We start from the raw sequence: 72089 nt of genomic DNA, 5'->3' as shown, positions 1-72089 counted from the left end.
AGACATAATATTTTAATAGCAGAATTATAAACCAGTCATTTTATATTGATTGTTATTCATGAATATTTTATAAATTTAAGTTGAATATAATAATGTATAATAGAAAATAGTTTATTCACAAGATTTGAAAGTAGAGTATATACATGACTATCTTGTGATTAAAAAATAACATTCCAAAAGTGGACACATATCTATTCATATTTTATCAGTACATTAAACACCAAGGGCCTTAGATACATTTAACTGTTTACACTGAGATCTTTGTAACTGATGCTTCTTTACAGAAAATATAACAAAATTTGCTCATTAATAAAAACTCTGCTCTGAGAGAGAAGTACTCTTGATTCAAGATATGAAACCGTGAATAAACCTGTAACAGTAGAGGAACACTATGGATAGAAGAAATCTACCATGCTGTGGGCAGATAATTAAAGGCATTGTTTTTTCGAGACAGGGTTTCTCTGTTTCTCTTGCTTTGGGGGTTATCCTGGAACTTGCTCTTGTAGACCAGGCTGGCCTCGAACTCACAGAGATCTGCCTGCCTCTGACTCCCAAGTACTGGGATTAAAGGTGTGCACCACCAAAGCCTGGCTAGTAAAGGATTTTAAAAAGGCAAAGTGGGTACATTTGAGCCAGCCCTACTAAGGTATGCCAGTAAGCAAGCAGGCCACATGCAACAGAGTTAGTGCAAGACATTTATTGGGGGAAGAGGGACCTAGAGAGTGCTAGAGGAAGGCCATCTGTGAGCAGGGACATGAGAAAGGAAGATAGGCAGACTGACAGAGAGAACAGATGAGAAGAGAGGCAAGAGACAAGAAAGGCAAGAAAGGCAAGAGAGGGAACTGTGACTGGCAGGCACTTTGAAAAGGGTGTTTGTGGTGACACATGATGACATAACTGCCTGGGTGGCCAAGGCAGGCTACTCCCTGGTGAAAACTAAGATATCTCAGAGAATGTTTTTCCACACCTTACTACTTCATAGATTGGAAGCCAAGGGCCCTAGGTATAGATAGCATGGTGGATATGTTCTTAATTAATAGTAAAGAACCAAGACAAGGTTATATTTGCATCATGTAACTGTGTTTTCATCAGTACCTCTATTTCTTATCCACTGTGACAATGCCTCTATAAAAAATAATCTTATGCATGGTAACTATAAGGTGTAGCACTTTGTTCCTATTTTTAAAAATCTATAAATAGTGTGTGCTATGTAATTTGTGAGGCCCAACAGAACATGTACATGCAAATGTTCTTATTTTAGAAATTGGAAACTTGATTCTTTCTCATGTAATTTTTTTATTGTTTTTAATTGGGCCAGGGTGATGGCTCAACAGAGAAAGGCTGTTGGTGTTCAGTCCCCAGGACCTACATGGTGGAAGGAGAAAACCAATTCCTGGAATAGTCCTCTGACCTCAACACATGTCCCACACTCCAAGATACCCTGCACCCACCACACAAAGAAAATGTAGTGGTTTAAAATGTTAACATTTTGATACATTTATGTGATGAATTTTAGTGATTTTCATTCCCATTCCCTTTCTCTTACCTCTTCCTCCCCCCTTGAAATTGCTCTGTCCCTTTTGGTCCTGTCTAATATGCATCTCCTTTATGTGTGTGACCCATAGAGTTTCTTTCCAGTCATTTCCTGGAGCAAGGGCAACTTACAAATGTTAACTACATTGAAGAAAATGACACCACCTCCCCCAGCTGCCATCAACAGCATCAGGGAGAGGAGAGGTCTCTTGGATCCTCCCTATCAATGAGAAAATGGTGATGACTGTGGTCTTAGGCATGTCTTGTGTTGATATTCACAGCTGTTGTGATTTTGCGAGTGTACTGGTTATACATATCTACAAGACATCATGTGCTGCACATGTCATAATCCTGTCATAATCCACCCTGTCATAATCCAATTATCTGCAACTCAGTATTAGCATCCTCTAGACATAGGGACTAATGGCCCTTTTGTTTAATTTTTTTTTTTACTCTCTTCAAGTTCCACTTTAGAATATAGCACACAGGAAAAATTGGATCAAGTTGATTTAAATGAGAAGTCTGGTTAAGGATTTTGGCATGTTTCCCTTAACTGACATGTTACTTCCCTAGTGACTAAGGCTGGTAATCTCTAGGTAAGATAAAGAATATCAGAATATCTGTAAAGTTTCAGACATTATGCTCACCTGCCCCTGTCACCTAGCAGATTGCACTCAGGCAGTACCCTGGTCACCCCAGGGTTCCATGGCAACCTGGTGTTCATGCAGGTGCAAAGGACCCTTTAAAAGAAAGACCCCTGCCTGTTTACACTCTCTTTCCCTCTCTCTTTTTTCTTCATTTTTTGTTTAAATTAGAAACAAGATTGTTTTACATGTCAAACCCAGTTCCCTCTCCCTCCCCTCATCCCCTGCCCACCACTAAAACCCTACCTATCCTATACCATTTCTGCTCCCCAAGGAGAGTGAGGCCTTCCATGGGGGGTCTTCAGAGTCTGTCATATCCTTTGGGAGAGGGCCTAGGCCCTCCCCCTTGTGTCTAGGCTGAGGGAGTATCCTATGTGGAATGGGTTCCCAAAGTCCATTCCTATGCTAGGGGTAAGTACTGATCTACTACAAGAGGCCCCATAGATTCCTGAGGCATCCTCACTGACACCCATATTCATGAGGTCTGGATCAGTTCCATGATGGTTTCCCAGCAATCAGTCTGGGAACCAAGAGCTTACCCTTGTTCAGGTCAGGTCTTTCTATGGGTTTCACAAGCCTGGTCTCCACCCCTTTGCTCATCACTCCTCCTCTACAACTAGATTCCAGTTCAGTTCAGTGTCTAGCTGTGGGTGTCTGCTTCTACTTCCATCAGCTACTGGATGAAAGTTCTAGGATGGCATCTAAGTAAGTCATCAATCTCATTATCAGGGGATGGCATTTAAAGAAGCCTCTCCACTGTTGCTTAGATTGTTATTTGGTGTCATCCTTGTAGATCTCTGGAGATTTCCCTAGTGCCTAATTTCTCTTTAAATCTATAATGGCTCCCTCTCTTATGGTATCTCTTATTTTGCCCTCCTCTATTTTTTCCTCCTACTAGACCTTCCTGCTCCCTTATGTCCTCCTCACCCCTCCTCTTCTGCCCTTCTCATTCTCATAGTTCCCTTTCCCCTCTCCCCATGCTTCCAACTTGCTCAGGAGGTCTTGTCCCTTTCCCCTTCTCTGGTGGACCATGTATGTCTCTCTTAGAGTATTCCTTGTTTTCCTAGCTTCTCTGGCAGTATAGATTATAGGCTGGTAATCCTTTGCTCTATGTGTAAAATCCAAATATGAGTTAGTGCATACCATGTTTGTCTTTTTGGGACTGGGTTACCTCACTCAGAATGGTTTCTTCTAGTTCCATCCATTTGCCTGTGAATTTCAAGATTCCTCGTTTTTTGGTTTTTGTTTTTCAGTTGAGTAGTACTTCATTGTGTAAATGTACCACATTTTCTCTATCCATCCTTCAGTTGAGGGGCATCTAAGTTGCTTCCAGGTTCTGGATATTACAAATAATGCTGCTTTGAACATAATTGAGCAGATATCCTTGTTGTATGAATGCTTCTTTTGGGGTACAGAACTAAATATAGAATTCTCAATACAGGCTGAAAGACACATAAGAAAGTGCTCAACTTCCTTAGCCATCAGGGAAATGAAAATCAAAACAACTCTGAGATACCATGTTACTCCTATCAGAATGGCTAAAATCAAAAACACCAATGAGAACTTATGCTGGAGAGGATGTGGAGAAAGGGGAACACTCCTCCACTGCTGGTGCCAACTTGTACAGCCACTTTGGAAATCAGTATGGTGATTCCTCAGGAAAATGAGAATCAGTGTACCACAAGATCCAGCAATTCCACTCTTTCCCTTTCTCTTTCGGTGTTATTCCCCTGGGGTAGACAGGACTTTTCCTGTCTCCCTCTTCTCTTCTCTCCTCTCTCTGTCTGTGTCTCTTTACCTCTTTTTTCTTTCCTTCCCCCACATTCCCTCTCTAATAAAACTTCTAAGCTCTGTTTGCCTGGAATGTTTCTCTCCCCCCTCATCACCCTTGCCTGTCATGGAATTTGCTAAGGTTCCCCACTCCACATTACTCCTAACAGTATCAGCTCAGTAGACTGGTTTGAGCCACTTGTAGAGATTTTACTAATTTCCAATTGGTCAACTGACTGGGTCAATCTCAGCTATAAGGCATTTCATACCACTTTTGTATATAAAGAAACATAATGACTTTTTGCATTACACAAACAGGTTTTAAATTTCATTGAAAATAAACTCAACTGGGCATGATGGCACACATCTTTAATCCTAGAACCCAGGGGGTAGAGGCAGGAGGATCTCTGTGAGTTCAAAGACAACATTATATAAAAAGTGAGTTCCAAGACAGCTAGGACTGTCATACAGAGAAACTCTATATCAAAAGAAAATTGTAAAAGAAGGAAAGAAACTAGATTCTTCTCTCATATAATAAATACATCTGGACCACAGTTTCCCCTCCCACCACTCTTCCCTGTTCCACCCTTACCATCTCCCCCCAGATCTAATAGCATTAGGGTGACACCATGATTACAAAACAAATGTAATTTCCTTGTTCTATCCCACAAACTCCACAGGTCATCCTTGCTGCAGGAAGTTTAGTCACTGGGTCAAGGCTTTAAGGCTTTAAAACCAAGCCAAGTTTATTGTTTTTTTGGTTTCCTGTATATTCCATCATTTCATTTGTTTCAAAGGATCTCAGGAACTGAGATTTACATGAGTTCTTGTCTGACAAAATGTGGTAGTTTGAAAGAGAGTGATTCTCATTGGACCATGTATTTAAATGCTTAGTCTCTAGTTGTTAGAACAGTTGGGGAAGGATTAGATTGTGTGATGCCTGGAGTATGACTTGAGGTTTCCAAAAGTTTTCACCATTTCCAGTTAGCTTTTTCACCTGATGCTTATGTATCAATATGTAAACTTTAAGTTACTGTTTCAGCACCATGACTGCCTGCTTGCCTAATACTGACCAAGATGGTCATGATCATGAATTCTCATCTTCTAGAATGTAATCCCCAATAAACTCTTTCTTCTATAATTTTCCTGATCATGGTATCCTATCAAAGCAATAGTAATTAAGACAGAAGAAATACAAGCACATTAATAAGGTTTCTTTAATAAAGAAATGAATATTTTGAAAAGGCACCACAGTTCACATGAAAGTTTAGAAAGCAGAGCTTTTCCAATCAGACTTTATTGTGGAAAAACTTACAAGCTTAAACATTTCAAAGGTCAAGAGTGATACCAAGACTCATACTTGAAGGATGACAAAACTAACAAGTATATAAAAATTAAATAAAAGAAAACATTTATCCATGAACCAGATTGTTCTCAAGTAAAAATGTATATTTTCCTCAAAATATTTCATCTCTCTTGGAGGTTAACATTTGGCACTCAAGGCCTTTTTTTTGTTGGTTTTCCATCTGTTACATGCTGCTGGCTTCAATCGATCTACACCATTACTTCCAGAACATGTTCTTCCTGAATATTTTGTAGAGAGCACAGGAAACCATGAGTGAGCAAAGTCCTGAGTGAGTGTGTATTTTGACATGAACACAGCCTGGCAAGGACTCTGAGACCAATTGGCCCATGGTTAGTTGGCAAAATCCTTACTCATATGAGCCAATCTGAAGAGGGGTTGCAAAGCTTTCCTTGGGAGCTGAGTACATGTGTTTATGAATGATTGATCAGTATGTTCAAAAACCAGCGATAGCAGATCCTTCAGCCTGAATGTTAATAGCATGAGACTTCTCACCTTCAGAGACTACCTACCAATATGAGCTGGCCCTTCCCACAGTGCTGTACCTAGTGAATATGCCTAGGTTGTAGATTGTGGCTCCAATGATTAGAAAATCCCACATGATTCTAGCTTCATTGTATGGGTGGCTGTGTGTCTATCCTTTCTTCATTCCATTACTAGCCCCTAGCTAGGCTTTCGATATTCAAGTCACTATTTCATGCCTGCTTTAAATTGATACAAAAATTAATCATTCTTAAACTAATTGGAATAAAGAGGTTCATACTTGTTCCTTAAACTAACTTTTTAAACTCTTGTGTGTATACTCTTATGACAGTTTCCACAGGCCATCAGGCTATGGACTAATACTCATAAACTACTGCTGTTATTCCTAGAAACTCTTATGCTGGTATTTGTGAGCTGACCAACTGAAGTACTAGGTACTTTATTTGGAAGGCCAATGATACAACCTTCCCAATGTGATTTTCAATTTTCTTTTAATATTTTTTCTGTTATTCTACAGTGATATTCTTGATGCTACAAACCCCAAGTGACACAAAAATGGAATATATAATTTCATTACAGAAAATAAATCTTTGAAATCTTTCAATGGACCTTCTAAAAAGTCTCTGAACTTAGTAAGTTTAAATACCATGGTGGTTGATTATTGCTTTTGCCCTAACGGAGATGCATTGAGGGAAGATCTAATCCTCTTAGTGTGCGTGCAACATGGAATTCTAAGTATATTAAAATGAAATGATCTTAAACTCTATAGCAACTGAGAACCTTTGTGGATTTTCTACCCTTTCCTCTAAATAACAAGACTAAGAGTTGAAATTATAAAAGCCCTCAGCAAGAATATAAAAGGAAATTGAAAAGGAAGGCACAATTAGACACCTCTCTAAATAACTAGATCTCTGTAATTGTTTCCTTTTACATGAAAAATGTTACTGTGGTTTTATTTATTTTTCTTAAATAGAAGCCACAACTATACCTATGAAAAGTCATAACAGATCATGGAATTGCTACAGCACTATTTACATGAATCTTTGTAATGAATAAAAGACAAACACTTGCAGTGTTCATTTACCTTACTATATTGGTTGGTGTGCAACCATTCTGTATGAGTCACTAAGCATTCAGTAGAGAAAGGAAACATGATTGAAAACCATTTAAAGGCTGTATTGAAGACTTTATTAGACAATTGTAAACCTATTAAATTCAAAAATGACTACATAAAATACAAGATTTAAAAAAGTGTTAAGTATTCCAAATAAATTATGTATGGATGTTGACCGTTTCCAGAATAGCAGCATGTAGAATAACAGTACATTGTGCAGTAGAATATTTAATCCAGACAATTCTCTCACCAGGAGAGGAAGAAGTCAATCCTAACCAACTATTTTACAAAGCAAAGATATTCACTAGGTTGGTAGATTATCACATTATTTTTACATATGATGTTATAATTAACAATGGTGTTTTAATTTATAAGGACACTATTCATTGGAAATCAAAGAACATCTGCATATAAAATGAAATGTAACTTTTGCAGGAATCTTAATGATAAGGGAAAAATGCAGAAAGAGGAGGAAGGGGATTTGACATTTAGAAGGTCATTTGTAGTGTGATATTTATATTTGTTATTAATAATGTGGGCATTTAAAAATATAGAGGCTATAAGGTGTCATTGCTAGGAATGGGACTGAACAGAATGACAGAAAATGAAAAAAGTAACAGTGCCCAGTCTTGTGCTTCTTGAATTTAGAATGATAATATATAACCTGGAATTTGTGAGAACTGAAGACACAGAGGGATCATTTGAAACTTGGTCTGAAGATTAACATGACCTCAAGTACTGGCAGTTCTACAAGCTGTCAACAAAGAAACAGCATGGCTGGTTTTATGCTGAGAGAATTAATTGCTGATGGGAGAAGTGTAAAAAGCAGGTATATCTGCTGAAAAGTTGACCATGCTCTGGTGGAAGGCCACCCATCTAAGAATATTTGGATAGAACGAGTTGGCCTTGATGGGACACAAAATTGGGTGGGAAGGGAAGAGGGGATTGAATCTGGGGAGACTTAGAAGAGGGAGGAGGAACACGGCCAAAACATTTTGTAGGAAGTTTATATTTGAAAGGAAAAATGGAATAACACATTAGACAGAAAACAATGAAATTGGGAAGAAAAAGGAAAATTTCAGCTTAATCTCTTATGGGGCAATAAAATTCATACAAAAAGTACAGCAAGACAAAAACAACATAGTGCTAGATAAGAGAACTCTAAGTCAACACTGGATATGAAGACTAAGGGGGAAAAGTATAAATTCAATGTTTCACATTTTATAAAAAGGATAATGCAGGGGGGTCTGAGGGGAGGGCCCGGGAGAAGAGGAGGGAGGGGAAACTGTGGCCCAGATGTGAAAGAAATAAAAATAAATAAATATTTTTAAAAGTATATAAACACCTAAGGACATGTTTAGAAAAGAAATGATGGTCTTCTGTATTCTGAGGGAATCATTATATATTTGAAGAGAAATCTGGCACTAGGAAATGTCCAGAGATCTATAAGGATGACACCAACTAAAATCCAAGCAATAGTGGAGAGGCTACCTTAAATACCCTTCTCTGATAATGAGATTGATGACTACCTTATATGCCATCCTAGAGCCTTCATCCAGTGGCTGATGGAAACAGAAGCAGACACCCACAGCTAAACACTGAGCTGAATTCCTGGAATCCAGTTGCAGAGAGGGAGGAGTGATGAGCAAAGAGGTCAAGACCATGCAGGAAAAACCCACAGAAACAGCTGACCTGAACAAGTGGGAGCTCATGAACCCCAGACTGATGGATGGGAAACCAGCATAAGACTGTTCCAACTGTTCCTGAAGGTGAATGTCTATTTGGGGGTCTGGGCAATCTATTTAGCCTCTGGTAGTGGATCAGTATTTATCCCTAGTACACGAATGGACTTTGGGAACACACTCCACGTATAGGGATACTCTCTCAGCCTAGACACACGCAGGAGGGTCTAGGCTCTACTCCAAATGATATGACAAACTTTGAAGATCCTCATGGAAGGCCTCACCCTTCCTGGGGCACAGACAGGGGATGGGATAGGGAATAGAAGGGGGCAGGGAAGGAGGGGAAGGAGAGGGAACTGGGATCGACATGTAAAACAAGCTTGTTTCTAATTTAAATAATAATAAAGAAATGATGGAATTTTTTTGATGAATGTTCTCTCTTTACATTTGACATGCATACAGCAGCCTACATAGATAGATAGAAAATGGCCAACATTTTATTAATTTCATTTCCTTAAAATACATTGGAAGAGTGATGTGAGCAATTTCCTCCAGAATGAAATGTTTTCTCCTGTGAGGAAGAGAGATGCTCATGAGACCATGCTCATGAGTAAATTATTGCAGCTAGAGACTCTTTTTCATTGTTAGGTAGTGTTCTGTGAACGAACAAAGCCAATTTAATATAGGTTTATTGTAAGTGGAGACAGACTGGCTTGCATGACAAGGACGGGGTAGTTAAATCACAACTTTCTTCATGCTGAGGCAGAAACTTTGGGAGTGGCCCCATCTAGAAAACTGGATTCCTCAGAATTCCTGACCCAGCAATGACAGCTTTCAGCATCTTCAGAAAGTGCCTCGTGATCAGTCCCTGTTGGAAAGCCAAAGACACTGCTCTGTGATGTCAGCTCTATGCACACTTACTTTGCGAGGAATGAAGGTATCCCGATTCACACTGCTGTTTCTGGTGCACATTTATGCATGTTGGAAAGTGGTCCTGATTTTGAAAGCCATCCTTCTCCACTAATATTCCCTAGAAATGAGCTTATAGATGTGCCTACTTGTATTTTCTAGGTTGCCTTAAGTATTGTAAAGCTGGCAATCAAGATCAAACATCACATTTGTCAAAGAGAAATTTGCTACTATTTTTCTATCAAAGTCAAGGGGGGAAGAAGCAAATATTTACTGAATGTTTCAGTTCAGAATTTCCAAACATTCATATTATCCTCATAATACTTATTGAGTGTCCACCATGTAATAAAGCACATCTTCATTATTTCATATGCTATTACATAAATACATTAATAAGTAATAAAGGCTTATTCCCGGAACATTGAGGATTCATTTGAGAGACTACTCAAGAGTATTCCATCGATCTTCTTGGCCAACAGATTGAGACTTTCCTACTAATTTCCCTTCCTAGTCTTCAAGTCTTCTTCACAAAGATCATGTTGGGATGACTATATAGCAACTCTTAAGTATCTACAGCATTCTTTTCCCACATACTTCTTTGAAGAGCAGGAGTAGCATACACTGTTCACTATACTGGAGCTCCTCTTGTTTAGTACTTTCTTGTTTAGTACTCATACTGTACACAGCCAAAGTTCAAAGCCATTGCTCCTATTGGGATCATATAATTTTATTTCATTGTTCTTAAGATGCATACTCCAAACTACAAAAAGACATGCACAGCTCAGTGTGACCACTGATGTCTACTAACCCCAGCTCAAAGTGCCTCTATCATATCTACCCTGCCTTTCTTTTTTTCTGGAGACATTATTTGCTAAGCCCTCAAAAGCCTGGTGTTATTTTTGTCCTTAGTCTTCAAACTAGATTGCCCACAGTTCCAACTGACTTGAGGCAGATAGTTCTTATTTAGTCTATTCACTTTCATGGGTAAACCTACTCCGATTACTTTTTTTTCTTCACCAAAACTTAATTCCTTGTTCTGTGTTTCAGCTTTCCTACGAAACATTCTCATATTCATTGGCATGATTACTTCAGAGAATTTTTTGTCTCAGTTGAAATTTTGTCTTTATAGGTATCTGGCTGTTTTTTGTAAAGTTGACAAAAGCTAGAGTCATTGAAGAAGAGAAACTCTTAACTGAGAAAATGACCCCTTAAGACTGAACTGTAAGAAACCCGTTGCTGCAGAACACACACACACACACACACACACACACACACACACACATACACACACACACACACACACAACCTTGCACACATGGAAATAAGATAAAGACATGAAGCCAGGAACTGGAATGTAAAAGCAGAAGACCTATAAGGAAAACTGGAATCCAGATGCAGAGAAGGATGATTGAAGAGCAAAGGGGTCCAGACCAGGCTGGTGAAACCCATAGAAACAACTGAGCTAAACATCGGGGAACTCTTGCTCCCCAGACTGATACCTGGGATACCAGAATGGGACTGATCCAGAACCCAGGAACATGGATTTCATTGAGGAAACCTTGGAAATCTACAGGACCTCCTGTAGTAGTTCGGTACTTATCCCTAACATAGGTGTGTACTTTGGGAGCCCATTCCACATAGAGGAATACTCTCTGAGCCAAGACACATGGGGGTGGGTCTAGGCCCTATCCCAAAGGATATGATAGATTCTTATGACACCCTATGGAAGGCCTCACCATTCAGGAGGAGCAGAAAAGATATGTGATAGGGTTTTAGTTGGGGTGGGTGGTAGGGGAGGATAGGAGGGAGAAGGGAACTGGGAGCTGGGATTGTCATGTAAAACAATCTTGTTTCTAATTCAAATAAAAAAATCTGCTGTCTATGGTGCTTTGGTCTCTCTCTCTCTCTGTCTGTCTCTCTGTCTCTGTCTCTGTCTCTGTCTCTGTCTCTGTCTCTCCTCTCCTCTCCTCTCCTCTCCTCTCCTCTCCTCTCCTCTCCTCTCCTCTCCTCTTCTCTTCTCTTCTCTTCTCTTCTTTTTTGTTGCTTGTTTTGTCCTATTCTAGTTTCTGCTTCTTTTCTAATAAGAGAAAGAAAAAAGGATATGTATTTTGGTGGGTGGAGAGATTTTGGGAGGAGTTTGGCCAGGAAACCATAATCAAAACATACTGTATGAAAAAAGTCCATTTCAATTAACAAAAAATGAACTATAAATAAACTGTCAGGCATATTCTTGATCATTGTTGATAGGGGAAGATCCAGCCACTCTGGGTATGGTACCAACCCTAGCCAGATAGTCCTGAGTTGTATGATGAAGTAGGATGAGCAAGCCAGTAAAGGAACAAATCAGTGAGGAGATTTTCTCCATTGTCGCTGCTTCATTTTCTGGCTCCAGCTTCTTGCCTTGAGTTCCTGTTCTGTCCTTGATCCAGGGGATGGCCTACTGACCTACCAGCGAATTGTAAGCTGAAACAAATGTATTTCTTCCCAGTGGCTTTTGGTCATGGTATTTTATCATAGCAATAGAAACCTGAGACAGCTTCTGCTTCATTAGGGGTTATAGGTCTATTTAAGTTGCTTATCTGTTCTTGATTTAATTTTGGTAAGTGAAATCTGTCCAGAAAATTGTCCATTTCCTTTAAATTTTTGAACTTTGAGGAATACAGGCTTTCGAAGTATGACCTGATGATTCTCTGGATTTCCTCTGTGTCTGTTGTTACGTACCCATTTTCATTACTGATTTTATTAATTTGCATGTTCACTCCCTGCTGTTTGGTAAAAGTTTGGATAAAGGTTTGTCTATCTTGTTGATCTTCTCAAAAAACCAACTTTTTGTTTCATTGATTCTTTGTATTGTTCTCCTAGTTTCCACTTTATTGATTTCAGCCCTCAATTTGATTATTTCCTAGCATCTACTCCTCTGGGGTATATTGGCTTCATTGTGTTCTAGAGTTTTCAATTGTGCTGTTAATTCTCTAGTGTGATTATTCTCATTTTCTTCATGTGGGCAGTTAGCGTTATGAACTTTCCTCATAGTACTGTTATAAAAGTGTCCTGTAAGTTTGAGTATGTTGTGTTCACATTCTCATTGAATTCTAGGAAATCTTTAATTTCTTTTTTTATTTCTTCCTCGACCCAGGAATTGTGTAATTGGGCATTACTTAATTTCCATGAGTTTGTAGGGTTTCTGCAATTCATGTTGTTGTTGAATTCTAATTTTAAAGCATGATGGTCTGATAAGGTACAGGGGGTTATTTCAACTTTTTTTTGTACCTGCTGAGGTTTGCTGTGTTGCCAAGAATGTGGTTGATGTTAGAGAAGGTTCCATGTGGCCCTGAGAAGAATGTATATTGTTTTGTATTCGGATGGAATGTTCTACAGATGTCTATTAAGCCCAATTGGGCAATAACTTCTATTAGTTCCTTTGTTTCTTTGATAAGTTTCTGTCTGGTGTTACTGTCCAGTGGTGAGAGTGGGGTGTTGAAATCTCCCACTATAAGTGTGTGCGGTTTTATGTGTGATTTAAGTTTTAGTAATGTTTCTTTTATGAACATAGATGCCTTTGTATTTGGGGCATAAATGTTCAGAAGTGAGACTTCATGCTGATGGATTTCTCCTGTGATGAGTAGAAAGTGAACTCCTTCATCTCTTTTGATTGATTTTAGTTTAAAGTCCAATTTGTTGGATATTAGGATTGCTACCTCTACTTGTTTCCTGGGCCCATTTGATTAGAAAATTTTTTCCCAATCTTTAATTCTTAGGTACTGTCTGTCTTTGAAGCTGAGGTGTTATTCCATGTTTGCAGCAGAAGGATGGATTCTGTCTTCTTATCATTTATTCTAACCTGTGTCTTTTTATGGGCAAATTAAGACCATTAATATTGAGGGATATTAATGACCATTGATTGTTCATTCTTGCTTGTTTTACATTTGGTGGTGGTGGTGAAATTATTTGTGGGTTTCCATCCTTTTTTTCTTTTGGGTGTTGGTAAAGTGGGATTATCTATTGCCTATATTTTTCTGGTTGTAGGTAACCTCCTTGAGTTGTAGTTTTCCTTCCAGAACTTTCTGTCAGGTGGATTGGTGGATATGTATTGTTTGAATCTGGTTTTGTCATAGACTATCTTGTTTTCTCCTTCTATAGTGATTGAAAGCTTTGCTGGGTATAGTAGTCTGGGCTGGCATCTGTGGTCTCTTAATGTAGGTAGAATATCTATCCAGAACCTTCTGGCTTTCAGAGTTTCCCTGGAAAAGTCAGGTGTAATTCTGATAGGTTTGCCTTTATATGTTACTTGACATTTTTCCTTTGCTGCTCTTAATTAGCATGAAAGGAAAGAGAATTGATAGAAATTGCTCCAACAGCCATGGGGATACTGCTCAATGACAGAGCACTGCTAAGCCCAAGTGATGCTCCTTGGTTTAATACCCAGCAGGAAAACCAAATAAATAAAGGAAACACTCAGAAATAAAGTTACCAGGTAATAGGACATAAGAAAACTTAAAGATGGAGCTCATTATTAGGCCTTTGAGAAACACAGGTCGGTAAGTGAAAAAGGATTTCAGGTTAGTGAATATTATTAGGCAAATTTCCCAACAGGGAAAAATGAATTTTTCTTAAAATACTTCCAGTTTGTGTATGAAAAACCTAGGAAAATTGCATTGTTAGTAATTTTGTTCTTCTTTAAAATCAGTTTTAAATTAGAAATTGGTTTTAAATTGTTTGTTGGAGGTTAGTGTAAAATGTTTTATATATACTTTTAATATGCTTACTCTATAAATTTTTTATTTCACTTTTCCTTTTCATAGCCTATTGAGCATAATGTGTATATGAAGACCATGAGAAAAAACATGAGATGTTATCTTTTTTCTTCCTTGCCCAGAAACAAATATAATTGATATATTTACATTATTAAGGAAAAACAGGCACTCCAAAGTTCTTTTGTTAGTAAGTCATGTTCCCCGTGCATTGATGATGGGTGAGATCAATAGTTTATTGCAGGAAGAATTTCTTATCAATGTCATTTAAAACTGACAATTCATGGGATGTAAAACAATGAGATATTTCCTGTCTCCTTCTTTTATTAGAGAGCCTATTCTAAAATGAGCAATTTCAGTAAGAGATAGATTTTTGCTCATAAATTTTATATTACTTTTCCTTTCTGTTGAACAGCCTCCAATATTTGCCGAGTAAATGAAAACTTAAAAATGAAGCTTGTCTTAGAGTTTAAATAAATCACTCCCCTGTGATATATCTAATTATAAGATATTTATGTACACAGCTCGGAAAACGAGAATCCACTGATCAGTGACTGATTAAAGGCATACAAGGGCTCAAAGTTGCTGAAATGTAAAATAGCAAGAAAAAATTCCCTCTGAGGGAGCTTGGCTCAAAAATGATTATAATACAATTCAGTCAGAGTGGAAACAAATGGTATAGGAGACAGGCATGTCCTGTCATGTAGTAATGGCATTCACTGTACCACACCTACTTGAACGATTGAATAGCAGGCCATGTCAGGGAAATGTACGGAAGGCATGTCACTTTGCTGAGTGTGGCTGTTCTACATGTTTTGGTGTCTTCTTCAGCATTATCTGTTTCCAGGAAAATTAATAGTTATGGAGAAAAGAGTAAGTGCTGAGTTTATTTGGCTCTTTGAAAGGCCAAGCCGACAAGGTGAAAATGCTGGTGTAGGACATTCACATGTTTTCTACTTGCTGTTTTCAGACAAGTTTCCTAAAAAGCATATCAAAGATTTGAATGTCGGTTTGATAAGAGTCTCCTAAGCCTTTGATAAATGTTAGTGCCTGCTTAATATCAGCAAGGATACACAATTCCAAAGACCAATTCCAAAGCACCTTGACAGATAACTGAACTCATGCCATTCTAAATACTTAGGAGACATATATACAAGTAACATTATACAGACTGAGTAGTTTGTGTTTAGGAAACTATTTGCATATACATACACATATCTGAATAAAACTACAATTAGTGAAAATGATGTTGTGAATTTGAAAGACAGCAAAGATGGGTAAGTGGGAAAGTGTGGAGGGATGAGATGAAAGGCGAAGGAGAAGTGTGATGGCATTATAATATAAAATAATATATAATGTAAGGGGACTCTCAAACCTGTTTGGCAGGAAAAACTATCCAGAGGTTAGCTTTAAGGGAATTTCATTTTATTTGTATGTTATAGGATCCCAGCTACTAATAGTTAAAGGGGGAGTGAGTATAGAAAATAACAATACATGTTTCAAGTGGAATTACTGCAATGTGATACAGAGACCGTGTATTTGTGTATCCAGTATATACTCAAATACCAAGAAGCCCATACTTCTTGTTGAACTGTCAAATCTTAGTGTAATGTATTTCTCAAGTCAAGAAGTTGTAGTGCAAATTCATCCAGAAAGATCCAGACAGGCTGTCAGTACCATTCCAATGCTTCTAGAAGCAAACAGATATGCTACTTCAAATATTGTCATGAAAATTGGATAGCAAAACCTCTTACTTCATTCCCTATGACAAACAAATAAATATTTATGGTTCTGTACTGATGTGAAACGGCTAATAGAAGTTTTTAATTTAAGTGACCTTAAGAATGACGAAAATCTCACTTATGATTTGGGAGAAAATGAAGGTCAAATAGTTTGGATGACTTGGTCAAGTTCACCACATAGCTATTTAGAAGAATAGACAGACAAAACATGTCTTAACTTGCAATTTAATGATACTATTTATACTGATGTGCTAAATGTCATTCTCTAAGCAGAAAAATGATTTTCCCTTTCATAATGTATAAGACATGTTGACATAAACACATAGCTATTTACTTACTTAAATTGGATACAATCCTGAAAATATATGAACCATAAATTTAGGAAAATGGTCAAAGAAAAAAGTGGGCAAATACTTGGTGGAGTGGTTGCATTTCCTTTGCCTCATGATAATTAGATTAGATAGCAACAGTCTTTGTGAAATAGTCAGAACATAACTTTTTAAATTTTCATTGTTTGGAGGGGAGATTGGGGAATGTCATGGCACATGTGCAAAGATCAGAAGACAACTTTTGGGGGTCAGTCTTATTCTTTACCAGGTGGGGTCCAGGGATCAAATTCACATTGTCAGGCTTAGTGAAAGGTGCCTTCTGGACCTCATAATTCTAATTTTGGTTATCTGTGTATAAACTTTTTCATATTTGGTTTTAAATTGTGACTATTCAATAGTGAGCTATTGTTTTGTTCTTCCTTATCTAGACTTGAACAAGTAGATCATATATTAAGAATTGCATATGACTGTACTTACTGATAACATGCTACAAAAATATACTATTTATAGAGAAACAGAGCATAGATAAATTAGTTGTATAGCTTTTTCTCAAGAGTGTCTCCACTTGCCTTTGAAGGATGGAACTCTTGGGGTCAAAGTCACAAACAGAGGAACATGGGAGAAATTCCTAAGCAGCTGCTTGCTCTAAGCAAGCATGTGGAAAATAAGCAGATGACTTCAATTTACTGTGTCATTACTCACCCCATTCCTGACACTGTCATAACACACATGCGCACGTGTGCCCACACACACACACACACACACACACACACACACACACACACACACTCACACAGAGAGAGAGACAGAGAGAGAGAGAGAGAGAGAGAGAGAGAGAGAGAGAGAGAGAGAGAGAGAGCAGAGTTATATTCCCTCATGCCTGATATTTGAAATACAATATGTCAAAATAGATTTGGAGAAGAAGGTGAGAGCTGATAGATGGCATGCACTCATTCTAAGTAAAGATGTGTAAGTATGCACCTTGGTTTCCCAAAGGCAGCTGAACATCACCAGCTGCTGCTTCGTCATTTTTTTAAAGAAAAAATATCCAAACTATGTAGAATAAAAGCTGATGGTATTGAGTATTTAACATGTTGATCATTTGACAATGAAAAGTCAAGTTTTACTACTTTGTAAGTATCCTGTAGTTAGTTGACTTAACAAATAATAGCTATATATTTATCCTTAGGAAAGCCACCTTAAATATTTAGTATATATGAAGCACAGGACACAAGGTATTAGAGATAGTGGGATAAATAGGAGACAGGCCAGTCTGATTTCATTATCATTGATGTGTATGTACAGTGTGTTCACACATGTATAGGTCAGAGTTTAACATTTGGTTTCTTTGTTTAAAGCCTTACACCTTACTTTTAGAATAAGAATATCTCACCAAACTGGGAATACAGAGATTGGCTGGACTTACTGGCCAGCAAAATCTCAAGATCCTCCTATTTTGGCCATCTGAGCTGTGGCTTACATGCAGGCTTTCCCACACCTAGACTTTTCCTTGGATGCAAGGGTCTGAACCCTAGGCCTCACACTGTGTACGCCTTATCACAGCTCCATAGTCCAAACATTAAAAACAAACAAAACAATACCAATTGAAAGCTCAGAAACCTTGCAACAAATCTACTATTCCAATGGATAAATTCATTATGGATGATTAAGCATACATGTTACAGTCATTAAAGGCCCAAACAGATATAAATGATTTTTTTCACAAGCATTTATAACAACAATCCCTTCCAACAAAGCATACATTTTCATTTGTTTCTGAAGGTTTCCTACCTGCTAGAGCACCACCATCCATAGTGATTTCTGAATTAAACAAATGGAGTTTGAGCTGACTTTCGTGACTTGATGATTAATGTCAATAAACTTGTATTAAGGTAGAGAATGAGTATGAATTAATAACAAGAGTTCTGCTCCTTCAAAGATGTACTTCTACCTAGTGATACTAAGAGTAATTTGCATATTTCATGTCATTAAATAAATAAAATAGGGGATAGAAACTGAGCAAAAATGGCACCTCTACCAAAGTAGGTTTTCTTTTAAAGTAATTTCTCCAATAGAAAGATAAATTGCAAAGAAAATGTAAAATTTGAATGAGTGAATTTACAATGAAAAGAAAAGGTAGTATATTCATGATAATATTCTTCTTTTCTTAGTTCTTGTGAACTTTTGACATTGAGTTCAGAGACACAAACATCTGTAGTTCATAGACATACACAAAAAGGCATCCTAGTGCCCTCAGTTTCGATATAACTGTTTTTCTACTTTGTTGTCATTTGGCATCAGCAAAAGGTTTGGCTCTACTTTGTAATGTAATTCCATACATGTTTTTAATTAGAAGAATTTAAAAATTCAGTTTCTAGATCATTAGGGTCATTATTATATCATTTATTATATCACATTACTGTATCACAAGGCATACTGAGACTTTGTAACCCAGATGTATAGGTTAACTGATGCTACTTGTAAAAATGTCTGATGTTATTTACAGTTGTGAGTCTCAGAAAATTTTACTCTTAAATATAATAGTCTTTTTATGAATTCATAATAAGTATTGATTGTTTGTAATAGTTTTATTAAAGTTCTTGGTATCTACAATGACTAGAAATATCTTCTAACCCAGAAGAGTCTAAATTTAAAAAAAGATCACATGTTTTTGTGATCTTTAACAGTATAAACCAAATAGAGGTTATATCTACTCAGAAATTAGGTAAAAAGTGACAAATTCACTGTAACTATAAAAACAATATATCGATATGTCTTGAATATTTGTATATTTGGGAAAGAACATATTTTCCTTTTGTATAAATATACATTAGAGTAATATTTCCATTGTTTAGAAAAATGGTTTATAATGAAAACATTGTCTTGATGTTCCTCAAAAAACTCAAGCAAATGGAGTTTGTAGCTTTACTGAAATCAGATGGCAATCTTGTACACTGGATAGAAATTGACTAATAGAGTCATTGGTGCTTCAGATATTTATCTTGACTGTTTTACATATTTGGAAAGGAATGTTTTCTCTTTTTATGTAAATATAGATAAAGAAGAGTAATGCTTCATGTTGTTTGGGAAAATTACTCACCATAAAAGTATTGGCCTGAGAGTTCCTCAGCCAGTTTAAAGCAAATTGAAGTTGTATCTGCATTCAAATCACATGGAAGATTTTATTCAGTAGATAAAAATTGATTAATAGAGTCATTTTTCCCTGAAATAATTGAATACTTATCTTGAATATATTGTTTATTTTGAAAACATGTTTTCTCGTTAATAAAACAGAGCAATATTCTGGATTGTTGGAAAAGATGGCTCATAATGAAAAAAAACTCAAATATTTGAATTTTCGAATTAACAACCTGGAATAAAAATAATGCATATGGAACTGATTTTCTTTGTCCCTTGAAACTGACACAGTGGGAAGAACTATGATAAAAAGTTGACTTGCACAAAGTCTGGTTTCTTTCCATCTTTCTGAGATAAGTGTTCTTCTCCTCAGGGAAGATAGTGTCCATATAATTAGCTCCAGCCCTGCTCCTACTACTGTCCTTCTTCAAGGCAGTGGAGGATATGATACTAGTCAATGGTTGGAGATGTTTCATAGGGCTAGCAAATGTTACAGGAGGGTTTCAATCACTGTGTTGATTCCTTTAACGTTTTTCTTTGCCTTTATGGTTACTTCAGCTTTTGTATTAGAGACACACTTGAAAAATAACAGAAGACCATGATGAAAGACATTGATCAAGACTATTAGATATCTTGAGAAATGCTTAAGAATGCAGATGTTTTCATTTCTTTATATTATAATTTAATTATATTTCTCCCTTCCCATTACATGCTCAGATATTTTTAAAATTTAGAGTTGTTTCATATCAATCCAAACATTGATTAAGATTAATGGCTTAGCTTAATTACTCTGCCTTAGAAACAGGAAGGTGTTTGCATGATCTTTTTCCTTTGGATCTCTTGAATCAGAATTGTTCAAGATGAAATAAGTAATAGATATTTTCATGTAGATTAACAAATTTTAATTTATGTTTCTGATTAAAAGTACTGAGAGTGATGTGTGGATTCAATGTTCCTTTTATTTTTGTACAGATATTCCCTTTCCCAACTTTTACATTTTCCCCATATTTATTTATTTATTTATTTATTTATTTATTTATATTTTTGGAGAGTTACATATATGCATAGAACATATAATGATCATATTTGTTCCCTACCTCTCTCCAAGTCTAATTTATTCCTTTCTTCCTAACTAGAATTTCTTTTACCTACTCCTGCCCCTACTTCAGTTTTTGTTCAGGTAACCATGTCTTGAAGGCAGTATTTAACAGAAAGATCTTCATCATCCCCTGGCTCTTAAATCATTATGTTTCTATTTCCATGATATTAACAGGGCCTGGGAGGATGTTTCATTTAGGTCTGAGTATTCAACAGGCATTTATTCTCAGCACTTTGGTCAACTGTGAGTCTTTGCATTAGCCAATACCCTTTTCAAAAACAAACTTCTCTGCCCCAAGCTAATGGTAGTCTATAAGTATAAACATGAATATTTAGAAGTCAGTTTGGTTACATTTCATTGAACAAAACACTGTATCAGCCATACATTTTCTTCTAGGGATTGCAAACAAGTGTACAATACCAAGTACGTTTTCTCTTATGGAGTTGCACTCCAATCAAGCCAGTAACCTTTTGTTTGCTTCCATTACAACCATGCCACTATTGTAACAGTGGGTACTTCTTCCTTGGGATGTTGTAGTTGTTGCCCCAGGGTCCACACATGAAAAAGACCATTAATGATTTCCAGTCTTACAGCCTAGATAATACCTTCTGGTTCTGTGAACTCTAGCCTACAAACAAGAAATTTCCATCTCAGTTCCAGCCTGAATATTTTGTGTCTTATGTCCAAAGAAAGTGGGGTCTCTAAGGTTAGGATCTTACCATCTAGGTCTGGTTAGTAACCAAGATTAACAGCAGTATCATGTATTTCACAACTCTGCTGGTTTTCTGGATCACAAGTCTTAAGGAGGTACCCAACCATATGACACTGTCAGTTTATTTTTAAATCCTGTGGCTTTTGGAAGCAGTATTATTAACACCTGAAGAAAACTTTTGTTTGACCTGCTTCATTTTAAATTGTCTTTAGTTAGTTTAATTATATTACACATTAGTAGGTTTCCATGTGGATTTCCATCAGTCTTAATTTTGACTGACTTCTATCCCCCTGCCTCATCCCAGATTAAATGTTTATGCCCCTCATATTCCCCAACTTTCATATCACAAGTATTTTACTCTCCCCATATCCACCCAAAATGCACCACACACACACACACACACACACACACACACACACACACACACACACACAAACAAACACACACATCATGTATCATTAATTAATTAATTAATTAATTAAATTGTGTATTGATCTCTGTAAATACCCATTTCAATTTAAATATATAAATCTTAAAATTTCAAATTTAGGACTTATATGAGAGAGAACATACAGTGTTTTTTTTTCCTTTGGGGCTTGGTTTCCCAAACTATGTATAATCAATCCATATATATCATCCTCTCTTCAGTTAATGGCCATAGAAGCTAACTCATAATCAGATATTATGGATAGAGCAGCAACAAATATGGTTATCATAGAAATTGTGATCACCTAGTATAGATCCATTTAAATAAATGTCCAGGAGTGACATAGTTAGGTTAATGATAGCTCTACTTGTTGTTTGTTTTGAGAAAGCACCATGTGATTTCCTACCCATTTTCCCCACACTGGCAATTAAACCCAGGATTGTGCTCTATATTTTTACTTACATCCTTAGTCTCCTGTTTTCTCTTCTTATTTTGAAAGTGTCCACTAAATTCCCCATGCTAATTGAAATGAGTCTGTTCCTTGAACTTGAAATCTTTCTTCCATAGTGTCTCGATTATCTAGTATTATATGCATGTATCACAGGCCTTTTTAGTCTATTTTAGTACAAAGACAGTGAAGACATTTGCTATCTTTTGTTACGAGAATGTGTAAACTATATAAAAGTTCAAACACTAGATTTTATCTACTTATAAATAAATACTTAGTGAGTTTATAATTTACCCAAGACTGATGAGGATGCTTCTGTCTGGGATTTGTAGGTAGTCCTGATAGCAGGATATTCTATATATAAATTTCTTTTTTAAAAAAAAATGTGCTCATGAAGATTCCAGATAAATCTTACAGATTTTCACATCATTTTCATTCATGTGATAGGATTGATATATACATATCACAAAATGAATAAAATAATAATCTCTTGGTGTTGTAAGTAATGATTTGGTGAATGATTATGCTGCAGTCTTATGCTTCAACTTTACCATTTCTAATAGAAGACAATCTACAACTCCATCTTGTTTTTGTAGCCAATGTGCTATAAAGAATCTTTGTTTTGTCTTTTCTTTATGAACCACAGGTCTTTTCTTATGCATCAAAAGATAACTCCTTATACCCTAACACATATCAAACAACCATTTATGATAGTGTGGACAGTGTAAGTGTAATAAGTGTCTACAGTCCCTAAAAAGGGAAAAACACATGGTAGTCACTAGTTCATACTAATGAAGAACTGACATACATTTGTGAGTTTGTATAAAAACATCTATATGCATTCTTCTGTCAAATACATATCAAAGGACCTTTAACTGATTTCCTATTGGAAGCATCTCATCCAAAATTATTCACTTCCTGCTCTATTATATGTATGATTATAAGAATTGGTCCTATCCTACATATCCAAAGTAAGGTGCCCACAAATATGATGAACAATGATAAACTTAATGTGGCAAAGAAAAATGAACTGGAACTTTGTGTGTGAAGGTATGAAAATTTTTAGTAAAATATTCTCATAGTTTAACAGGTGAAATATGAAATACAATTATTAAAATCCCATTCATACCTATTTATTTTGTACTTTATATTTTTGATATTATAACTTACATTTCTCCCTTCCCTTTTCTCCCTCTAACATCCCTGCATATATCCTTCTACTTTCCTTAAAATAAATGGAGTACTACTCAGCAGAAAAAAACAATGGAATCTTGAAATTCGCAGGCAAATGGATGGAACTAGAAGAAACCATCCTGAGTGAGGTAACCCAGTCACAAAAAGACAAACATGGCATGTACTCACTCATATATGAATTTTAGACATAGAGCAAAGGATTATCAGCCTATAATACTCTTCACCAAAGAAACTAGGAAACATGAAGGACTCTAAGGGATAAAGGAATGGACACCAGGAATGGGAAGAGGCAGGAATCCCTAAGCTAATTGGGAGCATGAGGGTAGGGGAGACAAGCTGCCAGAATGAGAGCAGGAGAAGAGGAGTGGAGGAGAGGAAATGGAGGAGCAGAAATATTGAGTTGGGGTAAGAATAAAGGAGAGAGATGCCATATTAGAGGGAGCCATTATAGGTCCGAGGAGAGATCTGGCAATAGCAAGATTTCCAGAGACCTACAAGGATGACACGAACTGACAATCCAGGCAATGGTGGAGAGGATAACCTAAACGCCATTCCCCTAAAATGAGATTGATTTTTTTTATGCCATCCTAGAGCCCTCATCCAGTGGCTGATGGAAGCAGACACAGACATCCACAGATATACACTAAACTGAACTCTGGAACTTAGTTGAAGAGAGGGAGGAATGAAGATCGAAGGGGTCGGTACCAGGTTGGAGAAACCCACAGAAACAGCTGGCCTGAACAAGGGGGAGCACATCGATCCCCAGATGCTGTCTGGGAGGCCAGTACAGTACTGATCCAGACCCCTAAACATGGATGTCAGTGAGGAGGCCTCTGCACTCCAGGGGGGCCCTGGTAGTGGATTAGTATTTTTCCCTGGTGTAAGAAGGGATTTTGAGAGGCCATCCCATGTGAAGGGATGAACTCTTGCCCTGGACACAAGGGGAAGGGCCCAGGCCCAGCCCAGGATGATGTGGTGGACTTTGTGAAGCCCCTGTGGATGGCCCTACCCTGCCTGGGGAGTGGAGGGTGGATGGGATAGGGGGTAGGTAGAGGGTGGGGGAGGAGGGATGGGGTGAGGGGAGGGAGAGGGAGAAGGGATTGACATGTGAAACAAGTTTACTCCTAATTTGAACTAATAAAAAATAAAGAAATAACAAACAAAAATAAATGGCATCATCTTACATTATTTTTATTGAATATATTCATATATATTATAGTCCTAAATGTAACCTGTTTAGACTGTATAATGCCACTTGTGTATGTTTTCAGAGCAGATAGTTTGGGACTGAACAACCAATTGATGGGCTTTTCCATGCAAAAGGCCACCTCTTCCATTCCCAGGTTTCCTCAGTTACCAATGATTCTTATGTAGGGTTGAGGCTTCATGCGCTTTTTTTCCAGCCAGTTTGTCATATTCATTGATATCACCCTTGCTTGGGAAATCTTGTTGGTAATACCTTTTTTGTATACTAGGAGACAATATCACAGAAAAGCCATTCATCTTCTGTCTCTCATAGTCTTTCCACACTCATACAAGGTTGGTTACCTGAGCCCTGGTTCAGGAGTGTTTTATAGATGTATCTATTTAAACTGAGCTCCCTAATTCTGTATTTTGATTGGTTGTGGTTTTCTCTAATTGTCTCCATCTGTTGCAAAGAGAAAGCTACTATTCTTTTAATCATATTCTCTTTCTAAAACTCCTGCCCATATCCACTACAGTCTAGAAGAAAGCATCTTAAAATAATTCTGAAGTGTTTGTAACAGAGTGTTCTTATTCCAGTTGATGAATGACAGCTCAACAAAGCTCCTTACTGTTATTTGAGCATTTCCAATCTCATTCTTCCTTGTATAAAAATTATTTTATGAAAAATAGTTGCTGAGGATCTTCCTATTTTCATCAAATTTTAAAGTGAAATGTATAATCATATATGTAAATACTTTTTAGAAATAAAGTCACTTTTTGCTTAAATTAAAAATAAGCATCCCTTGTTTAAATAATCATAGCCCCCTAACAAGGAATAGTCTCTACTTAGCATCTTTCATGTATGTTAAATAGCCATTTAGTGATGTAATGAAAATTCATAAAAATAATTTTGAGATACATAATATTATATAATATGTTTTGAGAAACTCAGAGCATTATTCTGATAAATCCCAAACTCAAAGACACAGGCAATCTCCAACTTTAATACCTAAGGGAAAAAGAAACATGCCCCAGTCCAAGATGAAGGGTAGAGAGAGCAAGAGCTAAGAAGGGAAGGTGAGGAGTTGGGGAAGAGAGTGGCACAAACAGAGGGAAGATATTTTTATGCCCTATTTTACAGAGTACCACTCACTTGGATGGAACCTGTCCAATACTGATGGCAGACCTTCACCATCGAGGCTACTCCTTAACTCATATCTTTATGTCTTGCAGAAGAACATTCTCTATTTAGTTTATTTGAATTTTCCTTCCTTTTTTAAATTTAAATCTGAAACAAGTTTATTTTACATGTCAATCCCGGTTCCCTCTCCCTCCCCTCCTCTCCTGCCCCCCACCAATCCCTAATCCTATCACCATTATGCCCCCCAGGGAGAGTGAGGCCTTCCATAGAGGATCTTTAAAGTCTATCATATCATTTGCAGCAGGGTCTAGGCCCTCCTCCTCTCCCATTTGTCTAGGCTGAGAGAGTATCCCTCTTTGTGGAATGGGCTCCCTAAGTCCATTCATATACTAGGGATAATACTGATCCACTACTAGAGTCTCCATAGATTGCCCAGACCTCCTAACACTTGGATTTTTAATACATACATACATACATACATACATACATACATACATACAATGTGTTTAGACCAAGTCCATTTCCCTTTCCCTTTGACAAAATTCTTCCTCCACCTTAATACTGTTACCTCCTAACTTCATTTGTTTTTGTTTTTGTTTTTGTTTTCTTCTTTAACTGAGTGCACTCAGGACTGCTAATATGGAATGAGTGTATGGTCATCTACTGAAAAAGTACAGCCTCTCTAGAGCTGTACCCTTGAAGAAAAATGACTATCCTTCTCCTAACAGCCATCAATTACCAGTAGCTGCCCAGGTAGATGTGGAACTTTATGATCATCTTGCTTTCCATGCACAGATTTTGTCCTAGGATGATCTCATGCAGATCTCTGCATGCTGTCATACCCTCTATAAATTCATATGTTCAACTGTCATGTTGTGTCTGGAAAAAGCTTTTTCACTGTAGTCATCTGTGGTCTTTTACTGTTATTCTTCATCCTTTCTTCCATGATGATCCTTGAGACATGAAAGGAAACAATGTGATGTAGATACCCCATATAGTGTTAACACTCCAAAGATTCTTAGTCTCCATGTTGACTACTTGTAAATTTTGCAATAATTGCCATTTAGAAGATGTTTCTTTAAATAGTGTTGAGAAATCTTCTATTCATTTTATTTGTTGGTCTGTATTTTTGATGATTCATTTTAATTTGGAGTCTGTCAGCCCCACAAATATAGTAAATGGATACAGACCCTAAGGTTAGAGTAAAAATGTCCTTGGTATACTTTATTTCAAAGTGAAAAATGATAGTCATTTCATCAACATTTACCATTGCAGTTAGACTACATTCTGACTAGTGTTCAATTCCTGTTACTGTGTTTATAGGAAGGACAACAGTCAGATTGAAAAGGTCAGGCAAAATGACAGTAACTAATTCAGAAATGAGATGTCAAGAATTGGAATTATAAAGTCAAGATTAACCTATAAGCAATTCAAGCAGATTTATACAGAGAGACACATATGCACATAGACACAGAAGCTATTTAGAACAGTATTCAAATTAAATTGACAAGGTCACCAAAACAAGCAAACTACATGAGCTTAAAAGTAAACTTCTAAGAAAGGGGAAAGTGAATACGAATTCTAAGGCTGAAGGTGTACACAAAATACTGATAATATACACAGCATAACTAAGCTTTGTTTATGACAAATATGTAATTAATATAAATTGGCAAACATATAAATCATACAAATAATTTGCTGTTTCTTATTCTTTCTATGATATTTATAGTGTTGAGTATTGGAATATTAGAAGTAGAACTTTTTAGATAACGGTCATCATACTGTAAACATGTTTTACAATAGTGTCAATATTTTAAGAGCATCTGAGTAAATGTTCTAAGATTTGATGAAGAGATGAAAGGAAAGCCACAGGGCTACACCTTCAATTTATTCTCATAATCATAGCAAATTAGTCATCATCATCTCTGCACCACAATTCATGTCAACTATTATCCCTTGCAATTTGATATATCTTCCTCAGTACTATTTTCAACTTCTGTTTGTACATGAAAGATCTAAGGCATGTAAGTCTAGCTCAACTTCTTGCCTTTGAGTCAAGATGTAGCACTCTCAGCTCCAGCAAATGTCTGCCTGCATGCTGCCATGCTATCCTTCATGGTCTGAAACTTTAAGTGAGCCACCTCAATTAAATGTTTTCTTTATAAGAGTTGCCATTGTCTTGGTGTCTCTTTTCAGCAATAGTAAACCCCAACTAAGACACTAGCTCTTGGTATTGCAAGGTGCAGAAACAAAATGCAGTCATATCCTAACTCAATGCAGCTTCAATGATTCACACAAAGTAGAGGTTTCATCCTGCAACTGATAGGAGCAGATGCAGAGACCCACAACCAAACATTAGGCAGAGTTTGGTGAACCTGTAGAAGAGGGTAGGAAGGGTAGGAGGCAGTCAGATTGAGGACGCTACTAAAACATGGTCCACAGAATCAACTCAGCAGGGTTTATAGGGACTCAGAGAGGTTGCAGCAGCAATCCTGGAGCCTTCATGGCTCTGTGCTAGGTCCTCTGTATATATGTTATGGGTGTTTCACTTGGTGTTTTTGTAGGAATCCTAACAGTGGCAGTGGGGGTGTCTTTGGCTTGCTCTTGGAACCCTTTTCCTCCTACAGCATTACCTTACCCAGCCTTGATATGCTGGTTTGTGCTTAGTCTTATTGCATCTTGTATCTCATTGTGTTCCATATCCCTGTGGGAGGACTGCTCTTTTGTGAAGGGAAATGGAATAACAGATTTGTGGGTAAGGGGAGTTATGGAGGGTTGGGGAGGACTGAAGGGAAGGGAAAGTTAGAGGAATGGTTTGTGCTCAGCTCACTTTCTTTATTTTAATCAGTTCAGCATCCTAGTTCATGGACTGGCACCACATATGTTCTGGGTTTGTGTCCCATGCTCAGGTAAGTCTTTCTGGACACAAGTTTACCCACATACCCAAAGTTCAAAGTTATACTTCTACAGAAATGTAGTCAATTTGACAATGAAAATTAACCATCATGGTGACTTTGAATCTTGTATCTTTGTTTAATTCATTTATAAATCTTAATATTTTATAGGCAGTTTTGAGATTCTTATAAATAAAACCATGTCATGTGTAAACATTGGCAAATTTTACTGCTTATCTAGTTAGTTTCCCTTTATTAGCCTATCTTCTTGGCAGTGACTAGGACTTCTGCATCTCTATTTCATAGAAACAATGAACGTGGACATTTTTGTTTGGCTCCACATTGTAAAGAGAAAGCTTTCAGATTTTGTCCATAGAGTATATGAGCTATTGGCTTTTATAATGTGCTTTATTATATTGTAGTGTATTCTCTGTATGCCTAATTTGTTTAGGATTTTTATCATGAAAGTGACATTGCATGTTATTGAATATCTTTACTGTATCCATTGAAATAAATCTATTTTTCCTATATTTTGCTGATACAGCATATTACATTTATTAATATACATTATTAAAACTTCTTTGCGTCTTTGGCATGGATCACAATTGACTGTAGGTGAATGGGTAATCTTTTGCTGAAGACTGTCATGTCTCTGCACAATAAGGATATTGGCCTGTCAGTTTTATTTATCAAGTCCTTATCTGTTTCAGATAGCAGAATAATACTGGCTTAGAAGAATATATTTAGAAGAAATTCTTCTTCATCTCTATAACATAATATCTGAAGGATAAATGAGATTAGTTCTTGTTGTGTAGTTTTAAAGAACTTAGCAGTTATTTATTCTCAAGCTTTTCTTTGTTGGGAGGAGTTTGCTACTGAGTCAGCATCACTGGTGATGGTTTTCTTTCCAGGTCTGCTTTGGATTCATGATTAAGTTTCATAGAATCTATTTGACCAGAAAAGTTTTCCATTTCTTTAGATAGAAATTCATGGACACTTTCCTGCTCACATCAATGTCCAGTAGGTTTCTCTATTGTCACTTGGAATGTTTCCCTTATCCCAATTTGTTTAAATCTTCTCATTCCTTTCCTGAATGGAGATGAAGGTTTCCTAATTTGTGATTTTGAAGAATCAGTTCATTGTTTACTTGATCTTTTATGCAATTTGTTGTGTATGTCAGCTTGGAGTCTTCATCATCTCCTTCCTTCTCTCAATTTGGGCTTTTGCTTCTACTTGTTTTCCTAATTCTTTTAGATGCAATGGTAAATTGTTGATTTGAGGTCTTTCAAACTTGCAATGTTCACATTGATATGAAAGTCCCTCTTAGAGGATCCCATAATTCTTGGCAGATTGTGATCCAATTTTAGGAAGGCTTTTAATTTCCTTTGTTTCTTCTTCTATTCATTTGTTGTTCAAATAAAGCTTGACCAATTTTAGATTTTTCAAATTTTTTCTTGTGAAGAATTTTTTGGGGGTTTTGTTTTGGTTTTGTTGTTTTTACTAAATAAAATCAGTAAAGAGATAATTCCAATTTCATTTTTTAAGCATATGTTAGAAATTGTAGAGACTGGCATAGTGGTGCATGCCTTTAGTCACAGAACTTGGGAGGCACAGGTAGGAAGATATCTGTGTTTGAAGAAAGCCTGGCTTACATACCAAGTTTCAGGCCTTGGAGGGGGGCATTTTCTTTCAAACCATCACATATATACTTCTAGAACAAGACAATTGCAGGCACTCCTTGGAAAACCCCTAGCCACACTAACCAGGGAGTCAGGTAGGTGATCCTTGCTCTCCCCCTTGTCCCCCAGTTCCAACTCCAAAGCATAACACTTGTTGTGGCCTCTCCTTCTTCTCTGTGCCCATTCCCAGGGATCTACTTAGATCATGGTGGCACACATAATGTTCCATGCTTCTGTGGACACGGTGAACCCAACCTCCACTTCTAGCTCATCCTCAGTCCTTAGTATCAGCTTCTAATAGATACAAACACATTCTATCTAGGACCCATATTGGCCACAGCTGGAAAGAAATAGAAGCATTCACTACCAGGCAACTCATATGAGCCACACTCTCCTAACAATAAGAGAACGTAACTAAAACCAATGACTGAACAGGCATCCAAAAAGTAAATGTAGCAACACCAAGACTTACAATCATCTCAAAATTAGATGGCCACATAGGAACATAATAACAGCAAGTATAATATGTCTCCACTAAAGCCAAGCAAGCCCACTACAGTAGTCCTTGAGAAATGCAGTATAGCTGAAGCAGAAAACAAAGATGTCAAGATATCAAATATTGATATGTTCAAGGATCTTTAAAAGGAAATGAATTAATCCATTAATAATATCTATGTAAACACAAATAAACCCTAGACTGAAATGAGGAAAATGGTTCAAGACATGAAGGTGGAAATAAAATCTCTAAAGAAAACACAAACTGAGAGAAGACCTAGGATAAAACCAGATACTACTCTTTTGTTAAAGGAACATAGCAATAAATGCCTTCTAAGGACATTTTCATTATACTTACATCACCTTCCAGTGACAAACAAACAAGTAGGTAAGTAAGTTAAATAAGTAAATAAATAAATAAATAAATAAATAAAGGCAACTGCAAACAGCCAGAAGTGATACTAGCTGGAATTAAAGTTCTAAAGACACTAGTCTAGCACTTGAGCATTACAACCCGCTTGTATGGTTTATCTACATGGATTCCTTGGGAAAGGAAAGGATCTTCTTACTGATTCAGTACTAATTTCTAAGGTAAAACTGATCTCACTATACAATCTTAGCTCCAGTGAATACTGTTTTGAAACATGCTATGCAGCCTGTACTTGGGTCTATTTTTAAATGCATATTATTAGTCATTGTTCAGAAAATTGCTCAGGTGGCTTATAACTTAGTCTCACAGATACAAGAGATGTATAGTGTCAGGAGTATTCAATCATCCACATAGCCAATGATTACATAGGCAAAAAGTAAGCTAAGTCCCATTAGAGTACACAATCGAACACCCTATCTTTGGCCCGATGTTTGCTGTGCTTCCTGGAACTGTAACACAGATGATAGTAGAGAAAGTGTCTTGTCTGTCAAGCTGACAGCAAATGGATTATAACTGAGTTTCTCAGCTTCTGGAGACTGTAAGCCTTAGAGTAGTACTTTCAGGACATAATGCAAAGCTGAAACTGATATGCTTTAAACTTAAATCTGTTATAAATGCACATCTCTGTGCCTAATTAATACTGGAGCTGAATGAGAACTCTACCTGTGAACACTAAGCTGTCTACAAGGCTTTTAATTTCTACTAATTGCTTGGTCGAACCACTGCAGCTATTACACTTGAGACAAATCCTATGGCAGCTTTCACACCCTGTGATTCAAGGGGTGGAGATCTCTTACTGGCTCTGCCTTCTCAGTTTAAAAGTGATTTGATGATGAAGACCATCTTTGTTGTCTGGTTTACCTAGTTCCAGGGACTCAGTTTTCAGGTTCGTTGCTGGTGTCTTTAGATAGTGGGATGTAAGTCCAAGGTCTACATTTAATTCTCCCTCCATCCTACAAGCAGGAGGCATCTGAAAGCGAGATTACTTATAATTGAGAAAGGGCATCACAAGCCACTCTCCCTTTCCTGTTCTCTTCATTGTATCTTTGTGTTTCGTTAAGTCAAAGTCAAGTCCCTTGTTTTTGACAGTTCTGCTATTGATAGCAACATGTACAATAATTTGGTTTAATAATATCTTTACAGAGATCTCCAGAGGAACCTATTCAGCCATCATATTGCTCCAGTCTCCTCTAAGCCACACCATTCCCAAAGCTCCTTTAGGTTGATGTATTATTAATTCAATTCAATATGAGACTATGTAAATAAAGAATTGAATACACCCAAGTAACAAGGGACATGCTTGGCAGTTGGAAGGTGTTGTAGAGGTTATAGTCACATTCAAAATTTAATCCTCATCTCTTACCTCTTCCTTCAGTCATTTTTAAACTAATTCTCAGTGCCTTTGAATTCAAAATAAATGTGTTCTCTAGAAACAAAATATTGAAACAATTCATTGTCTTTCTTATTGCTGTTTTGTTTTGTCTTCTCTGATGGTTTTTTTGGGCCACTTGTCTAGGTGTTTGTTTAAAAAACTCCACTTTTTGCATAGGAAAATTTAGTATTACATTATCTAATTAAAAATGTTTCTTAAAGAAATTCATAAACTTGTATTAGAAGCAATCTTGTAAGCAGTGGGATGGAGAGGACAGTGCTGGAAGTGGGAGTGTGGGATGGAACGGGAACTGGGATTGGTTTGTAAAATAAGATTGTTCTAAAATTAAGAATTTAGATTCTGGGTGGGAAATATTTTCTTCTGTGATCTCTATTTCACAACTGCAAGAGAACCTCAATCCCCACACCATCCTGTTGGAAGATAAGCAGTCAACCCTTCTGCTGTAAGCAACATCTGGAAATCATTGCAAGACTGTTATTAGTTAATCATTTGAAGATCTCTGGTAGGAAAGAGAGAGAACACTTTTTACTACCAAGCTAAGCATACTGCCCAAACCTATGGGAACAATGAATGAAATCCTTAATAATGAGAAACAGGTCATTTTATTACTGAAAGTTTGTGTAATTTAATTGAACATACATTTAAATAAGGAAGCAGACTCCCTCCCCTCTTGTCTTTTTTGTCTCAACAAAACATAAATACTAATAATTAGAATTATTTGAAGCATACATATCTATTTTTAAGTTGCTCAGTGCTCAGTACATATTATGCTGGTTTTAAGGTTAAATCCTAATAGCAGAAAAGCAATAGTAAGAAATCCAGCTGATAGTGATAAGCATAATGATAAAAAGATAAACTTGTTCATTTTATCTATAAGTTTCATTGAGTAAGTGAATGTGTCTCTCCATGTTCCATTTTTACTGTGTATTGATTTACTCCATGTTTCTAGCTAATGAGACACAGTGTGATTGCTGAGGCTTTGTGGTTTTGCCAGTGACTCATAAATCATAACCATCAATCTTTTGATAATGTGTGCTTTCACTTTTTTACATTGACTGTTTTATTAAACTTTAAAACTTACTATCAGAGTTGAAGCTTCACAGCCTAAGTAGGCCAAAGCAAAAATGACAACCACAGACACATTATGATTGTCTGTTCCACAAATATGAGTATGTGTGCCCTTCTGTAGTGGAGCTTCTAGAATTATTTGAATCCATTCTTCATAAGTGCTAAAGAATCACAAGTTTTTAAGTGTTTTTAAGTGTGATGAATGAGAAATTACTTCATTCAATAAAATGGAAAATAAAACTTTTGATTCATAAATGATAATTTTATAAAACAATGACACCAAGGACAGGTAAATATTTTGACTTAATGGCTATTTTTTAAACATAAGCATCTGAAAGGCAAGCTACAAGATTTTCCAGTTTTTAAAATGAAATATTACAGGATAAAACTTATATTTGTAAGAGAGCAATTTTTTACATACTAAGCATACTGATAGACATTTCAAATATGCCATAACTCATACAACCACTAGAAAAATGGCAAATGAAAAAAGCTTGAAAATCAGCCAAGTGTCATTAAACTAAAAGATCAGAAGTAGACTGTTTAACATAATGATCATTCTTATAATCTTGAGATATTATTTAGGGTGCAAATAATTATATAAAACTACTTTCTTGTAACTAGTGTGCTTATTTAATGTCACTACAGGCACATTTACTGAGCAGTTGATGAGAATGATTGTTTTGCAAGTAACTGCTGAACGATGGTTTAGAAAGATAACCAGCTAGGAGATAGGGATTTCATTACATGATGTCTAGAGCAGTCTGAGTACAAATGTATTGGGCAAGAATGAATATGCCCATGTGTGTAACCATGTTATTTCTAGGAAATTTCTTTTGTTGTTCATTCTCACCAAAATGAAATGTTTCTTCTCCCATTCAATTAGCAGGCTTTTTGTTTTGGTTACATTCATGTTTGTTTGTTTTGTTTTGTTTGCTCTTTAATCTGGCTATGGCCCAAGTTACTTTGTTCTAACATCATTGGAATAAGTGAGCAAAGTTCAACACATCCTGGTTTGCATCTGCTTTAGTCCTGCCCAGTGCAGTGCCTCACAGACTTTGCAGTGCCATGTTACTAATGAAGTTGTTCCTTGTGTCTCTGCAAATATTACACAAAGAATAGTTAAAATTGACTCCACCAATGAATAACTTCATTATTGCCTAATTAGAACATTATCATGCCCCTAGAGGCAAAGCATTTTTCCTGGATTTGTTTTGTGATTTCTCAGAAAACTCAGTTTTATTTTGGTGTATAATACATCTAGCCATTTCACCAGGGGGATTGCTACATGATATCTCTAGGAACTCACAAGATTTCCTGTTTTATATTCATAAAAAGATCTAGAATTCATCTTGTTGGTTTTTACCTGTACTTGAAACTCAAGTATTTTTCCTTTGCTCGTGTTTTATCCTTTCCAGATCTCTTTTTCATTTATCAATTTTAAATCAATAAATCAAGCCACTTTCCACCAAATTGACAAAGAAGTAAAATTAAATCCTCTTATTAACTTCTTTATGACCTTTGTTCTACTTACCATCACCTTTATAATGTCTTTCAACTATGTATTGGAAGAGTATTCTTAAAACCCATCTTTTGTTTTCTATTCATATCCCCCATCATTGGGCAAAGTATAGAAATAAATTCATGTGTTTCTCCTTAGTGATGGTTTCTCTTTCTACATTGTGGCCAGTGTATTTTAAAATACATATTCGATCATTAACCTTTGTTAAGTATTATTTATTTATTTTGTCCCTCTGAATGACAAGGTACAGAATCATTAATATATTAAATAGTTATGGAAACTCCCACCTCTGATTTAAGAATGAAATATATGACTTTTTAAAAACTTTCTGAAATACTTTTGCTACTATGTATATGTTTTCCATCTTAATTAAGAGACTAAACAAATTCAATTTACATGTAAAAATTTTTCTTCAAATGAAAATTTGAAGGTGACTTCAAATGGTTTTTAGACTTTTGTGAAAAGTTGTAATCTTTGGATATCTGGAAGGAGAAAATGTGTATAGATTTAAGGACAGATGTGAAAGTTGATCCACTTTTAAAAATAAAATTTATGAGCACTGTTTTCCTCTAAAGAACTAATATTTTTCAACATTCAAACAATATGTATTTATTTGAACCAAGTTTCATTGAATATAAGTGCATTGAACCATTTTTCAAGCTCCAGGAATCTTGTCTTTGGAGAGATCTTCTCCAGCTGAGGTCAGTGAGCATTTCACTGAAAATGCAGTATTTCAGTTCATCTTTAGAATGTGTCAGTTAGACTAATAGGTATGGGAGAAAGGCATTTTGTATTTTTAAGAAAGTGGAAACAGGCCAGTGATATCCTCTAAAACACAGAAAGTGATACCAGACAATTTAGTGAGAATTTTAAAAATGTCAATGCCAGACAAGGTGACTGACACTTGTAATCTAAGCACCCAGGAGACTGAGAGAAGATTTTTACCTGTGAAAGTCTATCTTGTGCTACATAGAGGGTCCTCGCCTAGCCAGGGCTACAGACGTAGACTGTGTTATAAAGCTGTTTCTTCCTAATTGAAATATCCATTCATTGAGACACAAGGGGGATTTTAATACTCATGAAGTAAATAAGATGTATAAGACTTAGGAAATAAACCTTCAGTGGCTTTCGAAGCTCCTGAAATTAACAATATTCATAAGGACACTTCAAAGGGTTAAAGAAGCAATTATAGTTTAGGAGAGGACACTCACTGACCAGTAGAGCTACTCTCAATTTGTTCAAAAGATTCCAGAGTTGCAACTTATGTGAGATGACACCCATGCTTGAGTGAGATTTTTAGGAGTACAGATGTTTTTACATCACCTATACCCAATTAAGTAACCCTCATAAACTCAACAATTCTCTAATCTAAACTTGGGTAGAACTACTTTTTCTCATCACCCCATCTGGGGAAGTGGTGGTTTGAAAGAAAATGGCCCCCAAAATGAATGACCTAATGGGAGAAGTGGTCTTGTTGGAGAAGGTGTGGCCTTGTTGGAGGAAGTATGTCACTATGGGCATGGGCTTTGAGTTCTACCATGGTCAAGCTACACCCAATGAGATAGTTCATTTCCTGTTGCCTTTGCATCCATGTTTGCTTGTGTGCTGCCTTCCTTCCCACCATGACAATAATTGACTAAACCTCTGAACTGTAATATATCCCAATTAAATATTTTCCTTTATAGGAGTTGTCATGGTCATTGTGTCTTTTCACAGCAACAGAACCCTAACTAAGACAGAGGGGTGCATATATCTGAGACATAAGCAGATGAGTGAGATAAATCTCATATAACTCCCTGTTTGATTAAACAAAACAAAGAAACAAATATTTAAAACATCAGGAAACATGAGGAAAGGCGCTTTTATGAAAAGATGACTCTTACCTTGGTACTGAGAACTCAACACAGCCATCTCCAGGCTGCTCCTCTCTATATTGCATATCCATTCAGGAGACACACAGTTTCTAAGCTTTAGTGATTTCATTCTGCATCCTCTATACTTCTTCCTCCTCTATCTTTCACAACTATACCAGGAACCCTGCATTCATTCCTCTGTCTTTAAGTAAGCACTCATCACGTGGAACTAACTGTGCCTAGCAAGGCCGAATATATTAAAAGGAGTCATGGCTATGCTGGGTCCCTAGAAACTGGTATGGCTTCAAAAGCACACAGAATACCAAAAACCTATTCTCATGGAACTTGTTCCACATAGAGCAAAATAAATTAGTGCATCAAAATTCTTTATAAACTTGTATAGTTTTTTTTTAAAGAAAAACATACAACTCCTGTGATAACTTTCCCTTTGTTATCTACATTCATTTGTGATGTGATACCATTGATAGTCCTTCTGCAGCCAGAAGTCAAAGTTAAGCCTTTATTAACTCTCTATCACACCTTGGACAGGTTATTTTACCACCTTATCCATCACCTGTCTTTTAATTTGACTTCCTCATGTTCTAAGCACAGACCTTCTCAGATCCTATGGGAAATTATAAAAAGACCACACATGCAAAAGATGCTCGAGAACATTTTGCTTGTAGATGTCAAGTAATAGTCAACAATATGGAGACTGAACACACAGAAAAGACATGAGGAGTGATGAGTGTATCCAGTGGTCAGTTTAAGACTTCAATTTTAGTCAAGCAGTACTCATGTCTATGAGACCAGAAGGACTACAATAAAGAAAACCATGTTTGTGTATAATCGTACCCAAACACTATATAACTCATGATATTATAGGAAAGAATCACAATGATTTCCTTGTCACTTAATGCAGAAATGCAGATAGGAACATAACACACTCAAATTCCTTGTCATTCAAAAACATCATTAAAATGAAAGAAAAAAATAAATAAGAACCCACCAAAGAATGAAGCAAAATTATAAAGATATTCATCAACTTGATGATGCATTAAAGGCAAAACATAAATAAATACACAATATATAATTAGTTAAAAAGTCAGTATATAGAACACAGTCTACAGTAAATAGGACACTGAACCCAGAGAACAAGCCATTTTGCTGATGAAAATTACTTTGGAACAGTGAATTGCCAAAAGGACCGTTACCTCCAAAAGGACAGACAATTCCTACATCTTAGAAAAGTTGGTGTGCTCATCACACACTGAATTTTGACCTATGTACACGTGCATATTCCCATATTGTCCTGTGTGTAATTCAGCTGGATTATGTGGGGGGATTATTCTTTGTTTGTTTGTTGATAGGAGATGTCATTCTGTAAATATGTCTTTCTTATTGGTTGATGAATAAAACACTGTTGGCCAATAGGGAAGCAAGATAGACTGGACTATGAGATAAGGAGGATTCTGGCAAATGTAGTTGTAAGTCACCATGTGATCCCAGGAAGAGAGGATAAACCCTAATCCTAAAGTAACCCTAACCCTATATACATGATTTAGGTTTTCTAGGTAAGATAAGACCTTGTAGAAATGTATATATTAGTAGTTATGGGGTAATACTTAAGACACAGTTATCCAATAAGAAGCCCTAGATATTGGCCAACAGCGCTGTAACTAATAAAGTCTCCATATTTGGTGGCTGAAGCTGAGATGGGACCCAGGCAGGAATCATGTAACAGTTTGTTACTTTACATTTTATGTAACTGGGTTCTGTTGTGAAAAACCAGAACAGAAACAGTTACAAACTCTGAATTATATTCACATTGTTTCTTAATATATTAATCTTCTCTTAGAAAACATTCCAATTCTTACAAAAAGCATAATGGAAGAATGAACTGTGGGAGGTGAGAAAGCCTGGTGACTTTGTCAGTGGAATGAATTAATGAGAAGGGTAGAGATGTCAAAAGAATGAGAAGGTCTGTGCTTAGAACATGAGGAAGTCAAATTAAAAGACAGGTGATTGATAAGGTGGTAAAATAACCTGTCCAGGGTGATTTGAGTACTGTCAAAAAGGAAAAGGAAACTGGAGAAACCACTTGGTGTAGAGAGCATGTAAAAAACATAGAAGACAATGCAGATGTGGTATCAAGGCTCTCCTTTCCCCAGTATCCATTGTCACATGCACTTGTTAAAACACAGGTGAGAATCTTACACACACACACACACACACACACACACACACACACACACACACACACCCCACACACACACACACACACACCCACACACACACACACACACACACACTTTTTTGATTAAAATTTTCTCCTAATTCTCTTTCTGGGAATGGTTCTTTGTCTGACATTTTTCTTGCTCATCTTTCATCAAATGTTTTCAAAATTGAAGTTCAGAATATTCATTTTTATCCGGAGTAGGTTAATGAATGTTTTCTGATACATTCTGTCCAGAAAATCCTGTTTTCCTTCCCACATTTAGGCCTTTCCTAACTTCTTTTCTCAAAGAGAAAATATTGAATCAACCTAGATAGGTTTAAGTGCAATTCAAGAAACTGTGTTCTTGCAAGATTGGGATTCACCAGAATTATATTAATAGTATTTTTTTTCTTACAAAGGCCAAATGCAAACCAGTTTTGTTTTTGTTTACTCTCCCACAGGAGCTTGTCAGTCTGGTAATAAGGAACACATACAAAAACAGCAGGTTTATTGATGAGCATTGTCTGATGAACTTGCCTGAGTGATTTTTCAAGTACATATTTTAAGTTGTAAACATAATAAAGACCAGACCTCTGTCTTAAGCTAATAGGACCATTGTTCCTCTTGTTAAAAAAGCATCTTCTTTAACAAATGCCACTCAGAGAGAGGCTCAAGGTACATGCTGAGAGGACAGCAAGATCTTTATGGAGGACAAATGTAAAATCTGGCAGACATAATGTTTTAAAAATGAAGAATGGCATGGAGATGCATTTTTAAATTATTTTACGTAGCAAGAGCTTTCTAACCATGCTTTCTCCTGATGCCACACAGAAGGGTTCTGCTGTGCAAAGTCTTACTGTTGTGTCCAGCGCCCCGAGAAGTCTCAGACATCTCTGATTTTGCTTCTGAGGTTTTGTTTGTTAAGGAAAGGCAACAAAAGTCTTACCTTGTTCAAGTTTCCCATACTCACTAAGAAGCTTTCTTGAATTTATTCAGGAAGGATTCAATAGTCTTTCTTTAACAATACTTGTGATTTCATTCTTTCTTCTAGAGGCTTTTTACTTGAATATTCCAGTGTCCAGATTGATTTAGGAATATTTTAGACAGACAGACTCACAAACACACAAACACACACCTTGATACACATATACACATATATGTATACAGTGACATAAGACATATACACACACACTGGCACACATTCATACGTGACACACACATACACATGCACACATACATACACCAACTTATACACACACACACATACACTGACACACATACATGAGTACTTAATACACAGACACACATCAACACACATGTACACACACACACACACACACACACACACACACACATAGGCATGGACACATGCATAGTTATTTTTCTATCACTAGCTAATATGTAAGTAAATTACGCTACATTCAGTTATACAAAGGCAAGATTCTGTACTTATAAAATTTAGCAGGGCCTTGGTCAGGTGGATTTTTATACCAAAATCCCCTGGCAATGTAATTCGATTGCCATTTGAGTTATTAGAAATAAACTAGGGTAAACACCAGATCATGATAAAAATCTTCTGTATTGATAATATTTTCAGTTCAATTTTGATCACCATAAATTGCATATGGAATGTATCTGTGGTGTATTGAAATAATGGCAGAAAAAGAGAATGATGAAAAGGAACAGTTTTCATGAATTGAAAAACATCATGGATGATATTCTTTCCAAATGAAATGAATTATGTTACTGGGACCCTACATTTGTTTCTTTTAAACCTCACCATATTTTATAGAAGAACCCAAAATTTTCTCTTCTGAATTACTGTTGTTGATTCAAACAACATTAGTTTTAAACAATCATTTTAATATAAAACTAGGTTAAGTGTTTCTTATGAATCACCAAGGGTGTTCATCTTGTTCACACCATAAAAATGTAAGACTTGTACTGATTTTTAAATCACTGAGAATCAACTCTGGAATCCATGTAATAAAAGTGATAAAATGACATTAAGAAAGTAACTACTAAAGGCTTGTTAGAAGACAGTTGTTTCTTGTCCTCAAATAATTAAGATTTGACCTGCTTCACACAGAGATCTTCTTTTCAAATTTTTATCCCTAATACTTAACCTGTATAGAAAGAGTTATGTCATGTTATGTTGCTGTCTAACTAATACACTGATTCACTAATGGACCCAGTTTTATCCTGTGGTGTAGCAAATGTTTTTAGGAACTCCCAAGTAGGAATGAAAAACTGGAGTGATTTGAGGCTACAAAAAGTTATGAGTAGAATAGAAACTGAGACTTAATCCACAAACCACCATGGTTCCTCCTCAGTTTATGTATATTTCAAGGGAAATTTAATTCATATGTTTCTGATTAATGTACACTTAGCTCATCAGATTTGTTGTGCAAGTTATTTGATTTCCAGGAAGCCTTTGTCCTTTTGAGACATTTCCCTCTGTTCAGGGAAGTCAAGTTTTGCTCAACTGGAAACAAACACTCTGGTGCTATTTAATAATGTATCTAAGCACATAGTTTGTAATTGATGATCTTTAAATCAAATTATATTCTTCTCTTAGAAAAGAGGTAAAAGTAAATAAGTGATACTTCATAAGTGACTTATTCAAACTCCTGAATTTGTTTCTAATTTGAATAAAAAAAGGAAAAAAATGAAATGGATGTGGGGGAGAAAAAGCAAAAAACAAAAACAAGAGCAGAAATGAAGGCTTGTTGCATAAGAATAAAGAAAAGAAAAGAAAATAAAGTCATTTTCTGGGGTAATCCTTGTAAATTTCTGGAAGATTCCTTTGCACCAGGTATTTACCTGAATCCTAAATGTCCCTGCTCTCCAGTAGTCTCTTTTAGTAGTCTCCCCCTCCATCTCCCCAACTTTATCCCTCAAGTTCCCATCCCCACCTGTCCACTGTCCTATTTCTCTTCTATTTCTCCTTCCCAGGGAGACCCACAGACAAACATTAGGCGGAGTTCCAGAATTCTACACAGGAGGAATCGAAAGGAGTGTACAAGCCGAAGGTGTCAAGGGCATCAAGGAAGGGCTCAGAGAATCAATGAACTGGGGCTCACTGAGGCTCACAGAGACTGAAAACCAGGGAGCCTACATGGAACTGACCTAGGCACTCTGCCTATATGTTACAGTTGTGTAGCTTGGTCTTCTTGGTAGAAACAGGGCTGTCACCAACTCTGTCACTGATTTTTGGGACTCTACTCCTCATACTGAGTTGTCTTGCCCAGCGATAATACATGGGAGGTGTTTAATCTTATGGGCAACTTAATATGTCATGTTTTGTAGATACTCAAGGAAGACCTGTTGATTCCTAATCAGAACAGGAAGACATGTAGATTGAGCGGTGGGAACAGAAGGAGGTGGGGGAGTGACTGGGAGAAAAAGAAAGAGGGGAAACTGGGCCCAAGGTATAAAATACATAAATTTACTTTTAAAATCACTTATGAATTCATAGTATACTGAACTATATCATCTTTGACTACACAACAGCTAACATATGTTTAAAACACTATTAAAAAGAATTGAACCAAAATTTGAGGAATGTGGTGTCTGCTTTTTATTTATTCCCCCACACATTTTTCTGAGTAATTTTAGAGGAATATCATTGTTTTCCTTTATTCTTATCTACAGAGTGAACATTCTAGATGAAATAGATTTTCAATAAATAATTTTTCAAAGAATATCAAATTTTTGAATAAAATACATACATTATCATACAGAAAAGATTATATATATATATATATATATATATATATATATTATATATATCCCAACATAATCTGTTCTACCTCAAGTAATGACCTCAATTATCATAAATACTATTATATTAAAATATTCTATTATCTTGAATTCTTTTTCTCTTCTCTGCTTTAAAGAATAACAGACAACAAAACTATGTCATCATTTAAATTAAAGGTTGTTAATTTTTTTTAACAGTAGATTTATGGTGCTTATACATAGTACAACTATCACATAATTAGTATTTACATTCAGCTAATAAAACAGTGCTGACCCTAAGGCACTAACATATTTTAGATAATTTTATTTTCTATGCTATGTATGGTCCCTTCCTTAAATAATAAAGAAACTTGTATAAATTGCTTCTGGATCAGACTGATTCCCCCTTTGGGGTATTGAAGCCTGTGACCCACATCATGGTTGAGGATTCCAAACTAATGGATGCTACACCTTAATGTGCACACCATTGCCATAACACCAGGAGAGACACGGTAAATCATGAATGGGTTTCTAAATTTTGGGTAAAGGGTGCACACAATCTCTATTACACTTGGCAACCTGATTGTGTCATCTAGTCGACAAATCTTCAGAGACTAACAAAACTTGCCTCTGTATAATCAATGTCACAGATTCAGAATGGCTTTCAAACTTACAAATGTGCAGTTAAATACACAAAACTTAAATCATATTTAGAGAAAAGGGAAATAGGATAGGGAAAAGGGAATAGGAAAAAGGGAAAGTTTATATGGTGATCCTAGAAAATTCCAACTAAGCTATGAACCTGAGTTTTCTTATTCAAAACATGATTTTAGTGAGAATTCATTCCTGTCAGGTGTTCGATCACATAACAAAAAGCTGTGTTTATTTTGTTTCCATTGTTACAAAAATATTTAGAGAAAAGTTAGGTAGCATATTGTTAATTATTTTTCTTTCTATATAGTGTAGAAAGTAGGGTGTTGACTCAATAATGTCAATCACCTTTGTAGTAAGTAATTTGAATATTACTTCTAATATATCATCTACGTATATGATTGCTCATTGTTCATTGATAGTATTACATATATAGAAGATCAGTAAAAACAACACTTTTCAGAATGAAATTCGTGGGTTTTTTTCTATAAGTCAAAAACCTCCTTGTAGGCACAGCTTATGACTTATGCATCTCAATAACTTTGAAACTTAAACTCAAGTTGGATTAAATCTTATCTTTCTTAAACAAGAGTTTGTGGAAAGCATCACATGATCACATGATATTTTTATATGTGTTCTGTTCTATTTATCTCATCACTGTTCAAGAAGGTGGCTGCTAACTCACTTTCCAAATGATTAGATAAAAAGGAGGATAAAATTACATCAGTATTTTGTTGAGTAGCTATAAAAATGTAAGCAAATTCCATTTAACAAGAATATCCTTTTTAGACAATTTAAAGTCATCAGAATCATCACAATGGTTATCATATCTTTGATATTTTTACAATAAGTTGCACATGATTTGTAGTTTTGAAATGCAAACTCTGCAGTAGAAGATACTATGAAAGAGTAACAGACAAGATTTAGATCATATTCTTCTAACATCAAGGATGAAAAAGTCCTCTCTACCCTGCCTCTGCATAAGGAAGACTCTGGTACTGGATAACTAATACATAACATATGCTAATGTGTCAACATGATTGCTTTTTTTTTGAAATTTTGTGTGCAAAGTGAATTACCAATAGGTGTTATAGGAAGATACAGATCAGAACTGAAGGACTTGGGATAGATACAGAGCTGAAAAATTCTTCTGTCAACAGAAGAAGGCTGTAAACAGAGCAGTGAAAGTTGCTCAAAATTAAGATTCACCAAAGGGCAAGGAGCCTGCCTGTCATTACACAACTTACTGTAAATTCAGGTCAGTGTAATGAGGATGACGATAGAACCAAGACAACTCAAAGCCTCTTAAGCAACTGTTCATTGACATTTCCCTCTGCCATTCTTTCTCTTTCGATGTCCACTTAATCAAAATACTGGTGAAATTCCTGTCATCCTTGTGATTTAACCACAGAAATCCTCATATGCTTTTAGGTAGGTCTAAAAATAGAAATATGACAACACAGGAGACCAAACCTATAATAAAAGGATTAGCTATTTCCTTTTTATATGAGATTCCAATTTTCATGAACAAAAGTGATTTCATGTTAAGTAATTTGCTTTAACTCAGTAAAGAACCCATATATTCTTAGTTGAGACATTCAGAAAAATAGATGAGGTCTTTCTAAATTTTGCAAATATAATATATCTTTATGTATATGTTAGTATCATCGTGTGTGTGTGTGTGTGTGTGTGTGTGTGTGTGTGTGTGTGTGTGTGTGTGTGTGCATGATGCATGTGTGGACGGATATACCACTGTGGAAGTGTGGTGGTCAGAGACAACTTTGTGGGGTCAGTTGGTCAGTTGTCTCTTTCTACACGTGTGTTCAAGGTATCAGATTTAAGCAAAGGGCTTGCCCAGCAAACAAAACCTCCTAAGATATCCAATGGCCCTCTGTGTTGATTTGTATTTTCTCGTGGTTAAATTATTCTGATATTTCCTATAGTAGGAAGGGAGAGGACATGCCAGTTTTACAAATTTACTATTCAATTCTACTGATGCTGTTTTGCTATATAGCTTTTTGTAATTACATAAAATGCAATATGCTTATATAATATATAAAAATAATAAAATATGTATATATTGTTCTCCAACTCTCTTAATGCATATTTCTTCCACAGGAAAAATGGATATATTGATGCTCAGTTCACCTTTACTTTGGATTTTCATATGATTTGCTCTGAAACAACCTTTGTCTGAAATATACTTCCCAGCTGCTATCAACAGCAAGTATTCTGGTCTCACTTCCAAATCATCACTTAGCTCACTGATGATTAACACTGCCTGATATGTAAGAGCTTTGATGTTGAAAATACATAGGGCCAATTGTACAGGACTGTACTGCCATTTGTGGGCTCTTGGTTTTGGGTTTGGAAGATAATTTATTGACTTCATGGAGAGAACTCCACAGTTTTTTATGTAACACAAGTATGATCACAGCTGAGGTTACTGTCACTATTTTCAGAGTGATGCATAGGTCCCAACATGTCTCCCATGATTCATGTAACAATTGCCAAAATAATTAATAGTAGATTGCATGACTACTCATACAATTTCAATATTTACAATTGAACTTGAAAATATGTTTTGATTGACTAAAAGGAGCCAAAGAACCTGAATGAAGTTACTATTATGTCACTATAACCACAATTATGACTGACAGAAACAACTTAGAAAGGACAAAAACTTAGCTTTGCTCATGGTTACAGAGGATCCCACCCATTAGAGCAGGGAAGCTTAAGCATTTGGAACTAGAAGCTCACATCATCGTGGAGCAAGGAAGTAAGAAATCATTTTAAATCAGTGCCCAGGCTGGAGTCCTTCAGTTGTGCTTTTGATTGCCCACATCGGCTACCTGACTACATTTCCCAAAGGCTGCACATCCTGGAAAGGAGCCCCAACATCAGAAGCCCATCATGCAGAGCTTAGGCTTTGGGGTCCATTTGAGATTCAAACCATCAAAGAAGAATAGTAAATTCAAGTTATAGATAAGCTCAGCACAGCTTATCTTGATTTGTTCACAATAACTGTTCAGATTTCACCAGTTGACATAGAACTGTATGAGTCAGTAAACAACTAAAATACATTTCAATGACAGAAACTACTACAAAGAAAGTTTGGTTAAAATAGAAACTTTAGTAGCAAAGCTGAAATGATACAGAGCCAAAGAAATAAGAAAAGTGAACGCTAATGTATGTATGCATCTAAGTCATCCAGATGATCTTGCACCAAATCATTTATGTCTACTCCAATTTCCTTCTTTCTAGAATGAAACAGGTAGATAAAATGCTTGTAATATTCCTGTTAATAAACACAGTGTGCTTCAAAAGATTAAAACAAAAGTAGATCACTAAGTTCTACACATCTAGATACATATACACAGAAATAGTCCATGTACTATAAGTACATGCTAGTATGTATAAGATTTTCTTGGGTGTGCATGTGTGTACTGTACGTAATATATGTAATATATAATTTGCATAACATATGTGTAATTTATATAAACACACATGCTACATGAAAATTATATAAAATGTCTTTCTTGGTAGATCCAAGAATCAAAACTTTACATCACAATCATATAGCATAAATCCTAATAATATAAGGTGAATTTTTAGATACATCATAATGGGTGTGTTAAGGGGGATAGACTGTTAGAGAGGTAGGAAAGCAATGATTTACCATTTCCAATTTTGCAAAATGGACTGTTTGCTATAACACACTCTGGGCTAAATATTACTTACTTTTTGACCTGATTTAGAGATCTCTCACTATAAGACTGCCCAGCCACCTTCTCTTGACAAATACATGCATATTTCATAAGCCTGTGAGCTGGAGAATAATTTTTTAATAAATATGTATCTGTGCCTCTCACAACTTTGGGGTATGGCTGCACATGGAGGCACACTGCGTGCTAAAAGCATGTGATTTGCATCCTAGCCTCTCAGCTCTGGGGTCTGTTGATGACGAAAAGTGAATTTTCTTCAGTCGTGTCAATCTAAAGTGGAATCATCACCCTTTTAAAATTATATGACATTTTCACTTTCAATCTCCCAAATATCCTTTACCCCACAATTCTTACCTCATATCTTGGAATGGCAGCAACAACAAATTTTTTTTTTGAGTTTTGAGTGTGGGTGGGAAAGGATAGGATAGAAAGACCAATAGAAAATAGAAAAAAATGACTTTCAAAAGGGAGGCAAGAGTAGAAGAAAGGGGAGAAATGAGGAAGAAAGGAAGGAAGGGAGGAAGGGAGGGAAGGAGGGAGGGGGCAGGGAGGAAGAACAAGAGACATAATCAAAGAAAGGAGCGGATTCTTGCAGAGGGCCTGAGTTTGGTTCCCAGGAACTCTTTTGACAGCTCACAAGCACCTGTAACTCCAAATGCAGAGGTTCCAAAGTCTTCAGAAGAACTCTGCAGACAACTGCAGTCACACACACACACACACACACACACACACACACACACACACACACACACACACAATTAAAATAAAATCGTCCAAAGAAAAAATTCACTACTGGAAACAGAATAGTGTTTGGAGAAGAGAGATGACTTTACTAGCAGGAACTTAAAGCAAGATTGGGTCTTCAAACCACAGAAACCATGATAGTACTTACTAACCAAACTGATTAATTTTTTAATTTAACAATGAAAAACTATCTGAAAAAGTAATCAAGTAAATGTGGTTCATATTTCAGCTTTTTTTAAAACCATCTCTTTTTTTGCGTGTATGAAATGTATGATTTCCCCTTAGAGTACCTTCACACAGTTCTCACATAGACTTCCCCCACCTTGGAACCTGTGCATATTTCTCTTTTATAAATTCTGACAGAAAAATTGGGGACTCTTTAGCAATTAGATAATAAAAATAACTTCCCTATTTCTCCCTATTACTCAGGGAAGTCTCAGTTGTGCTGTTTTCTTATTTCCTCAAGTTATATATGATCCTAATACATGCTCATTAATTCTGACACACTGAACATTTATTTTATTTACAATTTTTGCTCCTGGGTTCTCTCAGGAGAGGCACATCTCAATTTTATGAGTGACTGGGGGGTAAGTAGTTATCCAGTCATGCTGCAGCCTGCTTCGGGGTCACACATTCATAATGCTGAACACTCATCTACAACCCACAGCAACACATCGTGGTCACAATTCCGATCACACAGTGTCCTATCTTTGTAATTCATGTCATACGTTGGAGACAGGCGATTCCTGATTAGCCCCTGGATTTCTCCTGCTTTTAATGGCTGGGCCCATTTGGCTGCTGACCTGGTATAGATGGAGATGGTGAACAGGTCTTTGGTCTCCTGTAGCTGCAGAGGGCTCTGAGCAGACATAAAACAGGCCTATGGCCCTCAACATCTGAACAGTGTTTCCTGTCTGGACTTCTCATTTTTACACTTGGCATGAGCTGCAGTGACCTTTACACCGTTCTTTAAAGGGATGCCTTTTATGGAGGTTAAGAGTGACTTGGCCCCCAAACTAACAGAGTCCTGGGCCCCCCCGCTAACCCCCAACTGTGCCATATGTGCACAATGCTGCAAACGCTGATTTAGTGGTACGGGCAACAGTCCACCAGAACTGCACACGCTGAGATCGCCACAATTATGTGACTTAAAGATGCTTGTGCACCCCACTGATCATTACCAGAGTTAGGAAATGCAGCCTTCGGGGCCACAGTCTTCTGCAGACTCAGCAGCACTGTGACCACATGAATTAATGATAGTACAGAAAGTCCATTCTGCAGCTTCTTGTAGCCATCATTAGGGAGACCTAACATGGGGCTCACTTGTCCTGAAAATAGTGTCTCAACCACTTCCCTCTGAATGAAACTATCCATGTTTATTATGCTTAACTCTATGTATTTCTCTCCAGTGCATAGCCACACATGACACAATTTTGGTTTGGTGGGACATTTGAGAAATCAGCAAATATTTGCATTTTATCAGTTAAGTATTCTAGGTGTAAGAGATAGAGAGAAAAACAAATATTTTCTTTGATTGTCAAGGGCATAGTAATGAACAGAGCTCTAGGATTTGTGGCACAGAACCTGTGGAGAGATGGGTTAAGTGAACTCAGTTTTCTTTGGCAGAGTTTCTGGGCACAGGGAAGCTCTGTGAAGTTATTTATTGTCCTGTAGTTCCTGACTCTACTTTTGATAAAGGCCAATGATATGGATAAAAACTTTATCCACTCTACAAATGTCTTTCAATTTGGGCTACTTTAAGATAACATTCTTGTCATCCCATCAGGATATTGATTCTTCTGACAATGCTAAACTTATTATTTTATTTTGGTTTTTCAAGACCAGGTTTTTCTGTAGCCCTAGCTGTCCTGGAATTTGCTCTGTAGACCAGGCTGGCCTGGAACTTAGAGATCTGTCTGCCTCTGCCTCCAGAAGGCTGGGAATAGATATGTGCATCACTACTGTCTGGCTATTAAAATTCTTTTTTAAGGAGAATATTTTTGTCTGCCCTTTTATTCCCTTACCAGGAAAACTGTTAAACTAAGAAACAATTATTTATTCCCAGGAAAACTCTGAAACTAAGAAACAAAATTTAAGTCTTACACTGATTGCTACACAGTGTCTTGCTGTGGGTTTCTGTAGTAAATGACTAAGAACCTACTGTCTTCAACACCCATTTAATTAGACTCCTTGTCCTGTTGAACATGAGAAGACATGAATAGATGGAGCAGCTTCATTTCTTTTTACTTTGGTGTGCTAAAGATAAAATCCCATCCCTGAAATACCAGGGAGACTAGAAATTTCACTATCACAGAAGTTTTCCTCTTCTGTTGTATATTTATGAACTGTGTCAAACATAATAGAGTTAGTAAGAATTTTAAGAATGTATTTACAATAAAGAGCTATAGAAGAGTTAAATTGGTAACCTGATGTCAAATGTATATTAACACAGTATCCAAGGTAGATTTTGAACTAGAATGTAAGTAAACAGAGGATCTATTTTTTCCAGTATCTGTACTAAAATATCTGACATAAATAAGTCACTCAAAACATACCTTCTGAATCTTATACACCAGTGTAGGCACATCCTGTTAACTCCCTGAAAAGAGTGTGTGTGTACGTGCACGTGTGTGTGTGTGTGTGTGTGTGTGTGTGTGTGTGTGTGTGCATGTGTACATGTAAGTGTGTGCCTGTGTGTGTGCCCGAGTGTGTGTATGTGTACGTGCATAGTCTTTCATTCCCTTACTGCTTAAGGTGTTTCTTCTTTAGAGGTATGTTTTATAGAAAACAATATCAACATTCTTTGCTAATTGTTTAGCATAAGTCATCAATAGCCCTATGTTAGTGAAATTTATAAGTACACCAACTAATTTAAAAAACAATGAAAAATAGACTTTTATCCTTGTATCTGAAAAAAAAAACCTTGCTCTTTCCTAAAATAGACATCTAAATAGGAATGTGTGTATATGTGTGATCTGTGGCTACAAAAATGTATTAGTATTTTTGTCTCCTTTTGCAAATAATTTATGGAAAACTTTGTAACACAGATGTAAAGATTTCCTTCCACTTGAAAACTGCATAAAATCAAACAATGAACAAATCCAAAATGAAAAATGACTAAAAATTCATGTGCATCAATATTTTTAAACAGCTTCCCCAAATTAGATAAATTCAATTCAACAATAAGAAAGCATCAAAAAAAAAAACTTCAAAATACTGCTTGACATTTTTATTTGAGACCCTCTGCAAATTTTTCTCTAATGATCTATTCCAAACTATAAAGTTGCAATACCTAAATTCTATAGACCATTCTACCTGCAGAAATCTCACTTAAAGCTAAAATAATACAGTTTTATTCAATATGCTCAACTGTTTTCTCTTCTAGTTTAGGAGAGGGCGCAAATAACATGCAGTGTGTCATTTCATTGACAGCAAGTCTCTCATCTGAGGCATGCTTGGTTTTTTTTAAAGAGGAGTATCCTATGGGCTCCTCTGGATAGTCTTTTCAAATGCCACAGAAATAAGTTTCAGTTCTGATCCTTAACCCCAACTGAAGTGAGAGTATAAATGAAAAAAACATGTGCTGCTTTCTGAATTCTTTTACTTAACAGTGACCTATGCATTCATGATCTTGTAACTATCAGCACTTAGTCTTGTTTTCCATTGTATGGTATACCTCTTTAAAAAGGTAATATTGCATATTTTCTTAATGAGTATATCCTGTTAGAGAACAAGGGTAAGGTAGGAATACCCCATGGCATTGTTATCATCTGAGATTGTAATGTATTGATGAATGGATATTGATATTCATCACAATGCATTTATGAGAGAAAGTGTTGCATATTGTTGCCTGTCCATAGATAATGTGCTGCCATCATAAATCTACACTGGGTCCATGAGTTAGTCTCCATATAAAAAGATGGGGTATGAAGGCCTTACTTATACTTCATTAATAAAGTGGTAGCTGAACCCAATGTTTGTTTTATTTTAACTCCATGGACCAAGAGAAGAAATATTCAGTGTAATTATAATGGCATCATTTTTAGTTAGATTATTCAAATTGAAAAAATAAAAAAAAACTGTCATTGCCATCAAAGTAGTTTCATGGAGAACTTTGGCCACGAGGGCTGTCCTCCTTTTACTATTCTTTAGTCCTGTGTGATCTGTGGCAAATAAGTCCTGCATTATCTCATCAGATGTGACTACAAATGCAAGAGTTTTAATTGGATATTCTCTATATGCTTTTTAATTTCCCATGTTTTTTTTCTTAGTTAACTTTTTAAAAAGGTTACTCTATCTTATTAATTAGTGATGTAGACGTATGTTAGAATTGTCGGTAATAATGCAAGCAAGGAACTAGGGCTGCTTTGCTTCACTGTGATTTTGATCCAGACCCACATGGGTCAGTCTTTGATATTAAATATGAATTCAAGATTAATTAACTGAGTCTTTAACTTGTGTATGGTGGCCATGCCTTTAATCCAAGAACTCAAGAAGCAAAGGCATCTAAATCATTGTGAGTTCAAAGTTAGCTTGCTCTACCTAGTGAGTGCCAAGCCAGCCTTCTTGGAATGAGAATGCTTGCTCAAAATAAAATACAATTTGAAACACTAATTGAGTGTTTAGATGAAGGAATCGTGATAACAAATGAGCTTTATGCTGTTGATGATGACTGACTGAAAAAGTCTTTGGTAGTGTTTGATCTGGCTGTGCAAGATACTCTGAGACATTTTTTCTCATGGTACTTTGACAGTGGGAAACACCATTGTGGGTGGAATACTCGTGACACTTGCAAAACAATAGATAAATGTTTTCTCCTTGATGACTAAATTTGCTAAAATAATGCCACTTTTCTCTTATGAAAGAAAAATATTTTAGAGCTGGCCTTCATTGAATCTGAGAAATGGGATAATAAATTAAATAAGTATTGAATTCTGAGGTTAATGTAGACATTCTCCTGATAATGGCTGAGGAACTGTGCTAGTTTCTGTAGTCACAAGGTTCGGCAGAGTACAAACCAATAGATGGGTGACTTCATTTCACCATACAGCTTTTTGTAATTCTAAAACAGAAGTTTCTTTTGTTATTATCATTTTGAGGAACTTCCACACTGTTTGTCATAATGTATGTATTTTCCATTTCTGCCAAAAATGTATGAGAATCCCTTTATCCTTACTCCCTCATCCTAATCAGCTCACTGGTTTTTTGTTTTTACTTTCATTTTGCTGATTTTGGTGATGGTGACTTATTTAGGCTTCAATGGTAACCACTGTAACTGTAATTACAAACTCATATAGGGAAGTTTCTAATTCTGCATTAAAATTTAAAGTTTTAAAGAGTTTCAATATAGTGTATATAAACTAAATTACCAAATTATGAAGGAAACAATCAACCATAATCCATGTCAACAAGTAAGACTCATTACAGTTTAGATGTTAGTTCTTCTAAAATCATCCTAACTATTCAGTGCAATCCTGACAATATTGAAACCTACTGTATTTATTGAGGTCACTAATCAGTTTTTAAAGTTTATGTGGAGAAGCAAAATACTCAGATTAATTAATATAATATTCAAGGAGAACGAAGTGGGAAGATTGGTGTTACATTATACAGCTACAATAATGAACTCACTGAATGATTGAATGATGAACTAGCAGGAAAAAGACAGAGACTAATGGAACAGTATAGTCACCTAAGAAAACTATGAATCATGAATTGGGGCAATTGATATTTTCCAACAGAATAAGCAAATGTCATAGAGTAGAGCAAATGTACTCTTTGTAACCCTTTGTGTTTCACATACAAAAATATTCTAAACCAAGATATTAAAGCTTTAAAATTAATTTTAAGTAGATTGCTGACTTTAAGTTAAGAAAAAATTAAAAACATTGCAGACAAATAAGATAGAAAACATAGACAACCCTGAGTACTGATTATAGTAGCTTTATGGATATAGGATGAATGGCATAATCATGGAAGAAATAAATGTCAGGTTGTATTTCATTAAGATAAAGAAATTATGCTAATAGAAATGTCAAGATAAAATGCAACCAATGGACTAGTAGAAAATACATATAAAAGACATGTTTGTTCAAAGACTATAATATACAACAAATTCTCAATCTTTGACAAGAAATTAAACAACCAAATTACAAACTGGTCAGATCAATACCCTACATAATAAGTCCCTGAATATGACTCTGTTTGCCCAAGAATTAGTGCCAAAAACTAACAAGTGGGACTTCGTATAACAAAAAGGTCCTCTATAGCAAAGGAAATCATCAACTATGTGAAGAGGATGCCTACAAAATGGAAGAGAATCTTTTCCAACTATTCATCTGACAAAGACAAAGACTTAATTTTCAAAATTTAAAATGAATGCAAAATACAAAGAGTCAAAAAATTCTCTGGAACCTGGATAGAGAGTTCTGAGGAGGAAAAGAAGGAAGGGAGGGAGGGAGGCAGAGAGGGAGAGAGGGAGGGAGGAGGAGGACCAAAAGAAGGTAAACTAAGAAGTATCTCAAAAGTGTAAAGTGTCCATCATTCCTAGCATTAGTAATTATGCAACAAAAAACAACTTTGATATTTTTATCTTCCCTCAGTCAGAATGGAACTAATCAATAAAACAACTAACAAAATGCTAGCAGGGATATGGGGAAAGAGAGCCATCATTCACTGTTGGTGGGATTGAAGACTGGATTGCATCCACTATGGAAATCAGTGTGGAGCATTCTCAAAAACTAAAAGTAATTATAACCATAGCATCCAGCTACAACACTCGATATCATATACCCAAAGGACTTCACATCATACTCAACAGATACTTGCTCACCCATAGTCTCTCTTCACAATAACTAGTAACTGAAAACAGCATAAAAATACTAGAGCCTGTGAATGAATAATGGGAGCATAGTACACATGGGATACTATGGGATACTATTCAGCAGTAAAGAAAAATGAAACCATGCGTTTTGTTGGTAAACAGATGGAACTAGAAGACATACTGAGTCTTGAGGCAAGCAGACCCAGAGAGACAAACAATGCATGTTCACTCTTACTACAGGATCCAAGCTCCAAATGTTCAGATGTGAGTACATAGCCTATAGTAACTACAAAACCCATAAAAGTAAAATGAACCAAAGCCAGAAGAGAGGATTTGGGGAACAATAAAGATGTGAATAGCAGGGTACAAGTAACCTGGTCGGAGAAATTTAAAAAGGGGGTGGGACTGTGGAGGGGAGGTAAAAACATGACAAGGAGATCTGTAGGTAAAATAACAATAAGGATGACTGGAAAAGAGACAAGGTATCATATCGTTACCTATTTACCAACAACAAAACAAAGAAAACTATAATGCATGCAATTCAGTGTTTAAGTATATATTATTTTATGAGCTTTTCCTATCTGGGCTGATGCTACTCCCCACAAAGAGCAGAAGCCCACTTAACAAAAACAGCCAATACCAGACATGAGAAGCTCTTTTTTGAGTTGTTGGCCAGGAATGTCTAAGAAATTCTCAAAACATTCAGCCTATTGCTGTGACCCTTGGTTACCCCAGATGTGAAAGGTTCTTGTATGCCTGTTAGAGTATTCTTCCAGCTTGTTGTGTATGTGGGTGCATGCAAAGGCCTTGAGGTACCTGTCAGGAATCTTCTTCCTTTGTTCTTACACTCTATTCATTGAGGCAGGGTCTCTCAATCAATCCTAGAGTGCACTAAAGGCTAAATTAATGAGCAAGTCACCCTGATGATCCTTTGTCTCTGCCTCATCAGTATGTAAATACAGACAAGCCAGCTTTCCCACTCAGCATATTCAGGCATTCAGGGTATCAGAATTCAGGCAGTCATGCTTGCACAGCAAGCACTTTAGCCATTGAGATCCACCTTGAATGTTTCCAAGGATGTAGTGTACATTTCCTGTAACTGTGATACATATATCTATTACATTGCTTTTGTTCCACTCAGATCTTCTTCCTTTTGAAAAGTAACTTCTTTGTTTTAAATATGAATTAGTATTAAGCCTCTTGTAATGCTTAACATAAAGGTAAAGCATGAAGTTGCCAGATATTTTGACACAATATTTTTGGTTTGTGTTCTTTAGGTAAAATAATGTCTTGTTTAATTTCCTATTATTTGGGAAATTTTTAGGTAAATTATATTCTGTTTACATTTAATTCAATTATGATTGATGAATATATCTGGTAAGATTTCCATATTTTGAAATACATTAGCATTCACTTTCAATAATACATTCTGGCATATTGTCTTGTAATTGTTGATACAGTTGGTTCTAAACTCACCTTCTTCTTCCTTTACATTCCTCATGTACCCACTGATGAGGATGTTTCTGCAAAAAATGATTCTTGCACTCTACAATAACCCACTAGGCCTAGCAGTACATGTGGTGATGGAATAGCTAGCGTACCTTTCACAGAACAAGTGGCTGCTCCATTGTCAAGAGTGCAAATGACATTTACACTTCATCTTCCAGATTCCACTTTGGCTGCAGTCAACCCACACAAGGTCATACCTTGGCTGGGGAAGTGCAGCTGTAGTCACTATGAGGGATTCATCAAGAGAAGCACTGCTGGTTCAAGCTGATGTGAACAGCTCTGACAGGAAATATTTTCTTTAAAGCTGCTTGCTGGGCTGCGCTCCGTCCTTTCTCAGTTCAGCCACTTTCTTTTCACAGATATTCATCCCCAAATGTGTTCCTGCACTTCAGGTTCACTCTTGTAGTTTACTTTAGGTGAGTCCTGATACTTCCTTTCTCAGATTTTGCTACCATTTTTATTTACTGCTGCTTACACTCTTCAGTTATTCTTCTAGAATTTCTTTTTTTACTGTTATTTGGTTGGAATTTCTGCATGGATTTTGAAATTTTGTTAAGAAACACATATTTAGGCCGGGCATTGGTGGAGCATGCCTTTAATCCCAGCACTCGGGAGGCAGAGGCAGGCGGATCTCTGTGAGTTTGAGGCCAGCCCTTGAACTCCACTTGGGAGCATTCTGTTTTGTTTTCAAAATTTCATAATTAAACCCAAAGCTTCATGATTGGAACGTGATACAATTAATGTACATTGACAATCATAATATAATTAGCAACTTGGTTGGTTCAAACCTATTATTTTGTTAATGGTTTTCTGCTTGATTATTTTCTGATCTTTTCTTCCTGACTTCTTTTTGGAAATGCAACATATGTCAGCATTTCATTTTATTAAGTCTTTTATTCTTAAGGTTCTAAATTTCTTCTCATATTGATGGTCATAAAATTTATTTCCATGGAAAATAAAATCAAACCATAATACTGAGTTGTGGGTTTCCAGAGAAATTTTAGAGAAAGTCAAAGTAATATAACTGTCCTTGAAATGGTATGATGACTTCATAGAAGTGATGGTGGTGTTAACCTAAGAAATTTTAGGATTGAGTAGAAATCATGAGTCTTAAAAAACTAAAGTAAGTGGTGATAAGCACTGACTTCTAATTGAAAAATGTATTCTTGCTTGGTATAGGTTTGCACTTCTGAATGGCTCTACTGTTATACTGGGGTCGAACAAAAAAAAAAATGTGAGCTACTTTGTCAGTTGAGGAGAGGAAAGACAGGCAATAAGAAAATGCTAGAATGAAGCAGCCAGTGCTGGTCAGAACCCATAATATTAACCACTGCTTAGTTTATTAGATGCAGGTGGATACTTGGAAAAGCAATTACAGATAAACATGTTTCCAGGTTTTAATGTACACATACACTCCCAAATTCTGAACTGCTGAGAGTTAAGTATTGACGGGTGGGAGCAAAGCATATACTGGGAGCCTCGACTTTGGTTTCTAATACTAGTCTCCAATGAAGGGAAGCAGCTTCCTTGGGGAAATGGCTAACAATGGAGGGAAGGAAGGAAATAAATGTGATAAGGAAATAAGGAAATAAGTGAGCTGGAGCCACCTGGAGTGCCCAAAAGCAAGGGAGTTCTCATAAACAAAACAAGGCAACAACCACAACAAATACAGAAAATGCTAACGTGTCAGGGGCTGTGAGAGTGTGCAACTGATAAAACAGTAGTGATATCATATTAGAATATGTCAAAATACAAATACAAAATATAAGTTATTGAATAAATGAACAAACGAGATAAAGATTATGTAACACATAATAAAGATCCTAAACTCAAGGAGGTTGAGCTTACTCTCTTACCTTTTCCAAAAGCTGTGAACAACAACAGCTACAAGATGAAAACTGGAGGGGGTGTTCCAGAAGACCCACAGGAAGCTGTCAGTCATTGAGGTGGGGAGGTGTCATTTGTCAGGGTAAGTTGTGTTGGTAACAGGTTTGCCAGGTGGCTTTAATATTATGTGATGGAAATTCACTTTAACCTCTGTATTTTTCTCCTGTAGGATCCAAAACTTCCATCTAAATGTGAGGAAAACTCCAAACTAATTGGAGCTAAAAGAATTTTTGAAAAATGACAACCCACTATTCCTTAAAAGTTTCAAGGTCAGCTAAAAAAGGACTTGTGGGTCCAGAGGAAGCTAAAAGGGCGTGATAAGGAAATATGGTTTGGTGTCCTGGATAGGATCCTGGAACAAAAAAAAAAAAAAAAAAAACAAAAAAAAACAGATGTTTAATGGAAAACAACAACAGCAAAATCAAATTAAGAAAGCAGTTGTTGATAGCAATCTGTACACAGTGCCTAATTAGTTTTGACAAATATGCCATATGCAAAGTAGGGGAAAACTTGGTGTGCAAGTTAAGAGTACTATTTTCTAGAATAAATGGTGAATTGGAGACATCTGCGAGGACGGTTAAGTTTCACTGCTTCCTACAGAACACCACATATCTGATGCTTCACACCTCATGTGTCCTGTTACGAAATTGTAATAATCTCATGATAATATAATACTGCTTATCAGTCCCATGGTATTCGCTGTTAACATTTTTTTTTTAATCTTGATGTGCGTTACAGGTCCTATTTTATGGGAGGGACTTTCAGTTAGCTCATTATTTCAGCTAAGATGATTAGTCAGTGGGTTCCCAGGATAGGCCTGGTTCCATTTCCTAAGTCTGCCTTACAAACACATGCAGCTTTGTCTGTTTGTTTAAGGTGGCTGCTGAACATTAAACCTTATTGTAATTAAATCTTATATTTATATTATGTATTATATTTATATATTATATTTATATATTAAATTATTAAATATTATATTTATTAATTAATTAATATATATTATATTATGCTTTTACTTTATACATTCCTTAAATAGTATGTCTGCATTTCAGTTTTTGTGCAATTGAGGAAAATAATTCATTTTTTTTCTTAGTGCTTACTCTTTTCCAATAAAGGTATTGTGGGTGGATCATTGAAGATGCTACTCATGCTGAGGAAACCAGGAAACAATCACATGACTCTTTCTGGTTACTACAGCTGCAGCAGCAGAGAGAGTATGTATAGTATTTTTAGGTGTGTGAGCTAGAAAGCGTGTCAAAGCACCCCAGGCTTCACAGACAATCCAAGGTAACGCCGCTGCCTGATGTTAAAGACGATCTGATCTTGTCCTCTCCCCACTTCAACTATAATTCATGCACCCTTAAGCTTCTGTTTGAGATAATTCAAAGCAAAGAAAGTCTCAAAGCAAAAAATGTCTCATATTTACTAAGTACAAAAAGCAATAGGAGAGTTTTTACATTGGAAAGCCAGGTTAATGACAGTTCCTCCTGTCTGCTTCCGTAACAAATTTAAAGTTTAATTGTTCAAAATCTGTTTCGGAAATTACATCACTGAAAGATTTATAATGGCATATAGAATTGTCAGCAGGAAGAAACACCAGGCCTCATTAGTTAGTTCCGCAAATTCTAGGCAGCACTGGATTCAAGCCGACCCCAACATATGGGCAGCCTTAGGAGAGAAAGCACCTCCAATCATCTCTATACCTGGGTTAGTGCCGTGAAATCTTGTGTTGTTTGTTGTCAAAAAAAAAAAAAGCCTCCACAGGAAGTCACGAAGTCTGACTTCAGGCTTCATGCAGCTATTTTCTCCATGCTATTAGGCATATATATATATATATGTATGTATGTATGTATGTATGTATGTATGTATGTATATATGTATCTTTATTTGCTTTTTCTGAGATGACAACAGTGGAGCACAGTCTTCTAAAAAATCTCCCTGAGAAAGGATGAGTTTCAAATACCGAGATGTGTCCCATCCTTTTGAGACATCACCCTGAAACTTACCATCTGTAATTAGCAGATAACATTAATAGTAGGATGCCATAACAATCTCATTTCAATAATCCTGCTTAATATTCATATTTTAAAATAATTTTCTCCAATTACAGATTCTAAGATTGCAAAGTAAATAAAATATAAATAAGCTTCTTCTCTTTTTGCTAGTAGATTCTAGGCATTTAGGAAGTGAGGCCCTGACATTCTTAGAAATAATAACTGAAAACATACTTATTTTTATTAGCACTTAACTCTTTGAGGAGTAGCAAAAAGATTATTTTTAAAGAAAAGCAGACTGACTTTTTTGAATTGTGCCCAATACTGTAAACCTAGTCAACAGCATATGGATATTGAGGCCTACTATTTTCTTTCTACTTTCCTAAACTAATATAATTCCTAACTGGACTCTAAACACTTTAACAGAAAAAATATAGACCTCAGTCCTCACCAATGTATCCTGTTGTCTTTTGGCAGCAGAAGGAGACCATTACAGTAACCCACAAGTAGTCAGAATGCAGAGAACAACTGACCGTGGGGTGCCAAGGACCAGCTGATGCATCTACAACACAATTCTTGTTCTTAAATCTCAGGAATCGCAGATGTGGGAGCCAATGAACCAGGAAAGCTGCTCTGAGATTGTATCTCATAGGAATGACATGGAATCCACACTTATGAAATTTCAGCAACATGGCTACATAAACTAAACCTGGACAATTCCAACAACATTTGACATTCCAATGTAGATGGGAGAAGCTCCAGATCCCTACTTGGTGCCTAGCTGAATAGCTATAGGCAATTATTTCAGAGACAGAATTCTTTTTCCTAGGGATGAACTTCTGGACTGGAAATGCAATGGAAAGTGGTCAGCTCAAGAAACATGCATGTGTAGGCAATTGAATGGACTCTACAGTTGTGTGTGTGTGTGTGTGTGTGTGTGTGTGTGTGTGTGTGTGTGTGTGTGTGTGTATGATCAATGATTAAATAGTGAAATCTGTGAGTTTGAGGTTAGATGTGGAAGGGGTAGAATAAAGGGAAAATAATGTTATTATACTAAACCTAAATAAAAACAATTACAAAAATAAGAATTATCGTGAAAAGTCCAGAAATTCAGGTCCCTAACAAAGTAGTACTTCCCTAGAATGCACACACAAATACACACACACAACACACACAAACATACACACACACACACACACACACACACACACACACACACACACACAATTCAGAACTCGCTTTGCTAGCATTAAGTTTGGAAAATGTGGTTCATCTACTACAAATGTGTGTGGAGCTGTGGGTTTTGGTGACAGGACAATGTGGAATGCTTGCTATAGAATTTCCCCCCAAGAGTATATTGGTCTTCTTCGTCAAAATTCTCTAATAATGGAACTTGAGAAGCAGCATTTGTCATAGACCATTCTGTACCATCGAAGTGAGTTCAGGAATACATATGAAAATACTGTAAATGAGTGGGATAAATTAAGCAGGCTTATTCCAGTGACAGTGGGAAGCTTCACAGATTCAATGAAGACATTTATGAAATTCATTAACTTCAAGGTCGTGCACACTTCTTTGTCATTCTTGAACATATCCGCCCTGATGTTTGTAATTTGGATTCATGGGCAACGCCATGTTATGTAGCCTAGGTTAGTCTTGAATGCCATACATTCCACGATGAGAGGCTCATCTTTAACACATCTATAATTGTGCTTCTTGACATTTACATTTTGGTTAAATCTATCAGACTGACTTAGGCTCTTCTTTTCTCCTCTGTAAAACATGGAAGATTACTTTTTTCAGTTTTATTGAGATTTGCTTAACTAATAAGATGTCTAAGTTCAATGTGTATAAATGGATGTTTTCACATGTGTGTATATTCTGAAATGATTTCTAACATTTACCCAAAATACTTCCTTTCCTTTTGTAGGCTATTAGAAAATCCTTGAGCAAAGTCAAGGCAAGTAAGCAGAGTAGTTTAGCAGCCTAGGACTACTTGATTTATTTTCCCTCCCTCCCTGCCTCTCTCCGTCCCTCTTTCCTCCCCTCTTCCCCCTTTCTCTCTCTCTCTCAACACACACACACACACACACACATACACACACACACACTCACACACACACTCACACAGACACACATACACACACACACACACACACACACACACACACACACACACACACACACACACACACACGCTACACTTTCCTCCCCTTAATGACTATCAAGTTTAGATACTATTCAGCTGTGCTCTCCTTATATCCTGGCACAAGATTAGAAAGGCTGATCCAGTCTAAATTGCTTCTGGGTGAATACATAATAAGGCAAAATTGTGTCTTCAAGTAAACTTTTAGGGAAAATCCCTCTTTACCATCTTATGCATATGCATAATTGGATATGCTTAGGTGAAAATCAGCTGTGCTGTAGAAAAGGAAATGTGCAGTGAGCAAAGGCCTCTATAATCCAAACCCATCAATCAAAATAAAGAACTGCCTATGCTACCCTTTAGCTACCAAATCTCCCCTTTGTTGGACCCCAAACAATATTCAAGCCTATCAAGAATCTTCATAGTTGTGGCCTAATGCTTGCTTGCAATGTAGTCTCACATGCTCTACCACATTTCTTTAAATAAAGTTTCCAGGCAACTTTGTCATCTCTGTGAATTTTTGTTCGTTGTCGAATAAGAAGACAAAAGTCTATAACGCCCTGGCCTATATGCCAACCATGGGTACAGTGTTGCCTGATATAATTATAGTGAACTCTTAATCCTCTGGATGTTAATTGCTTTACTCCTTGCTATGACCAAATACGTTACAAAAAAGAAAGCTAAGGAAGATTTAATTCTGGCTCATGGTTCAGAGGAGCCTTATTCACCATGGCCAGCAAGGCACCAATCCAGGAGAACACTAGCATGTTCAATTGCATTGCTCCTGCTTCTCTGTTTATTCAGTCTAGAACCCAGCACATGGGATGGGGGGTTCTACATTCAGAGTAGACCTTCCCCTCCATCCTTCTGGAAGTATTCTCCTAGACATGCTTACTAATTTCCCTAGCATCCTGGCATTCTTTCCTTCCTTTCTTTTACTTCCTTCCTTCCTTCCTTCCTTCCTTCCTTCCTTCCTTCCTTCCTTCTTTCCTTTCTTCTTCTTTTCTATTTTTTTGAGACAGGGCTTCTTTGTGTATCCCTGGCTGTCCTGGAACTCACTCTGTAGACCAGACTGGTCTTGAATTCACAGAGATCCACCTGCCTCTGCTCTGGAGTGCTGGGGTCAATTTCATGTACCACCACAGCCCAGCTTTCCTCGCATTTCTTTTTTTTTCATCTCTTTTTTAAATTATAGAAACATTATTATTTTACATATAAATCCCCTCATTCCCTTACCCTCCCATCCTCTCATGCCCCCCCACATCCCCAACCCACCCCAACCAACTCCCCAAGGATAGTGAGGCCTTTCATATGGGCTCATCAAAGTCTGTCACATCCTTTGGAGGGCCTAGGCCCTTTCATGTATCTGGGCTGCAATAGTATCCTTCCACAGGGAATGGGCTCCCAAAGTCCATTTGTGCTCTAGGGATAAACACTGGCTCCACTGTTAAAGGTCCCATAGACTGTCTTGGCCTCCTAGCTGGCACCCACATTCAGAGGGCTTGGTTTGGTCCAATGCTGGTTCCCCAGCTTTACTACTATGGTCTCTGTGTTTTCACTATGTCAGGTCAGCTGTTTCTGCGTGTTTCTCCAGCATGGTCTTGGCTCCTTTGCTTATCACTCCTCCTTCTCTGCAACTGGATTCCAGGAGTATGGCTCAGTGTTTATCTGTGGGTGCCTGCTTCTGCTTCAATCATCTACTGGGTGAAGGCTCTAGGATGGCAACCAAAGTAGTCCTCAATCTCATTATAGGGGAAAGGCATCAAAGGCAGCCTCTCCACTACTACCTAGATTCTTAGTTGGGGTCATTCCTGTGGATCCCTGAATGTTTCCCTAGTGCCAGAAGTTCCTCTCAACCTATACTGGCTCTCTGTATCGAGGTTTCTCCTTTCTTGCTCTCCTCTATTCCCTCCCTGTCTCAGTCTTCTTGATATCTCTTGTTCTCCCCCCTCCTCTTCTACCCTTGTCTTTTTCCTACCTCCCTCCTCTCGCCCCCAACCCCCCCCCCGTGATCCCAATTTGCTCGTGGGTTCTTGTTCCTTTCTCCTCCTTCGGGGGACCTAATCTAGGCATCACCTGATGGCATCAAGGCCATACTATTTAACTGAAATTTTGAACACATTGATTACTAACTGATAATACTGCACTTCCCCACGCATCTACAGTAACAAGATATTGGACACTTAAAACTTGATGGGAACATAGATTAAGTCTTCTTACCATAGTAAAATAATATTTAACAAAATAAAGAGGTAATTTAGAAAATTTGTCCCTTAAACAAGGTTGTAAACCTTTTTGATCCTTGCAGTACACCATAGAACATAGCTATACGATGTTCTCCCACACATTTTTTTCTACAACATTTGTGTCCATGCTAGGATTCTAATCTGGATCAAACTTAAAATATGACTTGTGTTAATAGCTCAGTAGCAAATGAGGCATAGCCAGGATTTGGAAAGTGTTTAGTTTCTTGTTGTTGCTGTAATTTTATATGAACACCTGAAATGCCCAAGACAGCTTTCGGTAGGATAATTAACATGTCCTAGTCATCTTTTGTGCCCTCATACAAAGGTTCTAAGGGCTAACACCTATGGGCAGGCCACCTTTGGACACATAGTAGCAAGGAGATCCAGGAGAATGTTGCTTTGCATTTTTATGGTGGATCTCAATTCTATGTCACTGAATTCACTCATCTGCAGATTTAATTCATTAGGTTATTAAAATTGTTAATACTAAAATAAGTCCTAAATAAGAAATAATATATAATAATATATAATAAATATATATTTATAATATTTATTATATTATATATTTATTATATATTATTATATATAATATATTTATTATATTATAAATTTATTATACAATGATAAATTTATTATAATATATTATTTAATTATATTATATGATTATAATATGATTATGGTATATTATAATTTATTGTAATATTATGTAAATATAAGTTATTATAATATATTATAAACAATATATTAAATTATAATAAAATACATAATATAATATATAATAAATAATAAATAATACTAAAATAAGTTAATACTAAAATTGGGTGTACTTTCAATAAGTAGGGAAAGGAAACTTGCTGTGTTTTTTGTGTGAAGTGTTGGTATGGCCTGCTATAATCGTATTTGTAATTGAATGATATATGCACTGAGACTAAATAATAGATTCTCTCATAAAAGAATTGCCAATTTCCTACCAGGGAGTATGAATGTCCACAAAACATGATATAATGACAAAGTTGGTTACTAATCCCTTAAATACCTATGCAAAATATCTATGCATACTATATAAAAATATTAAGAAAGAATCTTTGCCTAAATATATGATTAAGATTATTCAGGCTCAAGTTATTTCCTATACTGTATAAAGATGAACATAATAAACACTCTGAAATTTGCCTTTATAGGTAATACTATAACATTGTTTAGCATAAATTCAATATAACTCCATTGCTTGTATCTGTTAATTTCTAAATTATTGTGCTGCTGTAAGTTAGACATTATGGCCATTTAGTTTGAAGCAGTTATAAACACTGATACATAATATATTAAATGCTTAAAGAGGGATTTTTAGTAGTTGCAGAAATTAGTTAAGAATATCTGATTTTACATGAGAATACATGTTTAATAACATGTAAGATATTGTTCGTAGTCATTGGGAATACATTTTTATTTACTTACTGTTCAAATCTTATGCATACATATAGCATATGTCCTGTTGTTAGTACTAACAAACATACCAGCCCATGAATATTTGTTACATAAGCAAATCTTGTCTAAATCTCAAAATATGTCAGTTCTACATTTTTGTGTGTAATAGCCCTGCTCTGAATTCCACGGAAATGTAGTGAGAGCAAGCATAGGGAAAAAAATCATAGAAAATGAACACAGAATGACAATATCATACCATTGTGTATTATAGTCTCCTTTCTTTTTGAAAATTAATCAACTCTGTTTTGTGGTCCAACAAATTTTAATTCACACAGGGGCATGTAAACACCTGTTCATTTATAATGCTGTCAGTCAGATACAAAGATTCATAGACTTAAGACAGGAATAAAATAAACTGTATGGCTTCCTTTAAATCCAACTGTGACTTTCATCTTTGTCACAAAATAAGTACAACATTTGGCAAAGATTGGAGGCTCCCACTGTAGGCAGGTCCAAGTTGGCAAGGGAACACCTTGCCAGTCTCCCAGTGCAGCAAGCCCTCTAATCTCTGATAGGCTCCTTTTACTAAATTTAACTTTTCCTGTGTTCAATGAGTGAATTGCTCCTGTAGAGAATCATCACAGAATTGAATTGGGGGTGGGGTGGATTTGTCAGGTTATGAGGTATAAAATATATTCTGGTAAGTTAACAACACCTTTCAGGAGAGAAATATATGGTATAAGCAATATAAAATATTACTAGAAATATGAAAGATAACGTATTGACTCTGTTTCATTTTCTCCCCACACCATGTTATTTACATTTTCTTTGGAGGCAGTTGAGCCTAAGACCATGTATAGGAGAGACAGAGACCATTTTTTTTCAACATTCACATTTCTGATATTGAAGGCTATTTCAATGTTAGACTTTAATCCTTAGCAAAGGTTCCAATTTTTAAATTTAAATATCTTCTAAAAGCAAAATGCAAAGAAGTGCATGTGATAAAAGAGTTGGATTGTTGGCAAATTGACAGGCACAGGCTGAGTCATGCACACAGCTTGAACTTTGAAGTCAAGGATGTTCTTATCTTTAGGTTCACGACATACCCGGGGGCTGTATCTTTTCCCAAGTCACTCAAAACATGTTGGCAAATCCTTGATGAGATGCTGTAGCATAAGTGTGGTTATTTTCAGAACTGCTTTGTCTATACTGAGCCAAGTTGTCAAGCAACATAAGAGTTACTTAAAGGAAAGAGTATCTCAGTAAATTAAATATCAATGGAAAAGGGCTGTTAATCTTCCTGTGCCTCTGGTCAGGCATTCACTTAATTTCAGCTTTATTTACTTAAATTCTCAGTCCCTTGGTCTTTATTAGATACCAGAAACAAAGAAGCTGATTATTCTGCCAGAATTCTTCTGCACCATACAGTGTAAATTGCTGCCTTTTTTTTTCCTGGACAAGCTTGGTTCATTATGTGCTCAGTCTTAATATCTTTAACCAATGTCTACAGATGGAACTTTTCCCAGGCTTCATTCCTATATCTGTACAGCATAAAAACACTACTCTGCCAGTTGAAAGCTCTAGAATTCTAAAGCAAAAAGTCTTTGAGCTCTAGGAGCTGGGATCTCATTTGTCTTGGGAATTCATTTTCAGGGAATAGAGGAGGTATGTGTTCTTAGCTGTTCATTTAACAGCTCAAGGAATTAACCCCCAACCCCAAAGAAAAGAAATTGGATTCAGACTCACACCATTGATCAGTAGATGATTTCAAATTAGAAATTAGGGCATCTCACACCATGATTAAATATATTCTGCAGAAGTTCCCAGAATGTTTTTGTTCTCTTTCTCTTTTCCAACATAAAAAGATGGAGGAGTAAGTACCCTATTTTTCTCTCTTAGGTCACATGCAAAATTCTCTGCTAAAAAAGTAAATGCAAAGGGATGAGACATATCTGATTGTGTGGTTCCCAAGCCTTTCAGATGGCAACTGAGACATTTGTCTTACATTTTACAGTTTCATTTCACAGAGAAAAAGAAACATAAAGAAATAAGATTCAAAGAATCAAAAACAGGACAAATGAACAACATTGTTCAGTATTATTGAAATTTATTCATCACTAAAGTCAGAATTGAAAATTTAATTTTCATAAGTACAATTCATTTTAAAATTGTAAAAAGTTAAGTATTCAAAGGACAGAAAGTTTGCTCTATCATGTGTTTTCCTTATATAAAATAAAGTATTTCCAAAAGTCTGAGGTCCCATTTAGATTATAAAATATAAAGTAATAATTATGCTTATCATAGAAATTGTGTTTTATGATAGAAAATGCATCAAGTCTAATTTTCCATGCATTTATATTTCCTTCAATTACTTTAAAATATTTTTTAATTGAAAAGTTTTTCATACAATATATTTTGATTATGGTTTCCTCTCCCTCAATTCTTCCATGATCCTCCCTAATTCTCCTCCCACCCAAATCTACAACCTTTCTGCCTCTCATTAGAAAATAAACAGGCAAATAAATAATAATAATAATAATAATAATAATAATAATAATAATAAAATAAAGCAAAAGAAAACATATGGGAATAAAACAAAACAAACCAAAGGAGAAAAGCCAAAACAGACACACACACACACACACACACACACAAGAAGCATCTTTTTTTTAGAATGCAATGCATTTTCATCATATCCAACCCTCCTACATACAATTCCTTGTTTCTTCTATACTCATTTTTGTTGCATTAGCTACTAGTATCCTTTGTGCCAGGAAAATTAGGCCAACTAACACCAACCAAGAATTTGCATATTTAAAAAACATTTTATTTTGCATTAAGTGTTTGAACATAAGAACAAAATTTGAATATCCCTGTTCTGAAATACTTGGTACCAAAGTGGTTCGTAATTCAGATTTATTTTGTTGGAATATTTGAGTCTATCTAAATAGTTATCTTCATGATGGGATCCAAGTTCAAACATGAAATTCGTCTGTTTTCCATGCACTTTGAACCTTTAACCTTAAGGTAATGTTGTGTAATAACTTAGTTTCACGAGCATTTTAATTGCAGGCATTCACATCAATTCAGGTATGAAATTTTATGCTAGCAATGTCATGTCACTATATCCAGAAGTTTCAGGTTTTAGACTTTGGAATTAGAGAGGTGAATCCCGTACCACTAGGCATGGACAAATTACCTTCTGTCCTGCATAAATCATATTTATGTACAATGATGAAAGTTTGAGTCCTAGAACCACCCATACCTAAATTCCAAAACTAAAGTTATTTATCTTAGTGATATTCCTTCAGTTTCCTCTTTCAATAAAAGCATGAATTACTTACCAGAGAAGCAACAGAGAATGACATGTTACTTCTCTTGTGTAAACAAAATAGGTTTCATAAAGTGAAATTTTAAAAATTAGGTACAGCTACTCTGTGGACATAAAAACTATGCACAGTGATTTGCAAATATTGCGCTGATCACCGTAGCCATGGTCTAGCTCTAAGACTTCAGCCACCAGGCCCTAATCTCTCTTTTAATGACTGTATTTTTGGTATCTGATCTTAGTACTCCTCATCTCCTTTAATTCTATCTGCTTCAGTCTTCATAAGTGATTTTTGTAAGTTTTCAGGCATTTTGGTGCCCACCCCTGTCACCTGGCAGAATGCACTCAGGCAGTACTCTGATCAGCTCAGGGTTCCATGAGTTCTACTCTGCATGCAGGTGCAAAGGGCCCCATTAAAAGACAGACCCCACCCACTTATGCTGTCTTTGCTCTCTCCTCTCTTGCCCTTCGCTCCCCCCTCTCCCTTCATATCTCTCTCTTCACTCACCCTTTCGCTCTCCCCTTTAATAAACTCAATGGTTAATGAATCTCGTGGTTTGTGTTCCATCACACATGAGAAAAACTTAAGCAAAAGAACAACAATTCTCAGTCTACAAGGGAAACACTCTGCTTCTGAGTTAGTCCTTATTTAAGACATTTTCCTAGACTGTGAACAGACTGTGTGATCAGTCACCAACTTGGTGTTTGGGTGTATTTTGCAATGGTATCAGAGGATCACCTCAACAGACAAGGTTGCCAGTCACTTCCAGATACAGACGGTAGAGTCTGTAGTAACCAACAAACGAAGCTAAAGAGAAAAGCATTAGCAATCAGGGAAATACAAGTAAACACTACTCCAAGTTTTCACCATACCCAAAAAGAAATAACTGATAACAAAGGCTGCTGAGGGTATGGGGATAGCAACACTATTATCCAATTCTATTCATATGTTAATAAATATCAAATCATTACATTTTCAGGTAAATGGATAGGACTGGAAAATATTAGAGTCCATAAGGTAACCTAGATCCATATAGACAAAAGAGTGCTGCATGTTTTCTCTTATTTGAAGAACTAGATTTGGACATTGAGATTTGATTTTATAACCTGGAGTAACCAGAGAAACCAGGAACACTTTCAAATAAGGGGGGCACTGAGGGAAGGGAAAAGAGAATCTCTAGAGAGGTGTTAGGAAGACACAGGTGCTGCTATGGGGGAAATCTGGAGGACTTCACTGGAGAAGACGGAGTGAGGATGATACAGAGGTTAGATAGAAGGGAGATGAATAATGTTAAGAATGTCTTGAAAAACCATGGTCAAACCTATCATTTTATAAGTATAATGAATACTACACTAAACACACACACATGAGCATACATGTGCACACACACATATTTATATACAGCTTTAATACAGTTATACAATATATGGTGGTTCAAATAAGAATAGCTGGCATTGTTCCATTATTTCAATTCTCAGTCTCCAGTAAGGAGTTGTGGCCTCCTTAGAGGTTTTATGTCACTAGGGGTGGGCTTTGAGGTTTCAAAAATCCCACACAAGTCCCACCCCAATCCCCAACCGGAAGATCAAGATATACCTCCCAAATACTTCTCCAGTATTAGGCCTGCTTGCATGCTGCCATGGTCCTGGCATCATGATAACAGGCTAAATCTCTGAAACTGTAAGCAAGCCTCCAAAAAATACTTTTTTCTTTTAAGAATTGCCTTGGTCATAGTGACTCCTCACGGGAATTAAACAGCGACTAAGACACCCAACATAGTGGGGAAAATGGATCCCTTAGAATGCATGGACTATTTAACAAAAGTATTAGTGTCTGTCAGGGAATACCTCTCTTCTAGTTGTTGGTCAATGGGCCCAAGAGACCCACAAAGCTATTGCCATTGCTATATGCCAAAACATAAAAGTAAGACTTGCTAGTGAAGACATCACATGCTTCAGTCATAACACTTGAAGAAACCAAGAAGTTACAAATCTGGAAATCCCTCTCTGGTCTTTAGCCCACATAGTGTCAGAAAGTGCTATGTAAACTTTCACAGGAGAAATGTTATCAACAACCACATCCATCTATAAAGCCAAAGAACCATAAAAAATTAATGATTGAACCATGAAAATATCCTTAGTACTTCAATAGCGGCACTTGTGTCTTAAAAATGACCACAAGTTTATAATTGGACCCAAAGTCTGTTCACATAGAGAGAACTCATGCTTGGTAATATAAACCCAGCCAAGATTCAAGGCTGTAGAGGTTATAGGCCCTCAAAGACAATCTACAACTATATTACTAAAGTAATAGTGCTTTATCATAACTGGAGATAAGTACAGCTCTCACGCCTCATCAAAGATGTTTCTTTTGTAGAACACAGAAACTAGTAGAGAGATCCACAACTTGTCAAAACAAAGAGAAAATGTTCTTGAAATGTTCAGCTCAAATGGAAAAGCTAGTTCAGTATCCCTCTACTGATGGTTCCAGGGAACATCTTCGTAGAAGGTATGGAAATATCCTAAGAGCCTAAGAGATTATGGCATTAAAATTTCTTCTGGACAGGACAGAGGTGTTGCGCCCATTAACTCTTAACAATATAGGTATCTGATAAAATCAGCACAGACCTCACCACTCTACCTGACAGCATGGA

This window comes from Cricetulus griseus, chromosome 4, assembly GCF_003668045.3.
Source record: "Cricetulus griseus strain 17A/GY chromosome 4, alternate assembly CriGri-PICRH-1.0, whole genome shotgun sequence".
In the NCBI taxonomy this organism is placed as follows: domain Eukaryota; kingdom Metazoa; phylum Chordata; class Mammalia; order Rodentia; family Cricetidae; genus Cricetulus; species Cricetulus griseus.
Note: the sequence above shows the minus strand (reverse complement) of the source record.